Source organism: Sycon ciliatum, chromosome 4, assembly GCF_964019385.1.
Source record: "Sycon ciliatum chromosome 4, ocSycCili1.1, whole genome shotgun sequence".
Taxonomy (NCBI): Eukaryota; Metazoa; Porifera; class Calcarea; order Leucosolenida; family Sycettidae; genus Sycon; species Sycon ciliatum.
The window spans coordinates 30,120,368-30,191,806 of NC_088646.1; the positions used below are offsets into that span (position 1 = coordinate 30,120,368).

The following is a 71,439-nucleotide window of genomic DNA, read 5'->3' on the forward strand; positions in this document are numbered from 1 at the left end:
CCCAGGCTCGCCGCGAGTTGAGGAAAGGCGCGCAGGGAATCCTGGCATGGGTCAACGCTACTGACGACGAGGAGGAGGACAGCAAGTCGTCCGCCGCCAGACAACACCCAGATCATCAAGAGCAGCTGGCTAACCTTCTGCGGCGGTACTCGGGAGGAGGGTGCCGTTCCTCCATCACGGGCTGCCTACCGTCTCCCCAAACCCGAGATGGACGAATTGCAAGCCCAGCTCACGGAACTCCTCCGCAAGGGCTTCATCGAACCCAGCAAGTCACCATACGGTGCCCCAGTCTTTTTCGTTAAAAAGTCTGATGGCTCATTGCGCATGGTTTGTGATTGGCGGAATTTGAACAGGATCACCATCAAAAACAAAGCTTGCCTCCCAAACATTGATGACCTGTTTGATACCATTCAAGGTAGCTCATACTTCAGTAAGCTGGATTTACGCTCGGGATACAATCAGCTTAGGATCCGTCAGGAAGATGTACCTAAGACGGCTATCAATACTCCCTTCGGTCATTTCCAGTTCCGGGTCATGGGCTTTGGATTAACTAACGCCCCTGCCACGTTTCCTGATGAACAGTATTCTCCAACCGTACTTACGGCGGTTTGTGGTAGTGTTTCTGGATGATATTCTTATCTTCAGCAAATCCTGGCAGGATCATCTTGAACATATCCAGACAGTTCTTGAGACGCTCCGGAAAAATAGGCTATTCTGTAAGCAGTCGAAATGTGAGTTTGGTGTCAAGGATGTTCTGTTTCTAGGGCATCGCATCGACGGTATGTATTGCTCCAGATCCAAAGAAGATTAAAGCAGTGAGGGAATGGCAGCCACCGACGACAGTTACGGAGGTGAGACAGTTCCTTGGTTTTGCGAACTACTTTAGAAGATTTATTGAGCACTACTCTACTATATCGCGGCCATTAGAGGAGATCACTGGCAAACATGCCAGGTTCGAATGGAGTGGCCCCCGTCAGCATGCATTCGAATCCCTGAGACAGGCCTTGTTGAGTGCACCGCTGTTGAAACTAGCAAGCGTGCAGAAGCCTTTCAGAGTTGCAACAGACGCAAGTGATTTTGCAATAGCAGGCGTCCTTCTCCAACAGGGGGAAAGCGATAGTGCTTGGCATCCTGTGGCATATGCCAGTCGTAAGCTGTCACAAGCGGAGCGAAATTACACTGCTGCAGAACGCGAAACCCTGGCGGTGGTGTTTGCACTGCGATCCTGGAGAATTTATCTATTCCAGCATTTTTAAGTGTTCAGTGACAGCATGGCCGTAGTCTACTTGAGCACAAAAGCCAATCTCACTAAGCGCGAAGCTAGATGGGTTGAATTTCTTGCAGACTATGACTTCACAGTTAATCACAAACCCGGCAAGGAAAATATGGCTGATGCGTTATCCCGCCGCCCTGATCTGCGCGGGTCAGCAATTGGCAATGTAGTTGAGGAAAAGGATTGCCCACCCATCCTAGCAGCACCCCATTTGAATACGATTGAGTTTGCTTTGGAACTGAGTTAGTGTTGCTGAGATGATTTCGGAAGCATATCAGAATGACGAGCAGCTTTCTCCAATAATTCAGCGGCTGCGCGGCGATTCCTCTGATAATCTACACGAGCGGTACTATTGGGATGAAGAGTCCAGGTACCTATACCTCCGTGCAGCACCAAACAATCGCTTGTGTGTACCCAAGTGTGCAGTAAGGCTTCAGCTCCTGCAGGAGTACCACGACTGTGTTACGTCAGGCCATCAGGGACGGGATCGTACATATTTCCGGCTTCGTCAATTCTTCTATTGGCCCAAGATGGGCCTTGACGTGAAGAAATTTGTTAAATCTTGCGGCATATGTCAGCGCACTAAGGGTGGGTTGCCTAGATCCGGTTTGCTGCAATCGCTCCCAGTACCAGACACCCCCTGGAAAGATATTTCCATGGACTTTATCGTTGGCTTACCCCAGACCCCTCAGGGCTTTGATGCAATTTATACATTTGTTGACCGGCTTACAAAATGTGTCCATTTAGTCCCCACGACTTCCAAAATTGACGCTAAGGGTTCTGCTGATTTGTATCTCCAGAATGTGTTTAGATTACACGGTTTGAGTTCCACTATTGTTTGTGATCGGGACCCAAGATTTACTTCTGAATTTTTCCGGGAATTGTTTCATCAATTAGGTACCACCTTGTCGTTTAGTACTGCCAATCACCCACAGACCGATGGGCAGACTGAGAGAATGAATAGAGTAATTGAGGATGTGCTTAGAGCGTTTGTTAACCACAAACAAGATAATTGGGACAAGCTTCTGCCTCTTTGCGAATTTGCAATTAATAGTTCATATCAGTCTTCCACTTCTAGCACGCCGTTTTATCTAAATTATGGACTTAATCCCATGTCCCCACCAGATTTCCTGGCACGGAGGGGAGGAGGGAGTGCCCCAGACTGGATCCAGGATCGGGCGGATGCCGTCAAGTTGGCAAAGGACGCCATGATTGCCGCTCAGGCTAGACAAGCTCAGTATGCAGACAGGGGAAGGGTGCCCAGCAACCTGAAGGTTGGCGACATGGTGCTGGTGTACAAGGATTTCCTAACAACCGCAGAAGCCCGGGATCAACCCTCACAGAAGCTACGCCCTAAGTGGTTCGGGCCCTACCCAATCATCAAGAAGATCGGACCCAACGCCTATCAGCTGGATCTACCCAGCGCTATTCGGTGCCACCCTGTCTTCAATGTCACTGCTCTGCGCCGGTATGAGCAGAATACTATTCCCGGCAGGCGGCAGCCACCCCCGCCACCGTTCACTGACTTGCACGGTCAGACCAGATACATGGTGGAGAAGATTCTTGACGATCGCCAGCGAAGGCATCAGACTCAGTACCTTGTCAAGTGGCAAGGGTACCCAGACGACGAAGCCACCTGGGAGCCAGAAGGGAACTTGCTGGACGAGGCCGGTAGGCCGATAGTTGCTCTGAGGCGTTACAGGGCGTCCAGGGCATGTTAGTGACACTATGGTTACCGCGAAATGTTACTCGCTCAAATTCAATTGCACGTGTACCTTGAGAATTCCCACTTGATCCTTGTTGTGTTAAGCAATCCATTCCCCTCCTGTTTTAGATTTTCCCCATTTCCGCTATCTTCACTCGCCTGACTGTCCTTGGTTACCTTGCACGGTGCTTCAATTAGATGAGCGTTGTTGGGTTGACACGATTTCATTTGATTATTCCCTTTCCACATATTCCTCGAGTCCCTGGAGGCACCTGTGCCTCGCTTAGGAGGGAGGGATGAAGTGCCCTATATCAGTTGTGTTGCCTTGAGCAGGCATTGTCTTTTCCAAGAATACCTTCAAACGGTTACAGGGAGAGACACATACTCGCGCTGGCACCTAGAGTTCGCGGGATGTTTGTCGCGCCGGAAGCGGAGCGTCCCTGCATTCTGTATCCCTGATGATGTTTGGGTGGCCTGGAGAGTTTGGTGGGCATGTACAGACTGTGTCAACCAGGGAGTTGTTAAGGCTTTTACGACTCCCTGGTGTCAACCCTGCAGAAAACGATCTCGGGTATAACTTTAGACCTAGTACCATTTCACTGCATAATTTCAACCTCACGAGTACCGAGTACTATCGACACCTTTCTCACCAACGGTCGAGGGTCGTTATTCGCAAAGTTGGCAATCGCATGATTTTTTTAAAATCACATTACATAGACAATCTTGCATCTTCCGTGGTAGGTACATACATGTGCATCATTCTGATGGTTGACCATGGTTGACAGCATGTTACAAGGTGAAGGACCACTGTGTTACAAGTCAACGAACACCGTCACCTTGGAATCATACTACAAAACAACCTCCAATGGAACTCACATGTCACGCACATAACCAATCCAAAAAAACTTCTTCACCAACTTCGCAAAGCACGAGGCCAACATAACACTCCCAGTCTGCTCGTAATCTACACCGCCAACATTCGCCCGGTTACAGAGTACGGCAGTCTCGTGTTGTCCAACACCACCCGCACACAGAAGGACCAATTAGAACGCGTTCAGCCATGAGCAGCCCGTATCTGCTTGCGGATCCCCTTTTTGCACCAGTCCATCACAGCTCACTTCTTCATCATCTCCAACTAAGTTACTTCCCACATTAGTCTCCCGGCAAATCTTACGACAGGTTACCCTTGCCCACAACATCAAGTACATCTGCGCTCCCCTTCACCTGCAACAGCCTCACCTTGCACGACCAATTGCAGAGCAGCCATATGCACTACGACACATGAGAACATACACATTGAGAACATCACACACATACCGACACACCAACTCACCCATCAACCTGTCCTTTCACAATTTCAACCAACTACCCCCGACCTGCGTGAAACAAATAGCAAGCATGCGTTTAAATCAATGCCGTCTTGCCTCATTCTATCATCCATATGCTCCTGTAGTAACTCACACTGTGCCCCATCCCCCTGCAATGTGTTGGTTTCCTTACTTGTTAGACTGATTTTATATGATTCTGGACTGATTTGAATCATTATTATCTTCCTTATTGGCCATGGGCCATCGTGGAAATAAAGAATAATAGTAATAATAGTGTTCGGAAACAGTGACCTTACTACAACCATCTATGGTTGGCAGAGCCCCGGTCTTGCAACCATTTTTTATTTATTTACTTCAACGAAGTATTTATTCAACATCTTATGGCTTCGGATGGCAGCCAAAACGGGAAGATGTGGGTGATAGCCAACCATGGTAAAAGAAGGAGAAGATTATATACATGAAAAGGAAACAGCCGAAAAGCTATAATGATTAGTTTTTTTATTATAGTGCACGCAGTCATCAGCAGGCCCTCAGATTCACTTTAAATTCTTTCAATGATGCAGAAGTCTTCAAGGAGTCGGGAAGTAGTAGCCACGCACAGTAGCCCTGGAAGAATGGCGATCTTGTGAATTGCGTTGACTTGGCCTTGGGAAGAGACACTCTGTTTCTGGTTGAGTGGCTCGAAACAAACCAGTTATAAGGCTTTATATGTTCAGGAACACAACCCAAGAGCATTCGATGAACCAATATACAGAGGCAAGTTAGTCGGCGTTGCTCTAATGGAGTAGTCTGAGCTAATAAGTACAACTCTCTGGAGGGAAAGGAAGGTTTCTTCGAGAACAAAATTTTAAAACTTTCTTATGATGAACTTCAATGGAATCGGATAAGACCTTAGCTAGGCCACACCAGGCTGTGGCAGCATATTCAAACAATGGAGGGATATACGTTTTATTTATAGCTGAACGGCACGGAATAGAGAGATGTTTACAATGACTTTTAATATAGCCAAGAGCACTGACTTTATTACAAATGTAATCTACATGAGCCGCCCGGGACATGGATGAATCGAACATTACCCCTAGGTGTTTGTGCTCCTTTACCGTCTGAATTTCTGTGGGTGAATTGGGAAAGGTGAACTTAAACATTGAGACAGAATCTGTTAGAAACAGTACTCTGGTTTTTGAAACGTTTGGCTGAAGCTTCCAACTGGACATCCAGGTGACAATCATATTTATCGCGTCTTGCAACTCAGACTCAAGCTGTTTGACAGTTTTACTGTGGCGCAAAGCAGCTATATCGTCAGCAAACAATGACATTCCAGAAACATGACTTGGTAGATCATTAACATACAAAACAAAAAGCAATGGTCCAAGAATTGAGCCCTGAGGCACCCCCAACAGCACGGGTAGCTTTGGCGAGTCTGCTCCCGACACGGACACAAACTGGCTTCTCCCAGAAAGATTGCTCTCTATCCACTTCAACGGTGTGTCAGAGATGTTAAAGATGACTTGAAGCTTCCTCAAGAGACCTCTATGCCACACTGTGTCGAACGCCTTTGCAAGATCGAAGAAGCAAATGCCCGTGTACAACTTTTCTGCTCTTGCTCCGATAATGTCCTGTACAAGGCGAGTCAGCTGCAGTGAAGTCGAGTCTCCAAGACGAAAGCCAGACTGAGCAGGGTGAATGGCAGGGGCAACATGGCTATACAACTGATCATAAAATATTCGTTCACATAATTTTGAAATGCATGATAAGAGAGAGAGAGATCGGCCTGTAATTTCCAGGAGTAGCTTTACTACCTTTGCCCTTAAACATCGGCGTTATTTTGGCCAATTTCCATGCCGATGGAAACTTCCCTGTTCTGAAAGACAAATTAAATAGAGAGAAGACATAGAGGATATGATAATGATGGTGCTAGAGCCTTAACAACTTCATTAGAGATGCCGTCCATACCAGGCGATTTGTTAACCTCTCTGATTCCGCCGAAAAACGCGTTGCTCCCATGTCGCAATGGTGGCCTGGGACTCATCATCCCCACCGGTTTATCCAGCCAGTTCTCCGTCTCTGTCTTCATCACCAAACCACTAGTGGAAAGGCTACTGAAGCAGGAGGAATCCACTGAAGACGTGTTTGCTGCCATCAAAGCCGCCAAGTTGGATGTACGTGTGACCACACGCCATTATCAAGCTGTGGCCCTGTCCTCCTTCAGGGACCAGCTCAGTCTGGACGACCAACGGATCCTGGATCTGGCTGCAGAGAAGGGTGCCTCAAGTTGGCTCACGTGTCGGCCATCTCGCCGCTTTCAGTTCACGATGCCGAAGTTGTTGTTGTTGTTGTTGTTGTTGTTGTTGTTGTTGTTGTTGTTGTTGTTGTTGTTGTTGTTGTTGTTGTTGTTGTTTTATTTATTTATTTATTTATTTATTTATTCAACATCTCCTGGCCCGTCCGAAGACTGCCAATAAACATGAGAGGTCAGGTGATAGCCAACCACGGCAAGCTAAAAGGGAAAAAAAAAAGAAAGATGCTGTCAGAGAGGGAAAGGAGATAGGGAGAGAAAAAAAGAAAGGGAGGCACATTAATAATACATGGGATCACTTCGGATGAGACAGTGTGGAAAGCTGGACTGTGAATTTCCTGATATCCTGGCATGTCTTAATGCTAGTAGGCAGGTTTGACCAAAGGGAGTATGCTGAGAAGAAAGGGGATTTCAAAAACAGAGAGGAACTAGCTCGGGGCAGTGATAAGGCATTGCGTGTTGGTCTAGTGGTAACAAACCAGTTGTACTGGTTTGTTGTTGTTGTTGTTGTTGTTGTAGAAGTTTATTTAACGTCGCACCACAAACAGGCCATTTCGCCTCCTTTGATACATGTGGACGACAGAAGGAATGAGAGCGAAGTCGGGATTTCGCGATGCCTTGTGCCTACGATGCGGCTGGACCCCTCCCCGACTGCCACTTTTGAACCCATTGCGTCTGCGGCAAGCAGTTTGACACGACGCATGCACTGTCGTGTTCAGTTGGTGGCTTCCCTGGAATGCGGCACAATGAGATTCGCGACCTCACCGCCAACTAATTACTTGCTGCGGGAAGTAGCCCACGATGTCTGTGTGGAGCCTGCACTGGAGCCCCTGTCTGGTGAAATGTTCCCTCTTCGGTCGACCAACATCGAAGACCATGCTAGGCTGGAGGTGGCAGCGCGGGGGTTGTATGAGAGTAGGTTTGAGAGGACAATGTTTGATGTTCGGGTGTTCAACCCTTTTGTCCCCTCAAATCGAAACCTTACACTCTCGTCTGTCTACAGAAAGCATGAGCAGGAGAAGCGGAGGAAATATGAGTGGCGAGTTCTGGAGGTAGAGCACTCCTGGTGTCCCGTCACTTCGGAGCGTGACGTCTCGTCGCGCGACATTTCGAAGCGGTCATTTCGAAGACAGTCAGTTAGGAACGGGGACACTTCGAAGTGTGTCAAATTCGGCGCCAGACGATTCGACGAGACTGACCAGTTCGGAGAATGGCCACGACATCGCCTGTTCATTTCGTCGTCACACCCGCTTTTGCTGGGAGAAAAATCGCACTTCTTTTCGCCTGTTCATTTCACGACTCCCTGGTTTGAACTTTTCGGCTGCTCATTTCACGACTCCCTGGTTATAACTCTACACCTCCGTCCTTCAAAAGCAATGGCTTTTGCTGGGAGAAGAATCGCACCTCTTTTCGCCTGTTCATTTCACGACTCCCTGGTTTTAACTTTTCGCCTGTTCATTTCACGACTCCCTGGTTTTAACTTTACACCTTCGTCGTTCAAAAGCAATGGCACCAGACTAATTACCACAGATTCTTGTCGAGGTCGACGATGGCTGAGGAACAACCCGACTATGTTGGCATCACAACTTGACACAAGCCGAGGAAGACCAAAGCTTTAAGGGGGGACGGGAGGTTCAGAGGGTCAAAAAATGAATTTCTGAGTTTTGAACTTTTTGCTATGGAATCTTGTCTTAGGATATTTGAAGCGCCAGAATTTCAAATTTGAGCGTAATCGGTTTAGTAGAAGTGGAGTTATGAGCTAAAGTATGTCGAGATAAATTTCAAATGTACATACTCAAATGTTTACAATTGCCTAATTTTGTGACTTTGGTTTAGTCCAAAATCAAGCGTTTTTGATTCAACTTCGCCAGGTAAGCGACCCTGGCTTCTGTTTTTGTAGTCATGGAGAGCTGCCACGTGCTTCCTTGATCGCGTATGACGTTCTGCAGCGCCACGACGCCCACGCGAAGGAAAAAATCTTTGTTTTTTTGTTTGTGATCGTGAAAGTGAACAATTAAATTATTTTACATGGGGAACCGAAAGAGAAGCACCAGCAGCTCTGGAAGTGGCCATAGGAGGAAGAAAGGGAGATACTACGCCCCAAAGCAGTCAAGCTCTGTACCAGTTGTGGAAGAAGGCACCGTTGAAGCGGCGCAGAGCGCTTCCTCTCGGAAGATTTCGTCGAGGCCAAAATGGCTTAGTGATAATTATGGTCATGGAATTTGAATCTGAGCTTGTGTGCTCGAGTGACAGTGATTCAGACGAGTCGTCCAGTGATAGCTGCCAGGAGTATGATGATGATGCATTCTATCCTGATGTTGAGGAGTCTGTCTCTGGCTACAAGATCGTGGATTTACAGTGTCTCCAGGAACTGATGGATCAATTTACTGTCTGTAGGAAGTGCACGAAGGGAGACATGATCGTCAGTAACTGTCATGACACTGGACTTGGATCGACCCTGCGACTTCAATGCGCTTTGTGTGGACACAGTGGAAGTACGTCTCTGAGCAAGAAAATTTGCAGGAGCTATGATCTGAATTGACGATCTGTACTGGCGATGCGATGCATTGGACGTGGCCATGGTGGACTCCGAAAGTTTTGCGGCGTAATGAATTTTCCTGCTCCTGTAACGGAGAAAGCGTACCGCAGCCACCAGGAAGTTGTCCTTGCTGCAGCCGTAAAGCTAGCTGAAACTGACATGGTTCAATCCGCAGCTGAGTTGCGTGCCATGACAGATTCCACCCACGTCGCAGTGACGTTCGACGGCACTTGGATGCGCAGGGGATATTCGTCGCTGTATGGTGTGTTCGCGTGCATCTCCTTCCAGAGCGGCCGTGTACTGGACATCACAGTGAAGGGTCGATACTGTCACGAATGTAAGATCTGGACTGAGAAGAAGCGAAGTGGTGCAATCACGGAGGAAGCCTTTTCAACCTGGCTGGATAATCACAAGTGCAGCATAAACACAGCGGCATCTGCACCCGGTATGGAGAGTGAAGCTGCGTGCGATATTTGGCAGCGGTCTGTGGGCACACGCGGAGGCCTCATAAGAACCCTCTCCCAAAGGCTGTGTTCGAAGTCGTGAAGCCCATCTACATGCAGCTGTCCGAACGAAGTCTGCTGGAGCGCTGCCAGATGGGTGCAACGCAGAATGCGAACGAGTCGTTCAACAACGTCATTTGGAGAATGCGTCCGAAGGAAGGCTTCTGCTCCGTCGACACCGTTCAGCTGGCAAGTAGTTTGGCAGTGCTCAACTTCAACAACGGCGCTATCACCTTGCTCAGTGTGCTGAAAGAGTGTGGATGCATTGATGGCAATCACACGAAGGCAGCGCTTGAGCTAGAAGACCAATGGCGTGTGAAGAAGTCCCTCCGCAAGTCATCAGCACTGGAAAAGGAGAGCAGGAAAAGGAGAAGGAGGCAGAGGAAAGGCTGGGAGGAGACCACTATTGAGAAAGAGGGCACTACATATGACAAAGGTGGTTTCTGAATGGCAACTTCAGGTCAGATATGTGAAAATATTTCAGTAGCACTCCACTATCAGTCCTTTTTATGTAATTTTTAGGTGCATTTTTCACTGATTTTAGGGGTATTATGGGCACTCCGCGCAGTTTTTTAGAAATGCTGTACATATCTTGTATGTAAAAGTATATATTTTCTGGTTCTGTACGGTCCATTCTAGATCCGTTGCCTTCTTAGGACACAAGATCTTCTGTTAGAAACAAAATAATGGACCTTGAACTTCAGTCAAGTTATCTTGCGCACGTGCATTGTTATTTCAAGGCTGCAGTGGCACACCATGGGAACTGTAATCGCATTGTGCTTAGGCAACAGCCCTAGCCCCTTGGTACCTGATCATTTTGCAGTGTTATGTGTTTATCTTCAAGTGACCGTGTTTGAGAAAAACTGCGCAGAAATCATGCCCGGCTATCGCATTTTTTCCAAAATTGCTTTCCTGCATTTCTCCATGATACCAGTATACTTTCCACAGTTCTTGGTTGCAATGTCGTCAGTGGATGTCAAGGAACATATACTGAAAATTTGAAGGAATTCTGATGTTTGAGTGCTGAGATTCAAGCGAATTTATAACGGGCACTGCAATAGGGCTTGAAAGTGATGACGTCAAAAACGGCCAAGGAGTACTAAGTTGACATCAGATTTCTATTTTGGATCCACTAAGGTGTGACTTTGCTATTGCCTCAGTATGTGGGTGCATAGCAACCCACTCATGTCGTATGCAGGGGTGACTTTTACTTCGCCACCAGTTGTAACCCCGCCCCCAGTAGCCAAATCAGTCAGTTTCACTGGTTACATCACCTTGCTGAGAGTAAGACGGCTTGAAATGTGCTTGGATCCATACAAAAACTGGATCCAAGTGGATCCAATTTTTGAATTTTTGAAATTGTTGCTATGCTGTGACGTAGCACTTTCAAGCCCTATATGGCCAGCGAACCTCCCGTCCCCCCTTAAATCAGCCTTCACCGCGTATACCGCAAGGTATTTTGCACATGATGTGCGCGACTGCGCGTGCATGACTCTACCATGTATACATGTACCACGTGATCAGAAGTACTGGATCATGGATGGAGTACTAAAATGCCGGGTACAGTGCACCGGTATTTTACTACACCTAGCATGCACGCAACACCCGCAAAAAATCAGTTTTTCATGTTCATAATTATCTCTTTCTTTTCACGTTCACAAGAAGTGAGTTACGAGTACAGTAGTAGTCGCCCTTCAAACGGTCTTGTCGCTTGAGTTTTGGCCTTTGGCCTGTGGAGCTGGGTTGGCGAGCAGAGTTTGTATTCATCACCGCAGCTATGGCGGAAAGAAAGCCGCGTGTAGATACTGGTGGAAAGGTGATCACGGCAACGAAACGGTAAGTGTTACTGGCATTGGAAATTTTGAGAATTTTTGTAAAATTGCACGCCTCGATTTGTAATTGTTCATACACAACCGAATGTGTAGGGCTAGGCCAGATGGAGACGATGCTGAGCTGGACCTCAAGGCGAAAATCGCGGCTGGTAAATTTGACCCTCCTCCTTCAGCAGCTGACGGCCTAAAGAAGGAACAGTCTGGAACGAATCCGTTCAACAACAGGCCATTCTCGAAGCGGTACTTTGAGATCCTGAGCAAGCGAACTCAGCTTCCGGTCTGGGAATACCGTGAGCAGTTCATCAACACATTGATGTCCACGCAGTGCATGGTGCTTGTTGGTGAGACTGGCAGTGGAAAAACAACACAGGTATTTCTATATTATGTTCTTGCCAACTTACAATGGCAATAATTTATTATTTAATTTAATAATTAAAAAAAGAGGACCATAAGTTTACAATCTGAAACTCGGGTCACTCGGGTTGCACTTTCTGACTGTATATAGTATCTAGTTACAGTGGCGGAGAGTTACTCTTAACTCGTTTCCATATGTCCTTTTTCCTTTCTATAAGTTTACAAGTTATCCGTTTTGTCCAACACTAACGCTTATATTAGCAGAATACTGTTGAGTCAAAATTGTGCAACAATTAGCATGAAAACTGACGGATGAGATCCTGACATTCAACGACCTGATGCTTACCTTCCAAGTTGGAAGGCTGCTGGTTTGCGCATTCTAGATGCGATGCAGCTAAGCATCAGGTCGTTGAATGTCAGGATCTCATCAGTCAGTTTTTGTGCTAATTGTTGCACATTTTTGACTCAACAGTATTCTACTTATAACCGTTAGGACAAAACGGATAACTTGTAAACTTATGGTCCTCTTTTTTAATTTTAATCCTTGGCTCTCCATCCGAGTTAAATTTAATAATTATTGTTATTGTCCGTTAGCGTCTTTCCCTCAAACCAGTGAATATTATTAATGAGAAATGTTCTCTTGGTGTTAAGTACTGTTAACCCTTTGTAACCCCACTGAAAGTACGACAATTTACTCACCTTCGTATAACATGCACTTTCGCTTGTATCTCTGCCAAACATCCACCGATTTTTACAAACTTGCCACTACTGGAAAGGTATTTACAAGACGAAGCGAATCATACCAGACTCAAGCCAGCTACCTGCACGGCTTCTGGTCTGAGTGGCCTAGAATGCCGCTCAAAACAGCAGCCGTGCGCGAACAGCTCCAGCAAAGTTTAAACAGCCGCTATTCCATTCTCCTTCATCACATCCATCGACTTCAAGCAAACTACAGCGGAAAGCTTGTTTCAAGCGCAAAATTTTGGTGTGCAGCATGTTTGAGTATGACGTAGCACTCCGGGGAAACCCCCTGCCAAGTGCAGTGTGAAAATTTGAATTTTTCGATCGGAGTGAATGTTTCAGTTTTCCTCCGACCTCGAGTCTCACCACGGCGGTATCGTACCTCGTAGAGACTTCGGATAACTTCGACGTGATAGCCAAGGTTCCTCTCGAAACATAGATCCTTTGTTTATGAAAATCGGTGAAGGAACACCAGAGATACATTTTTTTAGTGCCACTGTATATCGATCGATATCGATCGATGGGGTCACAAAGGGTTAATGTTTCAATATGCGCGAGGTTCAGTTTGGGAATTCTTTCTTGGAACCCAAATGCCTGTAGAGGTGCAAGACTTAATCAGAGGCGTTGCAGCCGGTCCGGCTTAGGCCGGACCACTTTTTTTTAACACAATGCCAAAAGTACCCAGAATGCAGGATTTTGCACCCTAATTTTAAATTTTCCCGGGGGAGACCCCCTCCAGCCGACCACCTCCAATGGCAGTGCCATGCGCCTGACCATGGGATCCGAGCAGTCTTGCTTGCTATTGCATATGTATAATGTGATACACGCACACCTCGCCCTGTGAGATTTCTGATAGATTCTCTCGTCTTCATTTCGGTGTGTGTGTGATTCTGTGCGATGTCTGCAGATTCCCCAGTGGTGCGTAGAGCTGATGCATCATGGAGGAATGGGCAATGGTGTGGCGTGCACGCAGCCGCGTCGAGTGGCCGCCATGAGTGTAGCGCAACGTGTTGCAGACGAAATGGACGTCGTTCTCGGTCAGACCGTGGGATACACGATCCGTTTTGAGGACTGCAGCTCACAGGCAACCAGAATGAAGTGAGTACATGCACATGTGCAGTGCCATGTACTGTCGTTTTGCACTGCATAAGGCTGAGCTGTTTCCCTGGTGCAGTGTGAGTTTGGATGATATGAGCCCTGATGGTAAAGGATACTGGACGACAAGAGAGCGCGTGCTGCTCAGGGCTCTCGCTATGCTATCACATTGCCTGTGCCTCTTGCCCGCTCTCTGGTGGTATATAATTTGAATACTGCCGGCCAACACACACACACACACACAATAAATGGCGCTGGACCCTGACGTATTACTTTATACGCCATTTTGCATAGCTTCGGAAGTAAATTACGATTCCCTAGTCTTTGCAGCATGTGATTGCGTACAAACAGCGGTGCAAAAGTACCCGTTATTACATAGCATTTTCTTGCCCTGGAGGTTAAGTTTCATCAGGACTTGTTCTGTTCATGATACTAATAAGAGCTTCTCCTCGGTCTCCTTTTCCGTCCATGTTTCACCACCTATCGCACCTCTGTTTTGCTGAATCTTTGCTTAGTCAAATCTATGTGATGTCACTGCATTGCATTTTCTAATTACAATAGCGTGTTTCTGAATGTTGGTGCTGATGACCTTCTACTCTAGTGACACCCGGTGTGCATCTAGCCAGTGTTCGTATCTGTATGCCCGTACACTTCTGTCTTCAGGTACATGACAGACGGTATGTTGCTGCGTGAAGCCATGACCGATCCGCTCCTGGAAAAGTACGGCATCATTCTGCTCGACGAGGCTCACGAACGGACACTGGCCACTGATATTCTCATGGGCCTGCTGAAAGAGGTAGGCCTTGCCTTGTTCCTTGTACAGTAGATGTAGTGCGGTAGAACACTGATACGACCAAGAGTACATAACCCCCAAGAGTGTGCAACTCCAGCTATGGGGTCTGCGACGGCAGAACTTCACATCACGTGATGAACCCGGACACATTATTTGCACTCTGTGCATGATAGATACAGGGTTGTACGCAACCCAGCTTTGGGTACAACACTCTTGTGGTCACTTTGCACTGTTTGCCAGCATAACCTTTTGAACCATGTCAAGTGATGTGAAGTTCTGCCGTCGCAGCACAGCATAGAGGTTGTGCAGGCAGTTGCACACTCTTGGCGGTTATGTACTCTTGATACAACGCACCTCCACGGGCAGTAGGACAGTGTACTTGCTATCCAAGTTACTTCTTATCCCAACATACATGTACATGATTGTACATACCTCAGTGTGGACCAATACACCCGCGCTCCCTGTAATGTCCGCACTAAGCAAGAGTCGTATCAGAGTATGTGCTTAGTGAGCTCCACTGTTCACTGTATTTGTAGTGAATGTGCACTATGCCGATAAGCTAGCTGTGTGCAGTAGAACTACAATTTTTTGTTAGCGAAAACTTTCGTTAGAAGTCTCATTCTAGTCTTTTGTTGGAACTTATCTTCGCTAATTTCACAGCAGAGACTGAGGGTGCGCGCACACACACACACACACACACACACACACACACACACACACACACACGACTATGCAGGTGACGGTGTGTGGGTGTATATGTGGGCATGTGGGCATTGACGAGTAGGGTGTTTTTCTCTCAACGTTGTGCTGTATCTGTTTTGCTTGCCTGTGCGTGCAGGTGGTGAAAGCACGTACTGATTTGAAGATTGTGATTATGAGTGCCACACTGGATGCTGGCAAGTTCCAGAAGTACTTTGACAAGGCTCCGCTCATGGTAGGCTTGGGTCTTTTTCTAGCTCACAGCTTTTGCATTGTTCTTGTATGAGGGTCATAAATTTACAACCCCATGATGGGTCATCTGTACATGGGGACTCTTGCCTGCTGAGTGTTTCACAGTTTCCTGGTACCGTATTTCCTCGATTAATGGACCATGCTCGAATAATAGACCATGCTCAAATAGTAGACCCTCCTAGAGTCCTCACGGAAAAATAGTAGACCATGCCCAAATAAGAGACCCGAATAAGAGACCCGGTCTCTTATTTGAGTTCATCGCTTTGCGCATGCGCACTAAGAAAGAACGTGGTGGATCAAAAAAGGACGCGATTTTAGGTTGCGCAACTACAATTTTTGTAGTGGCTAGTGCTTTCTTTCATTATTTGAGCACGGTCCACTATATTTTCATCGGCACATCGCTGGAAATGGTGGATTTTTAACACGTCATAAGGCCATCATTTTTTATATCTATGTTTCGCGTCAGTTCAACTTCCAGAATCATATGCGAGAGGTGGAAAAAAATAAAAAGTTGCAAAATAATAAAAAAAGGCTCATCAGAGGTGTATAGAACTGTACATAGCACAAGCTCGTGCATGGTGTACATCCCAAAAGAAAAATCGTACATCGAAGCACAAAATCTGCATCACTGTGGACAGAGGAGGCAACCGTTGGTGCCCTTGCTTCGCTGGATTATTGTACTCAGCCTTCAGCAGCGGTGCAAAGAGCTCCGGAACGACGCATCCTCTCAGCTTGAGGCGATCGATGCGGTCTGTTGTAAGCTCATAGAATACTGCTCGCAGATGCCGAACAAACGATTTACCAACGCTGGCCTCGAGGCCATTTCTGAATCCCAGCTTCGCCGTATGCAACCATACCAGTCCTCACTGATGACTCGCACGATCGTACACTAACTGTGCATGGTTGATGTTTTTTATTTTTTTCCGAAAAAAATCAAAACGTATGCGTGCGGACGACGCGAAACATAGATATAAAAAATGATGGCCTAATATAGAACTTCTATATTATGATTTGTTAAAAATCCACCATTTCCAGCGATGTGCCGATGAAAATATAGTGGACCGTGCTCAAATAATGGACCATGCCCAAATAAGAGACCGGGGGTCCAACCCTCTTCAAAAAACAAAAGACCGGGTCTATTAATCGAGGAAATACGGTATTCAACATATCCTACAGCACTGCTACTCTGTACTTTCAACACGCCCGTGTATATGTTTTGTTGTGGTGCTTTGCAGACAATCCCCGGAAGAACTCATCCTGTCGAGATCTTCTACACCCCGGAGCCCGAGCGTGACTACCTCGAGGCAGCTATCCGAACTGTTGTCCAGATCCACTTGTGCGAAGAGATTGAAGGTGACATTCTTCTTTTCCTCACTGGTCAAGAGGTATGTTGTCGTCTGAGCGGCTGGCTAGTTGTTGATTAGCATGTACCCCCGCACTACGACTGTGTGTTTGCTGGGGATGAATGTGATTGTGTCGCCCCTTTCAGTCATCCCTCACTAAAATTCTACATCATGCGTGCCCTTCTCTTGCCGTCTCAGGAAATTGACGAAGCCTGCAAGCGTCTAAAGCGGGAGATCGATAACTTGGGTCCAGAAGTGGGTGAGATGAAATGCATCCCCCTGTACAGTACACTGCCGCCAAACCAGCAGCAGCGGATTTTCGAGGCAGCGCCACCCACCAAGGAGAACGGCGCCATTGGCCGTAAGGTAGTGGTAGCTACGAACATTGCTGAAACATCGTTAACCATCGATGGAGTAGTGTTCGTCATTGATCCTGGTTTCGCTAAGCAAAAGGTGAGAACTTTGATGTATATCACCTGCTAGGGACCATCCCTATTTTTTATTAATTTTTAGACTCAACACGTGTCAACACGACTGATCACACAGCATGGGGCTGCGTTCCCAAATATAAGTTCGATAAGGTAGCTATTACCGGTGTTTGTTTTTCAAAGGAAATTTCCTGATTTCTTCTCATACCTGCTCTCCCTTCTGCTGTGGTTTGTCAGAACCCCCACTGTAACATTGTGAGTTGTGTAAGGATGTCATGTACCATTGAGCAGTGGCCAGTTGTGTGAAGGCTGTGTGTTCAGGCTGAATTTCAGCAAAAATCGTTATTACTGCTGGTGATTTTTCCATGCCGAGTTTAGGTGCTGTATTTTGTTCAGTGTCTCGTCTATGTTGTAGCTTACCCACACATGGTCTGTGTGCGTGGACGCTTGTGTTGGCCCTGTCTCATAGGTGTATAACCCGCGTGTGCGTGTTGAGTCCTTGCTGGTGTCTGCCATTAGCAAGGCCAGTGCGCAGCAGAGAGCCGGACGAGCTGGTCGTACGCGGCCCGGAAAGTGCTTCCGCCTCTACACAGAGAAGGCGTACAAGTCTGAAATGCAGGACCAGACGTATCCTGAGATCTTGAGGTCTAACCTCGGAACAGTCGTCTTGCAATTGAAGAAATTGGGTATCGATGATTTGGTCCACTTTGACTTCATGGATCCCCCTGGTAAGTTTCAGTTGTTTTCACAAGTTTTGGAAACCAAATCTGTGCTAAATCTGCTATGGCAATGGTTGTCTGTTGGCTATAGACTTTTTGAACAGGCAGGTGTGGGCAGAGTAAGATCGGCTTGACAGCTTTTTATATGTCGCCCATTCCGATGCTCAGTTGTTCTTTCCTCTTTTGTGTGCATGTATGTTCCGCTGCAAGTTCTTGTTTGTAAGCTGTAGAGAGACAACTGATGGTGGAGTCCTGCTGTGTGTCTCTAATAGCACATCCGTCACTGCTGCTCAATGTACTGTGGGAGTGGTACTGAAGCAGTAGACTCATAGGTGTTGTTTTGCGTTTTCTGTCTTGCACTGCACGCAGCGCCCGAGACCCTGATGAGAGCACTGGAAATGTTGAACTACTTGGGCGCACTGGATGACGACGGTGACTTGACTGAACTCGGATCCATCATGGCAGAGTTCCCGCTCGACCCACAGCTGGCCAAGATGGTGATTGCTAGTGCCGACTATGGTTGTAGTAACGAAGTTCTCTCCATCACGGCAATGCTCTCAGGTGAGTATCTGTGTGTGGGTGTGGGAGGGGGGTTGGTGCGTATTTGGGTGGGTGGCCGCATGCCTGTGGGTGTTGGAGAGGGGGGGGGGGGCATCAGAGGTTCTCAGAGTTTGAATGAAGATTGCACAGGGATTGGCTGGCCTCTGCTCAGATTACACTGGCTGCTCATCGGTTAGGAGTGATTTACCTGTACATGTATGCAGAGGGGTTGTTTTACGACGTGAGAACTTTCTGCTCTGCTGTAACTTTAGTGTGATTCCATGATTGTTTTACGATAGTTTGGGGGGAGGGGGGGGGGGCATGGTAGTTCCGAGTGTGGGCCTTAAAAGGCGTGAGTAATAGGCCTGGTTAGTTTTGCTGTCCTGCATGTAGTACCTTGCTTTTGACCGTGTCTGGCCTGCCTCCTCCTCCTGCTCCTGGTACTCACGACTGGCCTGCTTGCTCTGCTGGTGGTGCTGCTACTGGCCGTCCTGCTCGCCGACATTGCTTGTCTGTGCAACCGGATTGGCGTGGCTTCTCCCGTCTATCTGCTGGTCCATGCTCCTGTGGTCACTGGCGCTGTTCGTGGATGCAGTGCCCATGTGCTTCATGCGACCCAATGACGCCAAGAAGCAGGCTGATGAAGCCAAGATGCGCTTTGCGCACATCGATGGAGATCACCTGACACTGCTCAACGTCTACCATGCCTACAAGCAAAGTAAGTGCTGCTCGTGTGTGGGTGTTCGTGTGCTTGTGAGTCTGTCTGTCCAGTGAAGCAGATAATTTTTTGATCTTATCTCTCTCTCTCTCTCTCTCTCTCTCTCTCTCTCTCTCTCTCTCTCTCTCTCTCTCTCGCTCGCTCAGCCTGCCCAGTTGCATGCTAACGTACACTACCATAATTATTGTGTTATCTCAATGGGCGTGTTCAGTGTCTGAATGCATTCGGACATTGAGAACACCGCTGCGCTCTCCGGCCGACCTCAACGCGTTGCCACAGCACACCATCAGCAAAACGACACTTCAGTTGGTACTCTGCTCCTTCAGACAGCAGCTGTTTCGATCATCAGGATCTCGTCAGTGGAGCAGAGTACCAACTGAAGTGTCGTTTTGCTGATGGTGTGCTGTAGCAATATGGTGTTGGTTGGTTTTTCCTGGTTGTACTATATTTCCTGCCGCTTTCACAGTGTACTACTGTCTATGTTACTTGCTTGTGGATAGTCTGGAGAACAAGTTGGTTTGAGAAACTGAAAATTCTGCTGCACCGAATGGGTTTATTTTGGATTATAATTCTTGTATGGGTCTGTTCCTATTTCCCATCCTGCCTCCTTGCTCAGATAAGGAAGACACTCAGTGGTGCTATGAGAACTTTGTAAACTATCGTTCACTGAAGCAGGCAGACAGCGTCAGGGAGCAGCTTGGTCGCATCATGGATCGGTATAACTTGCGCCGTTCCAGCACGGACTTCTCCAGCCGCGACTATTACCTGAACATTCGCAAAGCTCTCGTTTGCGGATTCTTCATGCAGGCAAGTACACTTTCGTGGGTGTGTGTGTGTGGGTGTGTGTGTGTGGTGTTTTGGTTTCATATCTGGCTTTTAAAGAGTTCATTTTCTTGCATTGTACTTTCAACTGTTGCTGTTAGTATTATGTTTTTCTCCGATTATCATGTGCGTTTTGGATGCATATATCCGGACTCGAGAATTCGAAATCCCGGGTGTCGTCCAATATCTGTGCACTGTTGGCTGTTCTTGTTGTCTTAGTTGCTATCCTCATAATGGATTCTGTTGGCGTGGCTGCTCTATCATGGTCACCATGCTCTTGCTCCTTTCTGTGTGCAGGTAGCTCACTTGGAACGTGCCGGTCACTATCTTACGGTAAAGGATAATCAGGTATGTACATTGGAGTGTGTAGCTAAAGCATGCGATTGCTGCGGAATGGAGATGACTGTGTTGCGGTGTGTTCCGTTGTGTGAGCGGGCATGCATGCGTATTCGTTGTACTGTTGTTTAGCAATGACCTTCCGTTTTAAGTCTGCGCCAAGGAGTTATGGAAAGGATGTGTGTTTAGTTTGCAAAGAGATCTGCTTATTTCAGTGAATACTAATGGGGAATACACGATTGTTTGACGACTACCCTTCAACTATCTGCTGTTTGTCTTCTGTTACATGCATAACTGCACTATTATGTTGATCAGGTTGTCCAGCTCCATCCGTCCACATGTCTCGACCACAAGCCCGAGTGGGTTATCTACCACGAGTTTGTACTCACAACCAAGAAGTACATTAGAACAGTCACTGACATGAAGGGTGAATGGTAAGTTGTTTTGGTCATGGCAATGTTGGTAGAAAGTTTTGGAAAAGTTTTTTTTTTTAATGTTGTGGCAATTTTCCTGTGCAAACTCTGAGATTCACCTGTTCAACCTCTGCTTATCCTGACTTCTATCGCAGCTTCATGTACACATGCATGGTGCTTTGCAGTGACCTCTGTCCGTGCTACCACACCTGCCCTGATTCCTTTGCTGGCTTGTTGCTGTTATAACTGTCCTCGTAGGCTGGTGCGCATTGCACCCCACTATTATGACCTGACCAACTTCCCGGAGTGCGAGGCACGGCACGTGCTGGAACGCCTCGTCAAGCGTATTCGACAGGAGCAGCAGGCACCCGGTGTTGCGTAACTGCCCCGCTGTGTCACCTCGCACTGCTAAACCAAACCGGTGTGCATCGTTGCACTGCCGCTGCAGCTGCTTGGATCCTGCTGGTGTGTTGGCTGGTGTTGCCGCAACTCCCCACGCCTTGGATCACCGCTGATTACCAGCATGACTTTGCTCTGTGTTAAGAAGCAGACGGTCGGCACTGGGTCTGCTGGAGTCTCTAGTACCTCCTGAGTCCATGTCTTGTCCACACAAACGTTCCACTTTGAACCTTCTGCCCACCTTGCCGTACAACACGTTGTGCGGGGGCACTAGTACATTGCTGTCGCGTCCATTGCTTCGGCAACTGACAGTCTTAAAAAAGCAAATGACGTAGACACACTGCTGGTCTTATGTCGCACTGAGTGCAAACTTACTTGATCCTTGCTTCTTCTCTTTGTACCTTTTTTTTTATTTAAGTCGAGACATGTTCTAGTGTGAAATGCTGGTGGACTGCGCTTGTCATGTTCATGCCACCTATCTCCACTCATTTTAGATCAGGTGTTTTCTGACTGTGCTATTTTGCTTCATGCTGTTGCTATTGGTGGCCCCAGCTCAGGGCCGCAGCTTGTGTAGCTTGGCTACGGAGAAGATGCACTCGCTGTACATATATTATTTTATCATTAAATCAGTGCATGCTGCTTCTGCTGCTTGCACTTGGACGAGTACAGTAATGGTCTGATCTAAACACCTGACGTCGGCTGACCTTCTCTCGGTGCGAGTTGTGACGTCGTGTGTGTGTGCATGTGTGTCTGTCACGTGTGTGTGTGTGTGTGCGTGCGTGCGTGCTTGGCCCAGGAAGTACTTTTCATGTACAATGCTCCCTGGTATTGACAGTGATGGTCATTGTGCATGCTGCTACATGTACATGTCGCTTATCGGTATCCGCTTGTCCTCAGTTCACTCGTGTTGAACAGGCAGTCCAGTACACCTTGCTGGCCTGGCTTGGCCACGTCCTCCGCTGAACAGCTTGGGTAAAGAGCACGCACATGCATCCTACTACTAGTATAATCAAGAGTCCATAACCCCCGGGGGTTATCATGGTTCTGGACTCTTGGTATAATATAAATTGGCCGTTGCGCGCAGTTGCACAGCCCGCGCTTTTGCACAGCCCTGCCGAAAACCCCCCAGAACGAACAGACACCACATGCGCAGTCTACATTGTAGTCTATTCAGCCTATCTATAATCACAAGAGTACATAAACCAGAGTTTATGTACTCTTGATAATCACATGAGTACGAGCATAAACCTTGATTATGTACTCTTGATATTCATGATAATAGCTGGCCTGCTTTGTTTGAATATTCCATTCAAAAGCGAATCCGCCTTGGCGCCACTACACAAATAATTATTCTGTCATTCACTCGAAATCGAATGCACATGACATGTCATATTGCACACTTTGCACACAATGCACAGTCATGCTCTGATCTTGAGTCTTGTCCATGACGTGACTTGCATGTAACTACAACAAATAACTTGTTTTTCGATTTTGACAGCATGTTACAAGGCGAGGTTACCAAGCAAGGCTTCTGTACGAGTATATAACAAATAACTTGTACTTACTTTGTTGACTTTTTCAGTTTTGTGTGAATGGCACGTCCATAGGCATTATTATAGTACAGGGCATGGGTAATATTTTGTTCAAGCATCAATAGTTAGTTCTACACCTGATTTCCGGCAGTGCTCTGGCCTGGAGCTATTTGTATCATTGACATTTAGATCAAAGAAGACGAAACACCCTTCGATTGTCTAACGCTTAGACGAGGATTGTCAGGTATGTCGTTGAAGTCATGTTTCTTGGCGGTGTCTTGGTTCTCCTGGGGCCACAAGTGTTATTGTGCTATGCGTAATACGTGTCATAAACCTATATCCAGTACCAGTACTCAGTGTCCCTATCATAATATCGGTGCTTTGAAGTATCAAAGTACTATTAGACTTAGACTAGAGGGCAATTATTTTAATTATTTTTCGGTGTAACGGAAACTATTTTTTTTGAAAAATAATTTTAAAATTGCCCTCTTTACTTTGATACTTCAAAGCACCGATACAGACACTGGTACTGGCTATAGGTACATGGCAGGTATTATGCATTGTGTACAATATTCATGTACAATAACACATGTGGCCCCAGGAGAACCAAAAGTTCAAAACAGTCCATGTTTTCAATTTAAATTGAAAACATGGAAAACAGTGGGGCACAAGTTATGCGTTTTAGAGTCCACAAACTAAACCAGTTGTCAGTCTGGCTCTAAATTGTACACGTCTGATTGTTCATAATCTGGTTTAGTTGGTGGACTCTAACACACAACTTGTGCCCCACTGTTTTCCATGTGTCAATATAACTGAAAAATTGTATTTTTAGTGCAGAAACTAGGCACCTATTTTTTAAAAGATTTAGGCTACATGTACATAATTATACTAGTAGCAGAGCACTTTAGTATGCCCTGTACTGGAAGGGAGAAGCTAGCCACCCAATTCTAAGTCACCAGAAAGGCATGGGCGTTGGCCACCTGCATTCTGTCCCCGCAGGAAATGCAGGCAATTTGATCGAGTCCAGCGCATGCGGGCGAAAACAGGCGTTTATGTGGCAGTCATGAGGTGTAGTCGTGCATTCGCGCGTATGCTGATTCGCAGTCGACAATGAGCACAGATTTTGTGGAAAGTGCGAAGTGACGAATCCTGACTTGTTGGCCGATTAGCAGTGACCATGGTCGGTTAGGCGTTGCCACATCATGGTTCTGCTGTGTTTGGATATGAGATTAAAGTGTATGCCAGTGTGAACAGGCATCATGTGCATGCATGGATGAGTGTGAATGTGTGGGGCAGCGTGAAGGTGTTCAGTGAAGGTGTGAGTGTGTGTGCGTGAGTGTGGGCGTGCGAGTGTGGGTTCAGTGTTGGAGTGAGAGTTTATGCGTTGTTGTTTATCGCACGCACGTGTTTGTGTATGTGAGAGTGTGAGTGCCTGTATATTCGTTGTTCCCACTGTACTCCTCGCGCAATGATTCTTCACTTACTTTCCTGTGCATATAACAAGACCTTTTTCCCGTTTCATACCAGAATAGTTTTGGCCTGATGATCGCACAGGCGTGAAACTGTGAGTTGCAATAAAAATTCTGTTTTACCTTACTTACTGGTTTACCTTACTTACTTACTGGTTTACTTGCATTGTTGAGATTATGGACTCTTGATTACAGGCATGTTGCTTCATTTTTTGTTGTCACTCTTTTCAAGGTGTTGCATGCAAGCCAATCTAGGCTTGTCGTTGGTGAAGCCTAGATAGTTATTACACTATGTCATTGTGTTGCTCATATTGCTCTCCCATGCTCTGTTCAGCTACCCAAAATGGCTTCCGAGGCTGCTCCATCGCATGCTGACTTGGTGAAGATCGCCGAAAACGTCCAGGGCAGAACCAAGTATCGTCCTACCATTGGTATCATCTGCGGTTCGGGGCTGGGTGGTCTGGCGGATCAGGTTTCGGAGGCTGAGACATTCGACTACAAGGACATCCCCGGCTTCCCATCCAGTACAGGTGAGTGTAGCAGGAGTGAAGTGGTGATCATACTTCCTTGGTGGCTAAGCTGATAAGTTCATAACGTTTTGTCGGCTTGGAGAAGTTCATTCCCTTTCCGTGGCACTTTGCGCAGCAGCAGCAACGAACTGATCAACCATACGCATCTTATTATAATATAATTACAGTCAAATCTGTCGTAAGCGACCGCCCCTTGGTGCAAGAAAAAGCGGTCGCTTACGGCAGATGGTCTCTTACGACAGATGTATGGTAAATCCGGCATACCAGGTATATGCTTCCATGTACTCAAATCGACGAGAATAATGTGATTTTTAATATCATTTAACAACCACACAAGCCGACCTGTTTGGGAGCTATTACGCGTTGTATTATCAGGGCATAGGCAACAATTGCCGCATGCAGTATGCAATACTATGGACCAATGCCGTAGTATCGCAGGCAACAATTGCCGCATGCAGTATGCAATACTATGGACCAATGCCGTAGTATCGCAAGCACCAATGTGCGTTAGACTGGCCAATGCCAGGGCTAATGGGGGCAACAATTGCCCGGCGTGTCAATACACGCATACGGTAGGGATGCACTCGTGAGCACATGTAGGCGCACTTGGCTCAATGCCGGCCTGACCCACGATCCCTACCGTTCTCCCTTCCGGGATGGCTTAGAATAGAATGATGGTTAGAGATGATGGGGTGGGTGGTGGTGCTCAAAAACTGGCCAAGGTTGTCAAGCGATCTGACTGTTGGCGCAGCAAGGATGAAGAAGAAACAGCATCGAGAGCCGGAGTAATGCGCATGCTCCGCGTGATCCCGTGCCGGGGCGCGGGAGTTCGGAGTGCGTGTTCTGCACGGGCACGTGATGCGCTATGGCAAGTGCGTGCAAATTATGTTAGGAATGTAATTGTTGGTGGGTTGCTAACTTCACTTACCGTGCCATGCACGGAAACTTATATTTTATTGGATATTCAACGACGACCATACCCGTATAGTACGCGTATGCGACATGGCAGTAGATTGACACTGCCTGGACTTGAGAGCTACAGCACAGCCTGAGTACAGGCCAGGCGCCAGTCGATCGCACTTGCAAGACAGCGCATTTTCACACTTTGCAGTTGACAGCGCACTGGCAAGTACATTTTCGCACCTTACTGAACCTGGGTCGCGGTCGCTTACAGCAGATTTGAATGCAGCCACCGTGCATGAAATCGCGGTCGCTGGTCGCGCACAGCAGATGGTCGCTCTGGACAGATCAGTTTGTATGTGAAACCGTCGGTGCACGGAAAATTGGTCGCTAACGGTAGATGGTCGCCTACAGCAGAGGTCGCTAACGGCAGATTTGACTGTATGTGCAAGGCGGTTGTATTCAATCTCTGTACTTGTGCTGCACGTCGCTGTCTACCCTAGTCAGTGCAACCAAGCCGAAGGGGTGTTGTTACATGGTGGTTGCTACAGCTGCATGCTGTGTTGCACCTCCCTGCTTGTGCTAATGCTGATCTTACGAATGCGTACTTTTGCGTACAGTGTTGGTAGCACCCCCTTGTTTTCACCTGGCTGTGCGTAGAAGTATTGCGTTGGAGAACTGCAGCGTCCGTCTCTACGCCTGCTCCGTTACCATGGTTGCATGGTCACTGTTTGTGCAAAGGCTGAAGTCTGAGTTTTTTTTCATCACGGTCGACATCTGCCTGTAAAACGTGGCGGTAGCATCTCGGGAATCTCTGACACGCATGGGGGTTGTACATTGAGCTGCTATAGATGATATGCCAAATAACGTGCAACTAGACTTGGAAGGGCATTGCAGAGTAGTTGCAGGCAAAGTTCAAAGTTGTACGGGTACCTGTGACTTGTATTCCTGCAGAGCTAGCTCAGGGCCTACCATGTACACATTGTAGTATAATGTGTATGCAACTTGTGTGCGATGCCCTCTCAAGTCTAGTTGCACGTTATTTGCCATATCATCTATTGCTTTTGTTGTGATGGTTTGCTGGTATGGTGGTATGGTGGTACATGTGCTTTAAGGTCTGCTGGTCAGCTATCTGTGCTTCGTTGAGCAGCAGGTTCATTGGAAATCTCAGCAGCTGGCAGGTCGAATGCTGTGCGCCCGGTTTCTTAGATAAATTCTAATTGCGACTTTATTCTCCGTGCTGTGTGTTGTTCAGTGCAAGGTCATGCCGGCAAGCTTGTGTTTGGCATGCTGAGTGGTCAGCAGTGTGTGTGTATGAAGGGTCGATTCCATCCCTACGAAGGCTACCCTCTGTGGAAGGTAAGGAGAAGAACTAAGTTGTTTTGCCCCGACGTACTCCCTATCAACCAACAGCAATAGGGAGGTTTAGTCCCACGTAACGGAAACGGGAACGTGGGTGATTCACGTAAAGTTCATGCAATGGACCCACGTTCGCAATGTTGTATTTATTCACACGGAACGAACAAAAGCATGAAGCGAAAGGCCCAAACTTGGCCAGAGATGGAAGTTTCGAAGCTCATCGAATATTTTGATTTCATGCTTCGGAAACTTCTTCAGCTGAGCACCCTCACAGCTTCCACAATACGCTCCATTCTGATTTTCACCCACGTTCTGGTGGAACGTGGGTGAGCCTCCATACATGGTATGTCGTGAATCAGAAAACGTCTGTACGTGGGTCACTGAGTATCACGTGGTACACACACGTAAAGTACACACGGATTACGTGGAACTAAACCTCCCTAATATTGACTGTGGGGGTGTTTGTTCAATTTTGCATGTACTACGGTACTGTATTGGTGTAAGTCATCTAGCCCATGAGGGGTACAGGGGCGTGTGCACACCCCCCCCCCCCTCCCAAAAAAATCTTTCTACCTTTGTCCGGCATGTGCACCTGCATGTTTGGGGCAAATGCCTGTACCCCTACCCTAACCCCCCCCCCCCCCCTTTCTAAATTAAGGGTGGGCCAGCTTCGCCTCGGGGTACCTTCTAAGCTCTTTGTGTCGATGTACTCGGTACACTGCTATGCCATTTATCCGTCCACTTGGGGACTGATTCCCCTATTGTACTCAGTACTACCATTCTCACTATGTGAATAGTTTGATGCCTGTTTAATCACTGGATTCTCTCGATCTGTGTTATCGTGACATGCCGCCAGGTTATTTTGCCCGTGCGTGTTCTTCACTTGCTGGGTGTGAAAACGTTGATCGTGACCAATGCTGCGGGTGGCCTGAACACGGCGTTCAACATTGGTGACATCATGATTATCAACGATCATATCGACATCGGGTCTCTGGCTGGGAACAATGCGCTTGTTGGACCCCACGAAGAACAGTAAGTTCTAGTAACTTTATTATTTGAAACTCGAATGTTGAGCCATAAATAAATGTAGAAAGGAAAAGGACATATGGATACGAGTTAAGAGTAACTCTCCATCACTGTAACTGGATACTACTTGTATATACAGTCAGAAAGTGCAATAACTAGGCGTAGGGTAGCGCTACGGAGATGTGTTGAAGCTAGGTGTCAGGACGTCGAATGTCTCAGTACTCTGTCAGTTTTGTGCCTAGTTATTGCACTTTCTGACTGTATATAGTATCCAGTTACAGTGATGGAGAGTTACTCTTAACTCGTATCCATATGTCCTTTTCCTTTCAACTTTATTTATTATTATTATTTATTCACAATCACGTGGCCTGCAAAAAGAAATAGATTGAGTGATCAGTAGTGACAAAAACCACCAACGCAAGGGAAAGAGCAAGCGAAACAAAGCTGCTGCTAGACCAAAACCTGGGTAGGCTGCCCTCCCTCTCTGAACCACACGGGGCCGGGGATGCCCAAATAGAACAGCGAGGTGGGATGCTGGTTTGGTCACTTTCACCTGATCAGCATTGCACCCACCATTTTGTTGTCTTTCGAATAGAATTTTGAATTACGCTCTGTGCCGTTTTTAATTAAATAAGTGAAAGCTGAGGAATGCGACCAGCTTTCCAACTGACTGAGAGAGCTGTTACGGGGCAAGCCATGTGTGTGTGTGGGGCAAGAAAAGCAAGGTATTAGATAGCAGAGGCAAGGTTCAAGTGTTTTCATATACAATTTCCTCTCTTTTTTCCACAGCCAATAATAGGCTTTTAGCAAATTTCTCAGGGCACCACCAGGCTTTTTTTTCTCCCGACGTTAGTGATGTCGTGATGTGAGTAGTGTTCTCTGGGTGTGGAGTAGGCTCGGAAATCAGTGAAGATCATAATAGTATCAGTACGTCTTTTCACTTTGCACAGGTATGGTGTACGGTTTGTCAGCATGCAAAATGCTTACGACAAGGATCTGCGTGGCCTTGCTCAATCCGTGGTCCAATCTCTCGGGATGGTGGATTTTGTTCGCGAAGGCGTGTACGTCAAAGTTGGCGGTCCGTCGTATGAAACTCCTGCTGAATCGCGCCTCCTTCGGCTGCTGGGAGCTGATGCTGTGGGTATGAGTACTACGCCGGAGGTCATCGCTGCACGGCAGTGCGGTGTGCGAGTCCTGGGCATTTCTCTCGTCACCAACATCGTCATCACCGACACCAACTTGACGGGCGTCGGACCCACCCACGAGGAAGTGCTGGAGACGGGCCGGCGTCGCGCCAAGGACATGGAGAACCTTGTCAAGTCGTTTGTCGCCAAGCTTCAGTAATGGCCATCGTGTATTATAATACTGAAGTCGAGCTGTTGCAGCAGCAGCACTTGTAGCTCTAGGGCCGATAGACCCCTGAACATACCTCCACTCAATAGTCAGCTTGTCTCCTGCATTTATACCTTCAGCAATAGAGCTGGTCAGCTTATCTCCTGCATGTAGCAAACATTTGGAAAAAAATCAAAAAGTGTATTGCACAGGCAGTATCGGTACCCTGTCTGAACGCCAGGAAATAACTTCCTGCACTGGAATGTTTTTTTAGTCTTAGATTTTCTCACTTGCCACCCTTAACCTTTTACTCAAACACTGGCGTCTCCGTCAATTTTTATTATAGTCTAGTTTGGTTAATTTCAGGGTGCCCGGTTCATTTTACCTTTATGCCAGTATTTGCAGTTTGTGTACTGTATTTCCTTTTTTAGGTTTTAAAAATGTTCAAAAATTTGTCAAAGGACTGTTTGTTATGTATAGAATATGCACCTTTTTGTTGCAAAAATCGAAAAAAGTTGATTTAGGGATATTTCTTATTCAAAACTTCAAAATTGCAGTGCACTGGCGCCATGGCTGGCTCTGAATTATGCACATTGCTCTTTTCTTTCTTGTTGCTTGTTTTGTTTTATTTGTACACTGTTGTTCTTCCCTTAGAAATGTCGTGACTAACGTTGTGCCTGTTTGTGTGGTGATACACACACCATCCATCCTGCATTTGCATACACTGCACAATGGGAAGCGCCGTTGCGCTGGTTTAGTTCGCTCGCGATTTGCTATGCACAACCATTTTCCACCAGCAAGCGGTTGCGATTGGAGTCCATTTCAATTTCATATTTTGTTGTCGTTTTTTTTTGTGGCCGCTGGCGTTGAGGGCCTCCGCGTATATGGGATTAGTGTCACGGAACACCGCTTCTGAGCAGGAGATGTTTGCCAGTCGGTTGTGGATTCCTGCTGGGATGTTCTTTAGGACTTGCGGTGGGTGATTGGAGTGGAGTGTCGTTGGGTTTTCAGTACGGTTGGTAGGTTCCCCGCGGAGAGGCTCATTGTGATGTTCAGGGTGCCGTCTATAGTCATTTTTAGCCCTAGAGTCTTGAAGGTGTCGGTGATAGCTTTCCTTACTCTACACCCTAGCACGCTAGAGTTCACACAGCAAACGAGCAAAAAGAAGAAAAGGAAGAGGAACGTGATTCGTACAACCCGCCTTGCAGCCGTAACGTAACGTGGAACATCGGTGGAAGATTCCTGGCCCTCACCAAGAAGCACTTCCCTCCACAGTCGAAGCTCAGAGATATATTTACAAAAAACACCATCAAAATCAGCTACAGTTGCATGCCACAACAAAGCGGTTCTCCACCCAGATCTATTTAGCATCCATAACGTCAGGCCCCACCAAGAAAGAATACACCGGTATGTCGGCGCCACCGTTCAAGTCTTGCCATGCCAACCACATGACAACAATCAGATACGAAAAGTACTCCAGCAGCACTGAATTCTCCAACCACTTTTGGAACCTGAAGAAATCTAACGCCCAGTACGAAGTCCAGTGGAGGATAAAAGATGGCACCCGAGTGTACACCAACATCACAAAGCGGTGTTCCCTCTGAACCAGAGAAAAGTACCACATCCTGAACACGCTAAAATCACCATCCAGCCTCAACAAGCGCTCGGAAATGGTGTCCAAGTGCCGGCACGAGAACAAGTATCTCCTCAAATACCACGGTGTCGCCTAAAATAGAGAGGTTCCGGGCTACGGATTTTTTGAGGCGTGCTCCATACGATTTTTCGGCACGGAGAATCCGTGTGGACTGGCTTTCATACGAACTATTGTTTTGTATGGAAATTTTGCATCATCGGGTGCAGAAAGATTTTTCGCGTACAAATTTTGTTACGAGAAACATCGATTTTCCGCGGAAAGTTTTGATTTTGGTACAAATTTTCAAAAAAGGCATAGCGCGGGAATGTGACGTGTTTGCGATCGTAACCTAGGCAATGACGGCAAACACACAAGTTCCGTACTCCGGAATATTTCACTGCTCGAAAACGACGCATGAAAATCCGTAGCGCCTCTACGGATTTTGGCACGAAAAATCGTACTCCGGAACCTCTCTAATGTCTCCACAGCCTACTGCCTACACCAATCACACACCTTGCTCACAACACCCTGCCCACGCCAGGCATATACATGTACTCTGCGCTAACATCACACTACTAGCTATGGCATTATCTCTCCAGCCTCCTGCCTACAACATCCATACACCTTGCTCACAACCCCCTGCCCACACCAGCCACACATTCTGTGCTAACATTGCACTGCTAGCCCTGTCACTGCCTCTACAGTCCCCTGCCTACAACAACCACACACTCTGCACACAGCTTCCTGCCTGAAACAACACCACTAGCCCTGAAACCAAGAGTTCATAACCCCCAAGAGTGTGCAACTCCTGATCAGTTCCTGTATGGAGGCCCGCTCGGCGGAATTCCTTCATCGCGTCATTTTTCGTGCTGTGTGATGAGTCATGCTGATGAATTCTTCTAAAATTTGCACCCGGGATGCTTCCTCAGGGAACAGCCTAAACTGCGATTCTGATCTGAGTCCCGGATGAAGAAGACAACGCGCGCGATCCCAAAGACGAAACTATTTTTTCGATGCCAATGGCGACTCTCCATCGCCTTCTTCTTTCGCCAGTGCGCTAGTGCAATCATTCTCTTCAAAAATATAATTATTTCTTCCCCGGGCCCTCGGCATATTTCGGGTGCTTTCCTCGGAGATAATTTTAAATGATTGAGGAAATTGGGAATGCGTCGAAGAAGCATTTCTCGGCTGAGTTGCACATGCACAGCTATCAGAATGATTATCCTCGATGACCATGCAATATTTTTTGCCCAGCCAAGCTACACTTGCATCATTGACAGCGTCCTCACTTCTACCTGTCGGTTTCTTGAAGAAAGAGTTTGTTTTCGAGAACGTACGACTTGCACGTCCGAATTGTCTTCAAACAAAGCGTCGAAATGTCGAGGCTACAGCCTTGAGTTAGGAGCGGTTCCGAGTATAGTTTCCAGAAATCGCAAGGAACCCAAATTTACCTCGGATGACAAGTTGCGCATGACGTAATGTAGGAATTTTGCCGAGCACTGGGTGAATGCCAGTTGCACACTCTTGGGGGTTATGAACTCTTGCTGAAACCTATACAGCCCCCACATTCACACACAGCTTTTCATACAGCGCTACAAAACCCATCCTCTCCTGGCATATATGCTGGCATGGCCAGTGCCATCCTCATGTTGCCTGATGATTGCGAAAGCATGAAACTCTGAGTAGCGACTAACAAGCCTTGATTGCCCTCGTTGTTCTGTGTATTACGTTCTGCCTCCGCGGTGTTGAGTACTGTTAGCACACTGGCTGCACCCTCTGGTTTGAGGGAAAGAGACAAACGGGAAAAGTCTGAAGAAAAAATTGACTGTCACCACCAGGACTCGAACCAGGGACCCTCGCTTGTAGCCAGTGATGCTCTAACCACTGAGCTATGGGTGGGATATATCAAATTCCATATAATATATTATATTATATGGGATTTGACTAAGGGGTCGTCCACAAATATCGATGTTTTTTTAGAGAAGATATTCGTTCGTTTGGGGGGGGGTTTGGGCCCTGTTCGTCTCGTCTTTGCAGGAAAAAATATCGAACGCTATCTATGGACGGGCGCTGTTCGAACATGTAGTTTATGACCTACACAAAGTGAAAGTCAACCTCGTGAGCATAGCCATGGCAAGGTTGTGCGACCGTGGCAACGTAAACCTAGGTGTATGGTGACATTAGAGTGGCAGCTGGTCACGTTTCATGAGGAAATTGAACTTCATTGAAAAATATCGATCCCTTGCATAAACATGTGTATGTTCGTTTAGAGGGGGGAGAAATGAACAAATATCGTCTTGAAAAAACATCAATATTTACGGACGGCCCCTGAGAGATAATACCTGGCTAGACATTTATGAGCACCTGCAGAGGTCGCCACAGCCGCGAAGTAATGCGATGATTTCATGGGGTGAGTCAGCAGATTTTCTAATGGGCGCACGTGACAATAGGGGGGGGGGGGGGGGTCGCTCTACGTAATTACAGTCAACTTTGCGCATAACGACACTCGGCCGGGCATCAGAAAAGTGTCTTTATTCGCGAAGTGTCCTTATACCCGAAGTCTCATTATATGTATACAGGTAGAATGGACTTTGCTCTGGGCATGGAAATTCTGTCGTTATGCGCGAATTGTCGTTATATCCTCAGTCGCTATTAGCGAAGTTACTGTACGTATGAAAATCCGTATGTCGTAGACGCCGGGAAGCAAGGGCGACTTTCATACATGTAAATCTCTCTACGAATTTCCATAGGAAAGCTCTTGCCTACGTTGGGTCTGCTCCTCTGTAGGACGTTCGGAAATATTAAATTTTTTCGAAATTTTCAAGATTTATCCATGGCAACGTTCAAGCCGTGCGAAATACAAGGTACACACCGCGTAGAAAACAAATGGAAACGCGGTTTCGGTTCATGGTGCATGTGGTGGATGCATGCAGCCGACGCGTCTCCAAAGCAACAAGGCATGCTTGGCAGCCGTGGAGAAATCACGCAGAGCGAAACCCAACAGCGTGGACTTTTACGTATGAAAATAGCGTGCAGGTTCTAAGTTATTTTCATACGTAATTACGTAGAGCGAAACCTCCCGAATATCAAAGATGATAATAGCCAGAACAGGGTGAACAGTTTGGCAGTTGTAGCGTAATTGGCACCCCATTCCCTGAGCAGTATAATTCCTTTCAATTGGTGACCACTTTCGGCTAGAGCATGCCGCGACTACTGGGTGCCCAGCATCAGCTTTAGAAGAACCGGTGCAAGTGCAAAATCACCAGCATCAGATTCCACCTTGAATGGCTTGTCGAAATCTGCGAGAGCAAAGACGGGCGCATTCAACAGAGCAGACTTCAAAGACTCGAGATGAGCACCTGCCTCTTCAAACCGCGCGTGCTTTCCCGTTGTTTCCTCCAGACGTGCAACGAATGAGTACTTATTAATGAATCTTCTGAAGTAATGGGCCAAGAAATTGTCTAACCTGGTTAACTGTTTTAGGAGGTGGCCAGCACATCACCACTTCGATCTTGTTGTGGTTTGGCGCAATATAGAACCCGTCAATACGATGGCCTAGGTACAGAACGTTTTGTAGGCCAAGCTCTCACATTTCCAGGAGGACTCGCAATAGAGTTCATTCTCACGTATTAAACATTTGTAACACCTCCAAACATGTGTAACACCTCCAAACATTTGTAACACCTCCAAACATTTGTAACACCTCCCTCACATGTTGAAGATGTTCCTCCCAAGAGTTCAACTAAAAACCAGGATTTCATCCAGAGAGATACAACACAGTTGCGCAGGAAGGCCTGGAGGACAGAGTTCATGAGAGACTGAAACGTGTCGGGAGCATTCATCAAGCCAAACCCCATCACTCTCAACTGATAATGCCCAAATGGGGTATCGATAGCAGTCTTGGGAACAGTGGCACCTTGAATTCGATTATATGATTATCCTGTACGAAGATCGAGTTTAGAGAAATACTGACTCCCCTGCACGGTGTCAAATAAATCTTTGGCATTCGGCAAGCATGCCTTTTTCATTACAAAGATTCTATTCAGCTGCTCCAGTCCGGCACACACCATCCTCAAAGTGCCATCAACTTTTTTTCACAAAACAAAACACAGAGGCGCCGAACGGCGACTTACTTGGCTCGATGAATCCGTGTTTTAGCATCTCCGCCAGCTGAGATCGCAGTTCATCTAGTTTTGGTCTGGACAAGCAATAGGCCGGGTGATTTGGTGCCTTCACTCCATCCTAGAGATGAATTTCATGATCTCAAACTCCGCTGAGGCGGAAGTCAGCACGGAAGTTAATCCGGAAAGACATCCGTGTGCCCTTGCAGGAGAGTCCTCAGAGGAGGATGCAGAGACGGGTTGGTTGCTGGTGCGTTCTCATCTGCATCCGCTGTCACCCACGCCAGGTAGCCTTGCACACCGTCACGAGGCGCATGCCGAGCTTGCCGTCCAGAGATTAGCAAACTTTCATGATCTTTAACTCCGCTGAGGCGGAAGTTAATCCGGAAAGACATCCGTGTGCCCTTGCAGGAGAGTCCTCAGAGGAGGATGCAGAGACGGGGTGGCTGCTGGTGCGTTCTCATCTGCATCCGCTGTCACCCACGCCAGGTAGCCTTGCACACCGTCACGAGGCGCATGCCGAGCTTGCCGTCCAGAGATTAGCAAACTTGCTCTGGATGGCGCATTGTCAGCCGGCACTGGCATTGACTTGGCAATGACGGGCTCACTGGTCAATTTCACTTCATTCGTCTTGAAGTTGATTTTGGGATTGTGCCGAGTCAACCAGGGTTTACCCTGGATAACATCATAGCGACAAGAGGAAAGACGGTGAACTCCTGTGTCTCACTGAAGTCCCGAACAACAACCTTCAGTGGAGCCGTAGACTGGAGGGAATCGACGACTTGGAGCTGTCTGCTAAGCTAACGCGTAGCGTATCCGGCGGCTTGGTGACCGTTGCTAGGTTGTGTTTCTTGACGAACGCATCAGCAATGAAGTCGTGGGTCGATCCGGAGTCAATGGGCAGGACGACCGCTCCATGGCTGTTTGTTTTGCCAACTGCTACAAGTACTACAACTACTTGCAGCAAGTCGTGTTCGCTGGTGGCTGCCACACAGACATTGCTGATCAGGCCCTCGGATACTAGTTAGTAGTTGCTGCAGCCCTGCATCTGATACCTCTACTAACAGTGTCGTCATCCGGCACACTGCATGGGTCTTCTCAGTCTTCTGACACTAACTTGTCTGAAGGCATCGAAACGGTTGCGGCAGGGGATCATGAGACGGTTCTGCACATGGTAGGTTGCAGTGGGTCGCCAGTAAGCGTACCCCCCCCCCCCCCCTTCCTTACTGGCGACCAGCGTTTGGATGCTGTTGCAGTGTTGGCCAGCACTGGTGCGCTGTTGAACATGTCTCCTCTTTGCCTTTGGTGTCTGTCTTCCCATTCCGTTGTTTGCTGGACTGTGTACTTCCGTATAAAAAATAAAATAAAATCCCGGCGCTGCTGTGGACAGTCCTTGGCCACCTACATGTAGGTAACCTACGTTGCGGCACCTGAAACATCCGCCAGCCTTCACTGGCTTCAGGGAGCTGCTGGCGCCCGTCCTCAATAACTAACTTGCATAAGCTTCGTCGACGGAGTGCGGAAGCACTGTGGAGGAGCATGCCTTGTAGGCGGCTGCCGACTCTGTGCATAGCGTTGGACGTGTTCAACTGTCGTGGCCGCTCTAGAGTGGTCCGGGTCGGATGCTCTCGAAGTACTTGATGCTTCATGACTGGATGCATGCCGTTGAAAAACTACAGAGTCTTCGACAATTCGTCGAGCTGTGGTAACTGGAGGCTCGGTGAACTCCGTCACGTACCGCACTGGTACGTAGATCTACGCATCGAAACTCCACTTCTGTATCGACATGTCGGGGTAAACATGCACCTGCTTGTCGTGCAGCGGGGCCGTAAACACTCTCCAAGGCTTCCTTCAAGAGCTCCCACGTCGAAAATGATGCGTCGGCAACCAAAGACGGTCGTTGCCAACTAAATACCCAGACGGGTAGCTTACCAGAATTGGAACAGACAGCGAGTTCCACCGAGAATACCCTTTCTCTGAAGGCGATCCATCGAACACAAGTGGTTCAGCTTCTTCTGTATCCGGCCTTAGTCCGGCGGTGAATTCGACGGCACTCGCTGAGGCCGAGGAAGCGGCAATGGGTCCCCGGGAGGTGTGCAGAAGGATGGAACCATCCTCTGCTACCAACGTAACTTTTCCAAGTAAGGTTAGTTAGCTCCAAGATAGTTCCAAGTAAAAGACAACCCAAACATACCATGCATCAGGTTATAAAGAGTGAAACACAACTAAGGAACCAATCAGAAGGTGCAATACAAGAAACGAACCTGCAGTGCCAGGTGTGACAATCGTGTTGTTTAGTTGGTTCAACAAAACAAGTTTTATCTAATGACCTGACTTGTAGATATCTACCATGAATATACATGAAACCCGGTTTCGTGTATTGTTTGTACTTTGTAGATCTACATGATTGTACTGATCCTGCTTGTATCGCCTGGTACCTGAGTCCTGAGCTGCATCAGTTGCAGGTAGATCTAACGTTACTGACAGTCTGTAGGCTATAGAGTATGAAGGGGGACACGTCCTCCACTCCAGGTCCTCGGGGGCTGTGCAATCAGCGGAGGCTGCTGTACTGGTGGAGTGTGCTGCTGACCCTGGGGTTTCAAGCTGGCTGACAGCTGAGCCCCTGGCACCACACACGCACGAACTAGGAATATCCCGCTACTGGCCAGCCATAATCATACTTGCCAACCCAGAGCCAAAGCAAATCCCTTTGTCACACACCCAGTTAATCATTTCCCTTATTTTCCTGGTTTTCACTAATTTCGGTCATTTTCTCTTTTTTGGGCAATTTTTGATTATTTTTGCGTATTTCCCCACAATTTTGGCAATTTTTTCTTTCTATTTTTTCATTTCTAACCCATTGCTCATTGGGGGACCAAAAACCTGAGTTTCTTTATTGTCAGATCGCCCCTACATGTGTGATTCTATGAAATGCAGGGCCGCGTGTGCCTTTGTCACACCACAAAACAACCTTTTTATGAACACTCATGGTTCAGTGCCAATACCGGTAGTTTTCGATCAAAGTCAAAAAGCCCCGGTATGCCGGTAGTGACCGTAGTTTCCCGGTATAATACCGGGAAAACCGGTATGGTTGGCAAGTATGCCATATCGACTCGTAATGTGACGGTATTGACAATGCGTCGACAAACTCCACCTTGTATAGGATGAATCCACTCTCTGCCAGGGGCTCAGGGGCGCAGCTTCGATCATGCAGCAACGTGCCCTACTGGGGGGGGGGGGGCCTACCCCACTCTCCGGCACAGTGCTTTGTGTGACCTGATTGCCGAGGCCATGGATGCGGCCATCCCCGATGAGCCTCCTCTGCTCTCCCACTCACTGGTGAAGCGCTCCCTGGTGCCACGACCAACCGGCGTCCGGAGGCTCGCTTGGATATCTAGGGGCTTCTGGTCTCAGCAGTAAGACGAATTCTTTGATGTTAGGGTGACTCATCCCTCAGGGTCCTTGCTGTCGAGAGCGGAGGTTCTTGCTCAGTTAACCAGGCTGAATGAGCAACAGAAGAAGAGAGCCTACCTGCAGAGGGTGATATAATAGATGTCATGTTGAGAGAGGTGCATTCAATCCAAGAAACTCCTCCACCAACTTCGTAAAACACGAGGCCAACTTAACACCCCCAGTCTGCTCGTAATCTACACCGCCTACATTCGCCCGGTTATAGAGTACGGCAGTCTCGTGTTATCCAACACCACCCGCACACAGAAGGACCAATTAGAACGCGTCCAGCGACGAGCAGCCCGTATCTGCTTGCGGATCCCCCTTTTTGCACCAGTCCATCACAGCTCACTTCTTCATGATCTCCAATTCCCCACATTAGTCTCCCGGCAACTCTTACGACAGGTTACTCTTGCCCACAACATCACGTACATCCGCGCTCCCCTTCACCTGCAACAGCCTCACCTTGCACGACCAATCACAGAGCAGCCATATGCACTACGACACATGAGAACATACACATTGAGAACATCACACACATACCGACACACCAACTCACCCATCAACCTGTCCCTTCACAATTTCAACCAACTACCCCCCGACCTGCGTGAAACAAATAGCAAGCATGCGTTTAAATCAATGGCGTCTAGCCTCATTCTATCATCCATATGCTCCTGTAGTAGCTCACACTGTACCCCATCGTAACCCCATCCCCCTGCAATGTGTTGGTTTCCTTACTTGCTAGACTGATTTTATATGATTCTGGACTGATTTGAATCATATTATCTTCCTTATTGGCCATTGGCCATCGTGGAAATAAAGAATAATAATAATTCACGCCCTTGGTTTTTGCCACCAATGCCAATGGCATGTGCAGCCAAGAGTATTCACGTGCACTGAATAATTTGGTTAATTATCAACAAGCATTCTGAATTTCTGATTTGCATTATTCAAGTAATATGGCAAGGCTGTCACAGTATCTCTTTCTTTCTTTCAATGTTTTTACTGAATACAGTACCACAGAACCATCAGATGCTGCACAGCGGTGGCGGTGGCATATTGCATGGAAGTGGGGGCAGGGCAAAAGTAACTCATTGTATTGAGACTTTGTGTCATATGTAAGCACATTTGCTTTGCCCGTACACAGGTACAGGAGGCTTTTATCTTATTCTTATCTTTCCTTTTCCTTTTCCACCCGGACTACCAAGTACCTGAGCTGTGTGGTAGATCTACATGTACAATCATCGTCATGTACATGTGCAGTGCTGGCAAGTGAAATCCGACCCCCTGGGCGGTGCGTTCACTTTCTAGCGGCCTCTATTTCGTAGGGTTACGATGTGAGCGCACGGCTCAGGGGGTCGGATTTCAGTTGCCAGCACTGTACATGTACATGTATATGGGTGGTAACCAGGGTAAGCACTAAGCACTGGTCTTGCACTAGCGACTCACACTGCATACACACGCTTTAGAAATGGAGATCCGCTGTCATGACTCAGGCTTAGCGGCTAGCGCCCATTAGAAAATCCCCTGACTACATGTAGGCCCAGGCAGATCCTGCCGGCAATTCTTTCGGCAAAATATCGAAGAAAGAGCGGAAATTGCCGGCAAAATCGGAGCAAATATCGAGATGTTGGGTAAAATCGATGCCTGATACTTGGATTTCCTTGTTTCTTACCCGATCAGCAGGATACACTGCCCAGGCTAACTCTGAGATCATGTCACCGAAATATCACTGGGATTCACTGTGGATCGACATGATTTTGGAAGAACTCAGGGACAAATGCGTGGAAACCCGTGTTGAAAAACCGACCCTGCGATTTTATGAAACGTACGGGATTGTACGGGAGTTGGATAAAATACACGTTTTTCCGGAGCAAAATGGAGCAAAATATCGAGATTCTTGTGCCAGGCTCGGCAAAATATCGAGATTCTTGTGCCAGGCTCGGCAAAATATCGAAGATTTCGCAGCAACGTTTTGCGGCAAAATATTGAGGCGAGCGGAGCAGAATCTGAGCCAGACGCGCCTCAGCCTGGACAAGGTCGACAGGCGCGAGGTCGAAGCGACGACGGCGAACAGAGCGCGATCCACGGACGCAACGGATGGCAGATCTGGCAATAGAAAATGCCAAGCAGCACCGCAGCCAAGCTACAACCCGGCTATACGCAGCGTTGCGTTTGGTGGCCAAGCCATGCGCCAGCCTCTTGACTACTACGGCTGCTTCAGAGCCCATCCCACCAGAGGAGGAGAAGACTAACGGTGTGAAGGAGCCATGCTCAACCTCATTAGCACGTTCACCGTAAGCACGCTTCTTCTCTCCTTCGAACCTTCGGCAGAGGGAGGGGAGAGACCTGGACCGATGGCCTGACACGTGGGGATAAACACCCTTGTATCAAAGAATGCGTTGCGGCTATCGGTCCAGATACCCGCAGGTCGGCACGGGCATCAGGATCAGTGTTGGCGGACCGATGGTGAAAGGTTTCACCAGTTAGGGGCTGCAATGGTGGCTCCACCTCCACATATGATGGAGCTCCTTCATGCACGACGCGAGGAAGTCGGTGAGATCATTGTGTCGCATGTTGATGAATCCCGACAGCTTGCAAATTTGGGCATGGTCAACTGAGAACCCTGAGCCACAGGGACAGGATGCTGGCAGGTTGTCCAGAGGCCAACAGTACCGGAGCCGGATATGATCGTGGAAATCACCATTCACATCAAAGCTGAAACCGTGCTCAGCCATAGGGACGGTGGTCAGGGTACTGGATCCGCCTTTCTCGCGTGCCAAGGACATTGCTCGCTGTTGTGGCTGCGGCAGGCGGTCTTGGATGGCAGTCGCTGTTGCGCCCAGTACTGAGCGGTGGCGAATTCGCACTGCCGACTTAGTTGCCTGGTCCAGCCGAATGCTCTCCATCAACTCCGATCCACCGGTGGCGATCTGAGCTGCGAGGTGGGTGGTGCACTCCAAAGACGCAGCGTGCCTGCGTGGAGAATCCTCAACAGGGTTGTCGAAAGACAAGCCTCCATGTCTCGCAGGCAGAGCCACCATCTCCATCTCCAGATCGCTCACTTCATGCTTGGTCAGAGCTGGCAGTAGACGGCTGCGAACAGCATCCTGTAGAGGCGGCTGCATGTGATCACCAACAGTGGGCATAGTGCGTTGGAGGAATGTCCACCGGTGACGCAAACCGAAGACGAAAGCAGCAAATGCAGCGTGAGGATGTGTAGCTGCTACGCTGGCAAGTCGCTCAATCTGGTTGGTCCATGCTTGAACTTTTGCCTCCAGATAGGCCGAGACAAACTCCTCCGAGCCGATAGCAGCGCCCAAATGCCTTTGTCCCGATTTGTGAGCCAAGTTGTCACCCTCATCAGCTATCTTGATGCCAGACCCTGCAAAGACTCGCTCTGCCTCAGCCCGACACTCCGACTTCACAACAAGGAATGTCTTCGACGGCTTCGGGAAGTAGCCATAGGCAGGTCCCCTGTACACAAGCTTTAATATCCCAGAAGCGGCGGAGCACTAATAGAGCACCACCTGCAGCAGCATCGTCGGCAAACCAGACCTGTATGGCCTTTGCTAGGGCATCATCGGATACCTCATCGCATGCGCTGATTAAAGGAACCACACTTAGTGCATACATTGCCATGGACAATGGACAGCCTTGAGTCGTACCTTCCTCTGACGAGAGCTCCATTCCACCTGTGACGAATAGTCTAGCTGGTGACCGGTAGATGTTACCGAGAATAGTGCCAAGTGGAGGGCAGATGAACTGAATGTTGTGGAGAGCTACAGCACGGTTAAGGCGGTTGAAGGCATTGTCGGCATCCACGAGCAGCACAGCATCAGTGCCCATGGAGGCAAAGACTTGGCGCAGGGCATGGATTGCCGCCTTGCACCCGGCAGGATTGGCCTGCACAAACCTGCGAGACACCCGCAGCTTGCGTGATGTCTTTCCCGAGGACAGTCATGACGGACTTGCCAATAATCTGCCGCAAGACCTCACCGAACCCCACAGGCCGGACCCCAGGATCCTTGTCCAATGGAATTAGCCCGGGCTGTTGAGGAGAGGGTTGAGTCCCACCAGGTCAACAGGTGCTGTAGCCAGATGCCTTGAGACTTCTGCATGCTACCGCATGGCAAAGTTCCGTCAATGCTGCCTTGAAAGACACTAGCATGCGCCTCCAGACGTAGGCATCGCCCATAGAGGGGCCCGCAGCTCCCCGTATGGCAAGCGCGGTTTCGCGGACCACTTCGCCTGTGAGGGTCTCAAAGAGAATGGGGTGGACTGTAGGCACCTCCCCTTGTATTAGTACGTCAGGATCCACTGGCTGGGCGTTGGGGTGCTTGGCTTTCAGAGCTTCACGGACCTGCGGAGTTAGTTCCAGTACTCCTCCCTTTCCATGCTCGGAGATGTGTGAGAGGGCAGCGTGGATTTCTCCCTTGCTGATGAGATCGGCAAAGCGACGGTTTAGCTTATAGGTGGTCATAGCACGTGGCATGTCATGCTGCAGAAGTCGCGCCCGTATGGTCAGTGCCTCATCCAGCAGCTCCTCAATCTTGCCAACCTTCCATAGTGCAAGACGACGGGAGAGATGTTGGCTGATGTCCTTGGTGCCTGCCTATGCATGTGGTTTCTGTAACAAGAGGATCGGCGTTACCATAATGGCCCGCAGTGCTACACACTCCAGAGGTGTTCCATCCTTGTAGGCCGCCCGGAGCAATCTAGTATGCTCCCTGACATACTCAGTCCCTGCTTGACCAGACGGTGGAGAGAAGGTATTTTTGCGCATTCCGGCCAGCTCCTCATATGCCCTCGAAATGGCTTCGCAGATTGTTTCGCCTTCATACTCTCGCCAACGGAAAGATGTCCTGCTGACGGGTCTGAAGCCTGAAGGTTTGAGTTGTTTCGGGATTGTCTGCTTGGATGCCTACCAGTACTCGTATGGGCTCCTCTGCCTCCTGGGTGTCACCCAGTGACGCTATGCACCCACATACTTAGGCAATAGCAAAGTCACACCTTAGTGGATCCAAAAATAGAAATCTGATGTCAACTTACTACTCCCTGGCCGTTTTGACGTCATCACTTTTAAAAGCCCGACGACTCCCTGCCCTGGTTCAACAACCAGCCTTGATCAAGGCTGGTTGTCGACATGCGCATGCACACATATGTCGACATACAGTATGTCGCGTCGACATGTCGTCATGACGTCAGCGACTAGTGAAGCAACGACATGTACATCTTTACTTATAAAAGAGAGGCACCTGTGACGTGTGTCTGTGTGTGTGTGTGTGTGTGTGTCACGCTCCTTATAAAGAAGAGGCACCTGTGACGTGTGTTTTTGTGTCACGCTGAAGCGCTAGCGCTGCGGAGCAGCGCTGCCCTGAGCACGCGAAGCGTGCGAACAGTGTAGCACAGTGTAGCTAGCGGCCGCAGAAACACTGAGCACGCGAAGCGTGCGAATCGTGTAGCTAGCGGAAGCAGCCACAGAAGCACTGAGCACGCGAAGCGTTCGAATCGTGTAGCCACCACCACGTGCTGAGCACGCGAAGCGTGCGAACAGTGTAGGTACGGTGGTAGCGCTTATACTATAGCAGACACGATCAGTACGAGTAGCAGTAGCAGCCGCGCGCAGAAGCACTGAGCACGCGAAGCGCGAAGCGTGCGAATCATGTAGCCACCTAGCCTAGGCAGGCCATAGGCATAGGCATAGGTAGCACTAGCAGCCGCACAAGCGCTGCGGACCACGTGAACCGTTCTCTGCAAAACGAAACATCTGCAACAAAAGGATACAAAAGATCTGCACTGACTGCACTCTGCATCTGATCTGCAGACAGTGAAGAGCGCATCGCACTTTTGTTCGTAAGTTTATGAATTTTTTGAGCCGCTTCATCCGCCACCAGGTGATGGACAACCCTGACCAGCCTCCCGAAGGCGTAACAGACGTCCCTCCTTCTCCTTCCAACGATGAAGAACCTCCCTCACCAGACCGCTGAAGTCCTGGTGATCACCAGGACTTCAGCGGTCTGGCCACCACGTGCTGAGCACGTGTGCTGTTCATGTACTTGCTTCACCCGCATGCCACATTCGGCCAGGCAACGCTGGCGGGGGTGCTGCTAGTACTGTATACGAGGTATATTATGCTCCGCAGGCCGCGAAAGAGAGCCCGTTACCTGGACCCCTACTCGCGCGGGTAGAGCGAAACTGAGCACCCTGGGATGCGAGCAGCTTTTTAGTACTCCCGGGTCCAAAATCTCACCACCAGGCCGGGATGATCAAAACGTCTGCCGGGTCTGCAGCCTACAAACGTGGATCTGCCGACACTGTGCTGTCGACGACATGTCCGGCAAGGCACCTCCTTGCGTGAAAGCAAGGAACGCTTTTTTTTTTAGAAAGGAAGCTTCTTCTCCAAAATTTAAAAATTTTGAAAATTATTCCTTCTGAAAATATCATCGCGTTCTTGACCTCGAAGCTGACTGCTGAATGCGATTAGGAAAGAAGATTCCTGAAGATACACCAGACTGATTCTGGCAAGCCGTCTGTCGTCTAGATATGCAGTTGTTCGTCATGCATGGTCAGCAATCTTCCTCGTTCGTCCTTTCGTTTTCCTGACCACGATGATGACAAGCAGCTCTCATGCTCAGGTTAGTGCTGTACTTGTATGTCTGGGCACACAACACATCTGAGATTCACCCACTGACGTTATCGAGCTGAAGAATGCAGCAAGGGTTCCTCGGATTCTCTTGATTTCGGAACAAATTTCCTTCACTTTCACCCTCTCAGTCTCTTCCCCATGCCCTCCATGCATGCACAATCGAGTTTGCATTTCAAATGTTGTTTTTACTTTGGCAGTGCGTTCGATAACGTTAGGACAGTCTAAGTTAGGTGTTCTTCTCTTCAGGCTTATTGGACGTGTACAAATTCTAAAAAAATAGCTTCCATATGCTAAACGCAGATCCCTGTGAATACGGTTCTGCTGGGCAATGATGTTTGCACCAATCTACACTCTATGCTGTCACAGCATCCACAACTGATCCTCTCTCTCTGAATTAACTATTTGATAAAGCCAATCTTTAAATCGCTGTTGCATAGGATCTCGGGTGGGAAGAAGCGATGAATCGATACATGGCATTGTGAAGAAAAGAAGAACAAAATTCACATTGCACGTGAGACTCGGTTAGAAAGACTGAGTTTCTGCATTCATAAGAATGTCACACCCCGGGGATCATGATAAAGAAAACATATGTCGTGAAAATGACTGAAAGAACCAAAGAAGTATTTGATCTTCCAGCCAGCTTAGCCTGGTACTACCATACTTGCAGTGCTACCAAGTACCAGCCCTCCATATTTTCTGTATTTGTACGGAAAATCACTCCTTGTGCGCACTACAGGAATTGAGCAAATGGTATAGAAAATCGGAGAGGATCAATCAGCTGTGTAGAAGCATTGCAAGTGTAAGCTGAGTGATGAATAGTCTTGTACCAAAGCGAGTGCATGCCGTACCACAACAACATGTACATGTAGCACAAAAATAATAATGTCGTGAGTGCAAGTCACACATGTTTTACACTACCAAATGCAGCCACCGACATGCATGTGCGTGTCAAAAAATATTACAGTGCAAGTATGCATGCAATGTACACGGCTGTACGCAAAACACTGCAAGATACGGAAAATCAGAAGTCTGAGTACGCAAAACAGACTCAATTGGTGGGCAGCTCTGTACTGGCCTGTACGGAGGGAGTGAATCTCAATGTGTGCAATGCACGCACTTTGGCCGACAGTGAAAACTATGCAAGTCGTGTTGGTTTGCAGGATGAATGTGAGTCCTTTTAGACAAGCGCCTTAGTGGAGTAGCCCACCGAAAGAAGAGTACTTGACACCGCGAAGTGGAGTCTGCGCATACAACAGTGAGGGGGTAAAATTAGCTATGACTGATTCTGCATGTGTTCTGCATGTGTGTCACATTACACTAGCAGATAGGCACACCTGTTGTTCCAAAAAGATGCTTATGTCAGTGTCTGAATATGTCGTGTACCAGGTAATATTGTTGCCAGGATCTCACGGTGAGAGTCAGACTTGAATATGGTATCAATAGATTATCAATATCATACATCACCATGTACCACCCAAAGTATAATAGCCGAAGGACCCGTTTGTGTGGTGGTGTATGATTTCGTGAGCAAGATGAAGTGGCTACAGATGTGTCTTATATAACACCCTAAGAAAAGATCATCAATTCTGGGGAAAGTGATTCTGGTAGCATGTTGTATCCAGTGTGGCATGACAAAGACTCCCTCGATTTAGCCTGTGGAGAATCCGTAAATACATAAATACAATACATCCAGGCATCGCAACCTTCGGATTATATGCTCTTTTGCTTGCCTCCTGGAGTGTGGTTGTACCTTGGTTCACTGTATTAGAATAATAGTAGACTTTGTTTTTCGAATTCGTTTCTATAACATTAGGTTTCTTTCTGTTGCTGCTATGTCTTTTCATGTGTTTTACAGGATTGCCATCTGTTGATGAATACCACTCTGAGGCACTCTCACGAGCGAAGGTGTTTGAAAATCCATGTCGGAATGATGGTCATGTTGGCCTAAAGGTGCATTACATTGCCGATACTCGCCACCTCCACCCTGGAACATGTTCAATTTCTGTTTCTCGTATGGAAGGACCGATCAGGTTGTTTTCCTGTCTCAGTGGACCACTCAAGACTGAACAGCACTGATGGAAGAAGATTTGCCGTGAATCTCGTTCACATAATCAGCCTGTTTAATTGCTGTACTGAGGTGACTGCTTCATAACAATGACCATGCAGCATTAATTTTGGATAGTATTGCAGTGCCCCTAAAATTTTAGAATATCGAATTTCTCTGATAGCATTGTGATTCATTTGTGAATAAACATCACTACTCTTTTTGAGTAGCATAGCAATGACAGAGTTGGTTTAATGTATGACAAAATGGAGCCGCTTTTTAACTTAAACCTGTACTATAATCAGTACCGCCGGAAGCAGTTTTTGATTGGTCCGGTAGTTTCATGGCGGGTACACACGTCCTCCACGGTAGGAAACGTTTGTTGGTGGCCAACAAGTTGGTCTGGTGATAACCTGACCAACCAGACCGGCGGGCCTGATAATTGTGGGGCTCATGAGCAGCTCAAGTACTTAGTATGGTTTTGGACATGTCCCCAGTTAACCAATGAGAATAACCGGAAAACAAGGGGGGCTTTAGATACCGGGCTGACTTAACAAGAGGCAGCAGGATAAGCGCGTTACGGGTTGAGCTTGTCGAAAACCAATTGTACTTCATTATGTGTGAAGGGGTTTTATGAAGAAATATTTTATGAACCAGTGTACAGAGATGGTGCTTATGACGAAAGGAGAGAGGAGAAGTGTGTGAAAGTCGATAAAGGGCATCCGAAGGAACACATCGATCCTTGTTGTAAAGAATATTAAGTATAAATCTATGGTTGAAACCTACTTCCCCAAGCGTTCTCTGTTAAGTATAAATCTATGGTTGAACCCGACTTCCCCAAGCGTTCTCTGAGGGGACCGAGGTCTACTCTATCAGTTCATGTATTCTGTGAAGTGACATGACCATTCGTGGGGACCTTGCTCATAACTGCAAAAGTCCTCGTCTGATTTTTCCGCATCAATTGAACGTTATACATGTGCATGTAGTGAAAGCCACATGCAAAAGGCTGTTCCATGGCACTCATCTGCCACCAAGCTCTGGGTTCATTGGCTGAAAATATTCTTCGGCACAGTAAAGTCGTGCGCCCAAGAACGTGGAAGCCTACAGAACATCCAACCTGGAATACTAAGAACACCACAGCCCAAAATTAAGAATTGCGGTGTAGGTTTGTGCTGTTGTCAAACACCGGGATTGTTATGTTGCACATGTATCTGAGCTTTACCACTACATACACGTCTGTCTTTACACAATTACCAATCTGCAGACAGCATGCTGTTTCGTCCTTTAGTTACTAATGGACTCATCAATGCAGCACAGAGAAAATGAGGCAGGTGAATGTCCTAGGCTAGAGAGCATCAAATACAGGTATAGAATCATGCCTTGCAGATCTCGTTACGGCCCCTTCGATGCATGTCTGAACATTAGATGGCTGTGTAGCTTCAGTTATCTCAGAATATGTACTATTTATCCAGCAGCAACAACGTTGGTCACACAACTATTCACTATAATGAGTATGCGTTGGAACACTTTACCCCGAGTCATACTATAGCAGTGTATGCCATGCATGGGTTTACCTCACACACTGAATTTCATAATTTGACATCCAAATCACAGAAGAGTGGTGTTCCAAACTTTACGTAATTGCACTCCATGTCCTGCGAGCTACAGTAGAATACTTCAATAGAAAATTTCTTATAGCACGTTCTTAGAAACAAATCGTATAGGTTCGAGGCTGTCAACCCAGAAATTTGTGATTTCACAGCCATAGATGTTACCAGTCAGGTCACTGTATACAGTAGGTATGCAGAAGAAAATACTAGTAACTCTTTGTGGAAGAGCTGTGCCAAATTGTGTACAGTACAGTAAATTAATAAAAAATGAGAAAAGCAGTGACAAGGCTGTGCATGATGTAGATCTACTCGTACCAGTAAGTACAGTGCACCAGTGAAATTGTTGGTGTAGTACCGGTATACTACTATAATTATGGCATGGCCCATGCCACTACAATCTATTTGCAGTGGGCCGCAGTAGGCCAGTGCAACAGAAAGCATTTCAGAAGCTGTGTGCAATGTTAACATCTATGACATACAAGTAAACTGCCATATAGCACAATCGATTACTCTCAGCCCACATAAGTACAATGTAGGCCAATCAGTAGTATAGATACATAGAGCACACTCTACATCATACATAGTCGGCACCAAATCTATGTTGTCGATGTACTTTGCAATGATGACATGATGGCAAGCGTGCTTGATTCATCATAATATTGCCTTGTACTTGGTTGTAAGTTAGTTGTAAGTTCAGTGGTCGAGGTAAGCAGAGCTGCTCCAGCTTTCAGAATCCTGCATGAAAAAGGCAGAAAGCAAATGTAGGTATAATAGTAGCAAGCTGATGTAAAGAGCCTGTCTTTCAATGCAATAATTCTATCCACTGCATGGACAGACCTGGTGCTTCATTCACCTCTGTTTCTTGCTTTCTCAGAAAACCTACTTCCTCCTTCAGCCATCTAGCTCATGATATACATTAATTTTTCTTTATGCCTTTTCAGCCGTGGTCGACTTTCGCCCCTCCTGTTTGATTGGCAATTGCAGTCAACCTGGGGAATACTGACCCTCGATTGTGAATGAGAAAAGTGTCGCTATTCGCATTGTTGTTACTCGTGAGGTTGGAAGTATGCAATCAAATGTTCACTAGATCTGAAGATTGTGTCGTTATTTGCGAGTTGTTTTGTAAACCCGAGGTAGATTATTCACAAGGTTGATTGTACATGCTATGGGATGTACAATAACTAACCAAACAATAATGGTGTAACAATGATTTGAGTCCATATCCAATTGGATGAACCTAGAGTGCATGATCCATTCCAGAAAGGCGACTTCAGTGAGTCTTGAATTGTCAGCAGCATCATACTTCCATCGAGCTTTTTTTCTTTTTCGAAACGACCCTCTCTTTTCAATTCGAACGAAGGTCAACATACGATTATGGCAGGCATGCACGCACTGATCTTCACTGTATACATGTGCATGTATACTGTACTGTAGTCTGTGCAGTCAACTAGTCGTGTTCCACTTGGCTTACGGTAAGTATCACTACAAGTGCATAGTAGCCCCCCCCCCCCCCCCCCCACCCCGGGGAGTGCGCGTGAACGGCAACTGTGAACTGGTAAAAGAATTATTCGACACCTTCGTTCGTTTCGATGGAGAAGGTTCATCTGGCAAATTGAGGCCTTCGTTTCACTCCTAGCCCCAGGAGCGAAATTTTCACTCCTTGGCTGCCTGTTTGAGCCGTCCTTGTGGAAGGGTTGATTTATGCATGCCCGCATATACATGTAGACCTTATTCAATAAACGTCACAATCACGTGAACCAGGGTCCCGGGAACCAGGGAGCGGCAAGAGACCTGCACTCAGTGCACAGTGGACTCGGCGTGGGAACATAGGAGTAGAAAAATACCGGTATTTTACTACTCCCTTGTACGAACTGGGCCTTTCTTGCCACTCGTTTCACGTACGCGTGCCCCAGCTTACAACAAATCCCTGGAGGCGAGTCCAAAAATCACGTTATCGAATAAGGTCTATAGAAACACAGATCACGTAGAACTACCCCATCCGGGGTCACAACTCACAACGTTTTGGGTACTTAGGTCTCATGTCGTCTCCCCAGGTGCTATGAATCCCTGATGCACATGTATCTACATATACAATGTAACCGTAACTCTACCAATATTGCGGACGATGACCCTCCCCTCCCCCCCCCGGCAAACAGAAAGTCGCTATGTCCTGGCCGAGTTTATCTTTTAATTAAATGGTTTTCTCGGTTGGGATTTCATACCTGACAACCATCCCGATTTGGCCGGGACCGTCCCGATATCGAGGGCGGTAATAGGCACCCAAAAGTGCACTAGTTCCATGCCTCACCGCGAGCTTCTTTTTTATACATTTTCATGCCTAGGTATGTCATTGGATCTCAGGTTTGCAAAGGTTGGCAGGTATGGGATTTGTAGAGTGACCAGTTTTGACTATTGCCACCTGCTGTGCAGAAGTGTCATTCCTACATCCTGGCTGCAAACGTACCCCCCCCCCCCCCCCCCCCCACACACACACACACACCACCACCAACAATGTTCGATCCTATTTACAGGACCTCACTCTATATGAAAGTGTAGCAGAGGCACTGCCAAAGTATAAAAAACAGCAATTGAAATGCAAGCTGCATTGTGCATGCATGGAGGGCATGGGGAAGAGACTGAGAGGGTGAAAGTGAAGGAAATTTGTTCCGAAATCAAGAGAATCCGAGGAACCCTTGCTGCATTCTTCAGTTCGATAACGTCAGTGGGTGAATCTCAGATGTGTTGTGTGCCCAGACATACAAGTACAGCACTAACCTGAGCATGAGAGCTGCTTGTCATCATCGTGGTCAGGAAAACGAAAGGACGAACGAGGAAGATTGCTGACCATGCATGACGAACAACTGCATATCTAGACGACAGACGGCTTGCCAGAATCAGTCTGGTGTATCTTCAGGAATCTTCTTTCCTAATCGCATTCAGCAGTCAGCTTCGAGGTCAAGAACGCGATGATATTTTCAGAAGGAATAATTTTCAAAAATTTTAAATTTTGGAGAAGAAGCTTCCTTTCTAAAAAAAAAGCGTTCCTTGCTTTCACGCAAGGAGGTGCCTTGCCGGACATGTCGTCGACAGCACAGTGTCGGCAGATCCACGTTTGTAGGCTGCAGACCCGGCAGACGTTTTGATCATCCCGGCCTGGTGGTGAGATTTTGGACCCGGGAGTACTAAAAAGCTGCTCGCATCCCAGGGTGCTCAGTTTCGCTCTACCCGCGCGAGTAGGGGTCCAGGTAACGGGCTCTCTTTCGCGGCCTGCCGAGCATAATATACCTCCTGGTATACTGAATGGTGAATCTTTTTTTTTTGCTGATACGAGTCGTAGACGTTCCGTAAATAATTAAAGCGGCGTAATTCCTGGATTGTTTGCTTCTTTTCTTGGCTTTTGAATTATTTTGGCTCTAGCTATAGGCGGTGCTGGGCTAAGGTCTAGTGAGGAATACGTCCTTTCCGAGGCCGCTGAAAGCACCATGAGTCTGTCTTTAGCCAGTGCGAGGTGTGCTCGCGCTCTGCACCCTACCGGAAACCAGCTACGCTGTGCGTCCACCTTAGAAATATTTCGTGGAACTGGCGATACAATCAACCGTGGGAGAGAAAGAGTAGAAGTGCAAGTTGTAAGGTTTCAGCCAGAGTCATTCAGCCCGGTTTACATCGATATCAGGAGACACTTCCCTCCTGAAGGCAGTGAATTCGGAAGTGAGTTCGTACGATCGAAGAAAGGAATATGCCTGAGTGTGACTCAGTTCAAGAGCTTTGTTGATGCCATTCCTCAAATCCAACAGATGATCAAAGACGCTCAATAAATCAGTATCTGGCAAGGTGTCGAATACAAGAGATGAAGTAGGGGATGTATCTGGCAGCCGTGCCCTGAATACGTCTTGAGTGCATACTAGGCAAGTCTACTATAGCGCCTCCACAGTCGCGAATACTCAGTAACCAGATAACTGCACGGGTGCAGTGTGTGTGAGATCCACTGATCTCCTCACACATAGCACACACATACACACACACGCGGACACACAGATGGAGGCAATGTAATGACGGTTTATCCATAGGTGTGCGCTCATCCGTGTGTGTGTGTGTGTGTGTGTGTACGTACGTACGTACGTGTGTGTGTGTGTGTATGTGTGTGTGCGTGTGTGTTCATCACGACCTACGCTCCTTGGATGCTCCATGGTTTACTACAGCCCAGGATCGACCATTGTGGAGATCGAGTGTCACGTTGATGTTGTGCTACCATCACCTGATCACCATCGGGGGCTAAGCCAACTGTGCACTGCAGTGTTTGCGACCGCCATCTTAGTGCGTCTGGGTACAAGCGGCATAAGTGCAGTGCGGCCCGTCAACTTCCTGTCAGCCAACAGCCTGGTGCAAAGTAGTGTCAACGTTGTGGTACTTCAAAGTAGATAGTTTAACCCTTTAGGGGTCATAGTACGAATGAATCCGTATGTCACACATGCAGTTCTTTGATCACCAATTATCGCCAATTCTTTGACTTTTTTATTGGATTTTTAGCAATTCTTTGACTTTTTTATTGGATTTTTAGCAATTCAATTCTCCAGACAATTATCTACTCCAAACCCGTGATTTCTAGGTAGGTTGCCAACTAAAAGGTTTGAACTACAGGCACGAAGGAAAAGTTGACGTAACGTTCAACTATCCGAGTATCAATAGGGTTTTTTTTTCATTTGACCCGACGAGACCACACGACGCTTGCAGATCACAGCACGAACAGTTCACCAGCCACACTCCACGAAAGCAAGTAGTAGTAGTACTCCTGACAAGTCTTGTTTCGTTCCATAGAGATATAACGGGGAACTCATCAGAGGAGAAGCAGTTGCTGAATGAAGGGGTTTAGCTGAATAATGCTATTAATAGAGAAGATACCGGCGCAAGGTGTAAACACTCAACTAACTCATAATGCAGTGCTGCCAAATATTTTTCGCCCAAAATCGGACACCCTTCACCACCAAGGCTGGCCACATGGTGCGAATTTTTCTCCTCGGCAATTTTTTACAGAGAATTCAAAATATCGCCTAAAACACCATGAAAATTCGCTTCGTTGTCATGGTAACCCCGGAGTTGTCATGAATTTTGTAATGATGAGTACGAGTGTGGTCGCACACTGACTCTGTACAGACTGTCAGCGTACATGCCATCCATGATACAGCCTGATCCAGGCATGTTACCAAGAGTCCATAAACAGTTTATGCACTCTTGATGTTACTTTGCACTTCCACAGCCAAGCGCTAGCCTTTTTACTAAATTTTAGAAGCAAATGTACAGTGATTTGTGCCTTCAGTTGCCATGGTTGCGCTGAAAAGTGAAAGTACAGGACTTCTGCATAGGGAAGTAATGATCTCCGACATTTTGGCTGCTTTTCGGACGTTTCCCTTTTCGGACCGGTTTTCGGAAGAGCCTTCAAAAATCGGACGGTTTGGCAGCACTGTATTATGTGACATATCAACACAAAAGGAATAATGCAGAAAGGAGGTGTTCTGAACCCTACCAGACACAACTATCACAAGTGCTAAATCAATCACAATGAGAAGGAGAGGTACACAGAAATCATGGAAATAGGTTGCGCTAGTTTACACATCACTAGCAAAGAGTACTGAGGTGGTGACAAAGATAGGTGAAAAGTAGACGCCAAGTGAAAGCCAACAAATCATCACGAACGTCTAACGTCACATCTGAAGATTGCTAACTGCACAAGACAAATACTTCACAAACCTCGATAATTGAAATTCAGCCAACGGTAGGTGAAAGGAAGGCTGCTGGACAACAACCAACAAAGAATTATCCGAGTATGCACTAGCTCATGAGTGCAGGAACACATTGTTTTAGATTTCGATTATTCTGTCCCTCTTTGAAGGAAATCACGATCAACTCTGTCACACCAGATCACATTACCAGAGATTATTGGCAAACTGTTTGGTCCGCTCTGACCTTGGTTTTGGGGTTCCGTCCATTTTGCAAGCATTTCCTACATTTTGGAGCAAGGGCTGGCAACCTCACATTGTCAGATTGAGCTCTGGTTTTCTCTATTGGATTCCTTTTCTGTCCTTGTTCGGAAACATATTATACTAGTAGGTGTCGTGTTAGTAATTGTTAACGGTTGTTCGGATATTTCCGCATACTTTTAATGCCGCCTCAAATTTGACGAACAATCCTCAAAACAATTCGACCCCTAAAGGGTTAATGGCATCAAGATGATTTTTGGGGAATTGTGTGTTGCTCCCTACATGCGAGCTTGCGGTTTCCTGCCGACTTGAATTCTCACTTGACTGACTCACGACTGCCATCCAGAGCACACGAGAAGTCCATCGAACCGTCCACTCCGCAAACCTGCAAGAAAGCACCACTCCCTGCTCACAGTGTTTCGGGGAATTCACCCCTCATCAGTTGAGCTTGAGTAGGCTGAGGAAGATTGTACCTGAAGAGCACCAATATATAGTGCTCTCCAAAGAAGATTTTTACTGTATTAACTTTTCCAGCCAGACCTGTGATGTCACAGAGATAGACTTTGTATGGGAGTTATTATTATGCTCTATTCGCGTTAGCATCAGTGAGCTTATAAAGCTCACATATAGCCTTCGCTTAAGCCGCAAGAAGGAGCAAGTGAGCGCGAGGAAGCGCAATGCACACAGAGCGTCAAAACAAAACAAAAAACAAAAAAACAGAAAAAAGAGACAAGCTGCAAGAAGGAGCAAGTGAATGCGAGGAAGCACAGTGCACATCAAGCATCACAATCACAAAAAACAGACAAGATGGAAACGCAAAGTTATGTCCATTGTTGCATTAGCGGCTACATACAACCTTCACCAGGTCCTGCCACTGAGGGCGATCCTGGGCGAGCTGCTGCAGCCTGTTGCAGTCATCTCCATTATCTATATATAAAGGTATAAATTATGTCCATTGTTTCATTAGCAGCTACATACAGCCTTCACCAGTTCCCGCCACTGTCGACGGTCTTGGGCAAGCTGCTGCAGCATGTTCAAGTCATCGCCAGTCTCTAGGGCGGTATTATTTTTCAGCTTTTTGAGATCATTATTGAGCGTTCGCGGGAGCGTTGTTCTTGGGCGTCCCCTAAAGCTGGGGCCGTTACCCCCTAAGAAGTAAGCTCCCATGGCACGTCTGGCTGGGGCTGCCTCTTCCAAACGCAGCACATGACCAAACAGCCTCCATCTAGCATCTCTGATGATTTGGCTCACGGGGCGAGATTCTGTGCGTTTATACAGGGAAGTGTTCTTTATTATGAGCGGGTATTTAATGCCTATCACTGTTCGCAGCTGCTGCCTGTGGAACGAGTCCAATTTCCGCTCCTGTGTCCCCGTGAGACTCCACGTGCCACAGTTATAAAGCAGGATTGGTAGAATGAAGCTATTATAGAGGCGCACTCGTAGAGACTCTCTGATGTGTTGCCCTCTCAGCCATATCACCCACATCCGATGAAGTGCGCTTGTAGCCAACCGCTTTCGTCTGCCTATGTCCTCATCCACTCCAAGCATCGAGCCCAGCTTTATTGTGTGTCGCCACTGTTCCTCTATTCGATCCTTTTGTCTGCTTATCATGGTGTGTTCCGTCTTCCCCTCATTCATCTTCAAGTTCCACTCTGCTAACGAAGAGGATATTGTAGGAAGGCAATCTTTTAGATACTTTTGGTCGGTACTGATGAAGTCCACATCATCTGCATATTCCGACTCTCCGGGCAGAAGCAGCTGGACGTCTCGGTCTGGTCGCGGCGGTAGACGGTTTCGTACCTCTCTTAACGCAGCTTCCAGGTATATCGTAAACAATACCGGCGACAGAGAATCTCCCTGTGGAGTCCCATTGTATGTTTCAAGTGGCTGGCTCAGGATGTTGTTTAGCCGTACTTTAATGGTGGTATCCGTAAGTAAGCACTGAATAAGATGTATGGGAGTAGATGGGGTATTACCATTATACACGGAGCTGTATGTCGGCAAAATCGTTCATTTGCATCGAGCATGCATGTGTGCAGCGTCCACGGACGGTGTCAGGAGCACACAGTCTGTATGAGTGCATGCAGCCAGTCAACTGTGACATTTATCCACACCATGTGCATAAAATATATGTACTGTAAAAGCCGAAATTTTCGGTGGTGTAATATTTTCGGTATTCTCCAAAATCGGCAGTTCGGTGGAGGGTAAAACCCGTTTTCCAGGTAAGTGTACTAGTACTACATGTACATGTATACAGTACAGGTTGTACCGAAATTTTCGGTGCATTTTATTTTCGGTAAAAATTGTCAGCACCGAAGTCACCGAAACTAGAACACCACCGAAAATGTCTGCTTTTACAGTACATGTACGTAGCAGTGTACATCGAGTATATCTGCATTGCAATTTGACTGCGAATGCAAGCCTGAGGATCATTGATAGAAAGAACCAAAAAATTGTTCAAGAAAGATTTTTCCCAGCCAACGAAGTTTTTTTTGGGGGGGGGGGTGTTGAACGAGATTGTACTTGCAGTTCTACTGGTCACATTATAAATTATAATACTAGCGACACGCTTGAAGATGTACACGTGCCCACATTAGATAAACCTTGTATTGTTGAAACACGTTTTTAGTTTGACAGCTGATCACATATCAGGTGACCGTTTCCTAGGAATGGGCCAATCACTGCCCTTCCTTGGCGGGTGATATACTGTAGGCCGATATCACCCCTGCTGCTCCATATCACACCCGGCTGCTTACCTAGTACAGTACCCCCAGGCCCTCCTTTGGCCAGCTGGCTTGGTAACTAGTTCTACACACCCACCAAAAATGAGCGAATTATTAACTGTAGAAAAATTTGGTGAAAAGTGACCAAGAAGATATGTGGCAATGCCTGAAACTGTTCCGAACTACCTTAGGCCGCAACCACACTACGTAAAAATCACAGTACAAATTTTCTTGCATATCTCAGTACAACTCAGTACGCAACCACACTACACTTTTCGGTCTGCATAGATGACGTTTTCACGCAAACAGCACGTGACGTCGTACCAAAGCGTGTGCCATGCGCTGGAAAAGACCGGGAAATTAAAAAACAATGCTGATGCTGATGCTATGTACGACGACCAGGTACAAAAACAAAGTAAGTTGTACACAGGAGATGGAGCGCGAAAACGACAAACGTGACTTTCTACAGGGGTGCGCCAGTTGCTGAAAACCTACAAAGCACATTTTGCATTTCGCACGCGTCGGCATGACGATTTCCACTGTAATGCCATTGGTACGTGATTTTGTACTTAGTGTGGTTGCAGCCTTAATTAAGCGCAAACAGAAACTTACCATTCTTCTTCTGTAGCTTTCAAAGTTCCTTTTCGTGTCGTTGTGAGAAAAAATGGCTAGCTTTGAGTTGGTCGTTTGTGAAGGTGACTGAAGATCAAGAGCTTTTAGAGGCTGCTGCAATTATTTCAAATTTTTTATCACCCAGTGAATTAGCCGAATTGTCTGATTTTCTTTATCATCGACCGCAACTGCAACTTTGCCGAATGGCGAAGTACTGGAGAAGACCACTACAGAAAAATGTGTAACATCCGAGCAAAATATTGTAGAAAAAACGTCTCAACGATTTGTGCAAGTGTCGGAGGATGAGATCGACAGAATCCGTGAAAGCCGTTTTCCAACCAACACGAAGCGGGCCACCAACAACTGGCTACGTGTCTCGGATGTTTGGTGTACAATGAATAAGAAAAAGTGTGATCTGAAAACCATCTCAGCTACCAACCTTGCCTCAATCCTAAAGCATGCATATGTGGAAATCAGGCAGATCAACAAGCTTCCATACTCCAAGAACAGTTTGCTGCAATTCCGCAGAGCTAGTCACTGCCAGCTAAAAGACCTCACGCCGCGTAACATCAACCTATACCAAGAGTACTCTTGCCTATACAGTCGTCCCTCTCTAATCCGGCACCTTTTGCAACGGCATTTTCTGCTGGATAAACAAGGGTGCTGGATTATCAAATCCTGTCCTCCAACCCGGCCCACCTACTAACATACATGTTTGTGTAGTACGTCAAACCGCAGGGATTTTCCGTGTCAATCCAAGTACTTTGTGGAGTGCATGTCTATACAGTGCATAGGATATTCCCAAGTGTATGTTACATGTGTAGAATGCTCCCTGATAAGTAGTTCATGCACTGACCAAACTGACATAGCTGTGCTCCGGTACGGTATGCGATGTACAACTGCTGGATTAGAAAACCGAATTATGGGCAGTTTGAGCGATTTGTTGCGGAAAATCGCTGCTGGAGGCGGAATTCAAGTGCCGGATTAAAGCGTAGAAAATGAACTGAAAAAAACCGTTTAGCCAGAAAGTGTGCTGGTTTGCAAGGGTGCTGGATAAACAAGTGCCGGATTAGAGAGGGACGACTGTACTAGTACTCTGATAATAGAATTCACCAAAGCCAACCAAGTCCTAGATAAGATGGCTACTTAAAGCAGATGAAGCACGACGACCTGGCAACCCCGACTCAACACAAGCCACCAATCTCCGACGAAGACAAAGACAAAATCTACAGACATCTAGGACTAGGAGACTGGAAAAACCACCCCGAGCATCTCACCTACCTTGTCTGGTTCGTCATTCTCACTTCTGTCTCAGGGGTTCAGAAATACAAGCGCACCTGACAGCTGCGCTGATGACCTGGAAGTGAAAACGGACCGACAGGGAAAGACGTACACCACATTGGCCACAGCGTTTTAGTTTTACCCAGAAAAACCAACAAGGTGGGATCAAGGGAAAAGATACAGTGTCGGATGGCATGATTGTGACGGGTTGGCAAGTGGAAGCCGTTCTGCTTCTGATTTCGAAGCTGTCACCGAAATCAACACGCTTGTTCCAGATCCCTAGGCGGCGTAGGCTAGGAAGCATTGTCGGCCGAACGACTCAGTGTGGTACACTGGACAGGCGTTTGGCAAAAACAAGATTGACGGACTGATGAAGAAGGTCAGTGAATCAGCCAACCTAAGTCAGACCTACACTAACCACAGTGTACGTGCAACAGCCATTACCACATAGTCATTGGCCAAGCACAACGTCAGTGTCCCAACCATAATGCGAACGTCTGGCCATCGCAACGTGCAGAGCCTAACAGCTTACTTGCAGCCTAGCGAGCAAGATAAGATTGCTACAGCTCACCTGCTCGGAGGTTGATAAAGCTCTGCAGCATGCAGGAATCAACTCCTGCGGCCTTGGAAAGACCATAAGTACCACCAGCCTCATCGTGTGTCACTTCGGAGAACAGCGCAAAGTTAATCTTCTCCGGAAACTTTGCAGGCGCTGTTCACATCCGCGTTCATGATGTCAAAGCCTAGCGCCTGTGAGCAGCGCTACAGCTATATACAGTGCAGTATGGTTGGTTGGTTTATTTTGCGCGCGATAAACGGAAACTAGGCCCAATCATGATATAAAGGCGAATGGATAAGCCGCATTTAGAAAAGCCTGAGAGGACAGGACTGAGAAAATGATTACGAAAGAAGAAGTATCTGACAGAGGAGTCAAGCGAGTATCAGGGGTGACAGGGTGGTCGAGGAGAGCCAGTATATTGCTTCATTTTCATCATCTCTATTTCCACTCTTTTACATTGATGTCCTTTCTCTTCTGCTTTAGACTTCAGTGAAACAATTCGAAGCTTTGAATATTTCTGTCCGGCGAATGATGTGTCAGAAGGGGAGGGGGGGGGGGGACTGGGTGTGGCATCGGAGAGGGTCTCCACAAAATTAATGTGATGTCCAACCAAACGGGCGAGAATGATTCCGAGTGATTCCAAGTGATTCCCATATGGGAATGTGACCAACCAAACGTAACCTCAGTTCACAGGGTCAAATCTACTACATGCACATGTACAGTAGTGGGAGTACATGTACATTATCCATATAAAAACCGCTCTGTGAGCGGTTCTGAAAAACCTTTACTGGTACTGCCCCGTCGTAAAAGTAAGAAATTAGAACTGGCCCATTGTCCCCCCAAATGCGAACTGATCCACCTAAATCGCGAATGACGGGACCCGAACGCACCAGTAGCACGAGGTCGGGAGGGCACAGGACAGCAATTATCATAGGGTAACACCACCTACCGCTAGTACAGTACATGGCCTTTGCGGCTTTGGTCCGGACCAACGTCCCCATCTGCATCCACAGGTAGGAACCTCGTGCTACTGGTGCGTTCGGGTCCCGTCATTCGCGATTTAGGTGGATCAGTTCGCATTTGGGGGGACAATGGGCCAGTTCTAATTTCTTACTTTTACGACGGGGCAGTACCAGTAAAGGTTTTTCAGAACCGCTCACAGAGCGGTTTTATATGGATAATTTCAGTTCTTTTTCCGTTCCCTCCCCACCCCAACCCCGAAGATAAACATGATGACCACGCGCGCGCGATGTACTGTATGTAGCCATGAGACTGCAATAAAACACTGATACATACCAGCCCTCCTCGCCTCGCTACCCCGCACACAGATACACAAACATGCGAATGCACACGGCACACACACGTGGCCACGCACACATACACACATGCACACGGCACACACGTGGCCACGCACACATACGCACATGCACACGACACAAACAGGAGATTCTTCATATATAATGCCATGCAAAGCAGTGGCCACCGTACTTGAGGAAGTCAGTTGTGAAACAAAAATAATTCAACTACAGCGTGTAGACAAGCTGACGGCCAAAGCACAACATAGCAAACATGACATTTGCCCAAGGATTGCAGTTTGCAGACCACGCCATGGAAGCAGCTAGCGAATACAGAATGTAATATCATACAAAGTGACAAGCAAGGAAGTGGCCATCATACACCAGAAACTTGTAGAAAGTCACACATCCAACAGATAGAGAAGTGAACAGCAATCTGATACAGCCCAGACAGGACAAAGCTGACCTGATACTCGTCCCAGGATCGCAAGTGGCAAATCCTTTTCAATGCATAACATGCAGGTGTACGTTAGACGCATGGACAACATCTGACCGTGTCGCCAGCATACAATGTCATCATATGTTTACCCCACAAGTTACACACATGCACAGTAGAAGCACAATGAAAGCAATGGAAAAGTACGATGTGGTTGCTGAAGCATCTTCACACTTCAAATTCAGACTTCAATGTGGTCGTCACGGGATGATATACCTGCAAGATACAAGTGATGAAGAAAGAAAGCAGAAGGTCGTGAGGTAGGCTATGAGTAGTCCTTTCCCAAAGATGCCATAGTTTTTCGCAACTAATGCTTTTCGCAACCGTGCCAAAACAAGTGCTAGTTGCTGAAATCGCATCCATATTTTCAGAAAAAGCTCAAAAGTTGCCAACATCGCAACTCAAAATTGGAGAGTTCTTGTGCAAAACCTACAAAACAGGGAGCAGAAATAGCAGAAATGCAGCGATGCTGCGACAGCAAACTCGTACACCCCTTCCTGCTGTGAACCACCATTTTACACAGTGCCAGTAGCCTGTTGCATGTATCCTACATGTACATGTACATCATTACAGTGCACGGAAAAGGGAATGCACATAATTATCGTAACTACCGTTGATCTACTGTTTCTCAGAAATGAGCCTGAAGGCAGGCGAGAAATGAGCGAGCACGAGTATGTATTAATTGTCCAACAATGCAACATGTAGTCGGTGACTTGACCTTTCGACCCCATGCCATGTGTCGCGAACCATGGACATACCCTTTACATAAACCACTCGAAGCAGACCATATTTTCCTTAGTGCCCAATTTTCTTGTGAATCAAGACTGAACTGAATATTTACAAGGGGAGAGCGATAATATAGGTGAGTCGGAGTGTATGCCTGTAGCAGTAGTGTGCCGTGAAAGTGTCTTGCGTACAGCGTCAGCAGAAATATACAAGCGATAAATATACAAACGCATCGAAATTAGCTCCCAAGGAGTAGCGAAGAATCAAAGAGAAGCAAGAAGAGCACCAAGTTGTGGAACTAAAACAGCTCCACGTGCATGTAGCTGAAAAGGTGACACATAAAGATACGCACGGTGCAACGAGTCCAACTGTGAGCATGAAAATGGATAGTGAAGGCCATCAAAGATGCCGATAGTCGTACACACAGTCCGTGTTGGATGTCGGTGCGTGTGCAAGCCAAGGTGCATGGGTTCAAACTGAATCAAAGGGTGCCCGGAACGGAAACATTAGAAATGCAACGAATTGCAAGGTGAGAAAAGGGTGCCCAGAATTGAACCTTAGAAATGCAACGAAATGCAAAGTGAAAAAGGGGTGTCACAAAGGGATGCGAGTGATTGAACGTACAAATCATGCACTGAACAAGGATACATGTATACGTAGCTGTGAATTCTTGGTTATATACATGCATTGTGCTCGTGACTACGAATAAATCCGATCGCATTCGCGACACTCCCGCCCGCTGAAAGTGACTACCATAGTTATGAAATAGCATACGCGTGAGTGAACAAATACAAACCGTGAATGAAGTGTCGACAGGGAAATTTGAGTGTAAGCAGTTATTTGTAATCAGACTGAATTCGTAATTATCATGGTTTGCATTTCATCGAGCCTTCGTTTGATTTAAAACTCAATAGGTCCAACGTAATCTATGCCTGTGAACTCATACAGTAGCAACTCCATTATTCTTTCCTTGGGCAAAAGCCGGAGGGGGTTTCGGAAGTTGAAACGGGCCACCATCGTGCTGTTTACATGACAAACAGTGTTGTGGTTGTGTAAATTGTATCCATTTCGATTCCGCTCGTTGGTATTCGTCACGTGAGATGGTATTGCCAACCGATTTTTTTTGGATTTTATCAATAAATTTCTGTACGTACGCTGTGACTCTGACTAGTTTCCCGAAAGACGTGAATTGTTCCGGGTCCATGCCTGCTGGTGATCCGTCAGGACCCTCCCCCTGCACGAGAATAGCAGTGACAGGAGTATCCTCCATTGGATCGTGGCTTGTCGTTGGCAACGTAGTGAGTACATGTACTGCATCATCCGTAATTCCATGATACTCCGTACTTCCTGATGGTAAATACCCGAACGTTGATTTTACCATGCACATGCCATTCTGCAGTGCAATACTGCCGTCCATTATGAATCTGTGATAGTGATCTACACCAATCAGTATGTCCACGTCACACTTCTCTGGTTCCTGTACAGGTGGTTCCGCAAGAGGCATGCCATGCAACTTCATATCATTTGGAAGCGGGAATCGTTGAATTGGGTGACACAGGATTGATGTGACATTTGCGCAGACCTCCGTGCAAGATTTGTCTGGTTGTTCAATTCGTAGATTGACTCTTGGCATGGTTTCGATTTTCCGTTTTTCGTTACCAAAGCTTGACACTGAGATTGTGTCCTCGCCAATCTTGTTACATTGCAGTTTGTGGCATAGGGATTCAGTGATAAAGGATCTAGTTGCTCCGGTGTCGAATAAAATCCGAGCATGGCATTCCTTGGTCCCACTTTCATTTGATACTTCTGTAGCTGCAGTTTGTAAAACCGTTTTCTTGTGATCTGAGATTGCCACTCCCATTGTTGTTTGAATTGGGGATGACACATTCCCTGTGCCAAATTTCTCTGGACAGATACTGCAATGGTGCGTTGTGCGTTTGCAGTAGTAGCATGGTTTAGTGCGCTCACATGCCCTTGCACTGTGTCCAGATTTCAGGCAAATGAAGCACCGTCCATTCAATTGATCTTTTCTGGTTTCTGCATCTGTGTACCTGGTACACTCATCAGCGAAATGCGATTGTCCGCAGTAGATGCATTTACGTTCCATTTTTATCGTGTTTGCTGCCATTGAGTGAGCTACGTGTGTCGTTGGGTTGTATGTTCGATCCCTTTGTCGTTCGTTTCCGCCGGTAGTTGCAGCTTCCGCTGCTTCCATTGCATCTACGTAGTGGTTCATTGCCTCACGTAGACTTCGCACTGTCCATTTTGTGGTAGTGCCTTTCTTTAATTCTAATTGAGACATAACCGATTTGGGTAATTTGGAGGTAATCAGTGGAATGAATAGTGCCTGTGACATGTCCTCATGTAGCGCACCTAGACTTCTGATGTTTGCCTCGACGTCATTCAAGAATTTCCGCAATGATTCAGGTCGGCTAGACGGTTTCTCCAAATCGACTAATGCCAAGTACCGAGCATTGATTACAACATGGTCTTTCCCAAATCGATCCATTAGCAAATCCCATGCAACCTTGTAATTTGAATTTGACAGGGCCAAACCAGAGATACATTCCAGCGCTTTTCCTTTCACGTGTGTTTTCAGGTAAGATAGCTTCTCCACATCAGACAAAGATTTATTTGTGTGAACAGTGGCAGTAAACATATCTTGAAATTCCTTAAATTTCATTACATCACCATCAAAAGTGAACAATTCCAGTTTAGGCAATTTGACCGTGTTACCAGTTTTATTGCTAGCATTACTCTGAGAATTCGTCAAATTTGTCATGATGCTCTGATTGCTTTGATTCATTGATACCATTTCCGACAGCAGTCTGTCGAGTTTGTCGTCATCCATTATAGTTGCTGTAGTTCCTGCCGCCATTGCCGTGGCTGCAGGTTGCGGATCCTTTTTTTGACATTCCATTTGTAAGAATTTTAGTGACACCAAATTAATGTTAGTTACACGTATAAATTCATCCATTTGTTCGATCCATTCCGTTTGATTTTCCTTGAATTCCTGGTCGTCAGACCCTTTTATTTCGTACCTGTTAATTAAATCAGTATACTTTTCCAGCGATATTTCGAGTGCCTCGAGATGCGAGTCCAATTGGAAATTGTGTTGACATAGCTCTCTGACTGCTGCTGGATCCGATTCAATGTCCGTTGAGATTGCCGAGAGGAAACTACCCGTTGTCGTTTCCATATCTTTGATTGTCTTGTGGTGACGAGCAGCCTTTTGGCGCTTGCCCCTCACCGCCGCTTGGTTTTCCATGGTTCGTCGGTCGTTCAAATTCCTGTACTAGGAGAGTCGCCGCTCGACTCTCCCGGGTTTCGGCACCAAAATGTCGCGAACCAGGGACATACCCTTTACATAAACCACTCGAAGCAGACCATATTTTCCTTAGTGCCCAATTTTCTTGTGAATCAAGACTGAACTGAATATTTACAAGGGGAGAGCGATAATATAGGTGAGTCGGAGTGTATGCCTGTAGCAGTAGTGTGCCGTGAAAGTGTCTTGCGTACAGCGTCAGCAGAAATATACAAGCGATAAATATACAAACGCATCGAAATTAGCTCCCAAGGAGTAGCGAAGAATCAAAGAGAAGCAAGAAGAGCACCAAGTTGTGGAACTAAAACAGCTCCACGTGCATGTAGCTGAAAAGGTGACACATAAAGATACGCACGGTGCAACGAGTCCAACTGTGAGCATGAAAATGGATAGTGAAGGCCATCAAAGATGCCGATAGTCGTACACACAGTCCGTGTTGGATGTCGGTGCGTGTGCAAGCCAAGGTGCATGGGTTCAAACTGAATCAAAGGGTGCCCGGAACGGAAACATTAGAAATGCAACGAATTGCAAGGTGAGAAAAGGGTGCCCAGAATTGAACCTTAGAAATGCAACGAAATGCAAAGTGAAAAAGGGGTGTCACAAAGGGATGCGAGTGATTGAACGTACAAATCATGCACTGAACAAGGATACATGTATACGTAGCTGTGAATTCTTGGTTATATACATGCATTGTGCTCGTGACTACGAATAAATCCGATCGCATTCGCGACACCATGGGGCCAATTGCGCCAAGGTTGCGGAGAAGTTGCGAAATAGTTCCGAAAAATGAAGAAAGTTGTGAAAGTTGCGATTTCTTCCTAAACACCGAAAAGTTCCGAAAAAAGTGGCGAGCATCTTTGGGAAAGGGCTAGCTATGAGACACCACAAACGGGTCACCTACATGTATGTTCAGGGCTAGTGCACTCACACGCAGAATTGTCATAATCGAGCATTTCCCAAACTGAGAAGTGCAATGAAATCCACTTGCATGCACAGGAGCAATTTTGCAATATTATGATGCGCAATTCGACACGATCTGCGATGCTGCATGCGATGTGCCCTGCCGTCATGATGGTGACAGTCACCGCGGTATGTTTTGTCAACGTCGCCCTTGCACTCTTCTGTCAAGTCCAAAGTGCTCACATACTTGGCAATGTCTTTGCAGTGATTAACTTTTATCCTAGTTATGTCACGGGTAACTTTAATGAAGTACCCGCAGGCCGTGTCGATCCGCACATCGTCCACTCTCTCATATACTTGGCCTGCTTTGTCTGTGTATCCATTTCATGTGCGATCCACAAAATCGACTAGACAGTGGGTGCAATACGCTCTCTATCTGAAGACGTTCTTCTGGCGACATCTCGCCATGTACTTGGCCTGCTTTGCCTGTGTATCCATTTTCATGTGCGATCAACAAAATCTCAATGCACTACAGAGACTAGACAGTGGGTGCAATACGCTCTCTATCTGAAGACGTGAACCATTAAATTTTTTGGAAAAGTTATACGTACACCTGAAACGTAATGAAGTACAGGAATAGAGAGAGTGACTACAATACGCTCTCGACCTGATAACGTGAGTACAAGACACTCTCCACCTGATAACGTGTTAGTAGAAGGTAACTGGCAACATATCAATGGGTTGCCTTACCGTGGTCTAGAGGAAACGTCTTCGCAGCAATATTTTCCCTCCAGCGCATTCAGTCGCCGACGCGACATCGTTTACTGGGCCGTTCCAGTTGCGGAAGACATTCGATTCATCGGGCCAATTCAGCAACAGGGCCGTGGACACACAGGGGGCAGAGGAGAGACATTGTTAGTGGACAAGAAAATAATATGCAGTGGCAAGTGGCGAGTGCCGCACGGATGTCAAGTTGTCATGCACAATTCAGCTACTACTTACGGTCCAGCTAGTCCTGCCATTGCTCGCTCGTCCTGGTTCCTCCTCGTTCGTCTTCCTGCACGTCTGCTCTTCTCCTTCCCCACCGTTGGCTTTGCGGTACGGGGGTGCCGGAAGGAATTCCCACCATATCATGTACATGAAGTCCCACCATGTCTCCATGTACATGTCCACGGCCACGTCAGCAGTTTGTATAGTACCGGAAGGAGTTCCCACGATGTCTCCAAAGGCCTAGAGCGGACGTCTTTGCAGCAATTCTTTTCACCCTGCACATTCACTCCGCCGACACGACATCGTCGACAGCGTTTACGGGGCCGTTCCAGGTGCAAAAGGTCCACGTCAGTAGTTCTCAACTATTTCGCGTACGGGATAGTCGCCGCGACAGCGTTTAAGGGGTCGTTCCAGGTGCAAAAGGTATCCATCAATGGCACTTTGCAGTATGGGGTACGGAAAAGGGGCCTCCTCGTTCGACTTCTGCAGTTCTCCTTCCCGTCAGGGGTACCGAAAGGGGCCTCCTCGCAGTTGTCCTTGCCGTCAGGTCCACGTCATGCAGTTCTCAACTATTTCGCGTACGGGATAGTCGTCTTTGTCGTACGCGGCATCCGCGTTTACCGAGTGGCATTGGCACAAAGCAGACCGTTGACGGGGTCACGTGTCAAAAAAGTATCAACAACGTGTCGACTACGTGTCGACCACGTGTATAGCGGTACACTCAGCGGTACACTAATTCTCGTGCCATTCTCGTGTCACAAAACTGGAACATCGAGTACCAGTATGGAAAGGCTTCAGACAGGAAGCCTTTCCAATGATTGTACTACAATTGAAGTATCATGTTTATGGACTCGATGTAGCATGTGATAAGCAGGATATGACTACTTTCATATGACGGTCGTACGTATTAGATACGTAGTACTGGAGTATTAGATACGTAGTACTGGAGTATTAGATAAGGCCGAGTAAAAAAAATTACTAGATGATCGTCCTTTTTTTTGGAAAAATCGGGGAGGGCGGGAGGATTTTATTTTTCTTTTTTTACTTTTTACCCTCTCATGCACACAGTGTACACAACAACATCAAGGTTTTTTTTCTCTTTTTTTCTTTTTTTTTCTTTTTTTCTTTTTCTTTCTTCAGCAGATCGATACTGACGTTGTGATATACTAGTAGTATGTGGTCCATATAGTAAAGAAAGTATTAAACAAAGCGTGCACATGTTTCCTGCATCCGCGATCGGTAAAAAACCAACGATTTCGGCAAAAACTCACGATTTAAAAAATAAAATATTTCTTGGGGCGCTGACAAAAACTGGGGCGGACGGGGACGATCATCTAGCTTTTTTTTTTACTTGGCCTAAGCAGAATATGACCATTGTGCTCGGGTGCTACCGTGCCCTCGTATCAAACCCGACTGCGAACGGCGGTATCACCCTCGTACTCATGTAATATTCTTTACCTGTTTCCGAACACGGTGTTCCATCACCTTGTAATATGCTGTCACACTAAAAACGCGCCCACACATGCACATGTGCGTGTACATGTCAGTACTCAATCTGCGCACAGAACTGTTTCGTCCTTTGTGGACTCACCAGCGCAGCACAGAGAAAATGAGGCATGTACATGTACGTAAAATTTCGTAAAATTAATATGCACAAACAAATGCTACTGGTATTCTAGTAGCATGAAAATAGGATTACGTTCATGACTGGCAAGTGAAATTAAATGAATGTGATAGTATCGTGCGGGGCAGCAAAGTGAGTCGCGTTAATGGTCAGTATAACAGTTTGAATCGACAAGATCTCGCAAGTAAAACATTATGTAAAGTTATTGACTTTAAATTGGATCAGGCTGGAGGTTTTCACATCGTAAATTCTATAATATACTTATACTTGTGCATATCATGGGGCTCATAGTGCACACTATTATTGACTGAAAGCTTCTTGGCTACACCATGCGGAAGTGATAAGGACCCATGCAGCACACACTAGCAGACAAGAGAGAGAGAGAGAGAGAGAGAGAGAGAGAGAGAGAGAGAGAGAGAGAGAGAGAGAGAGAGAGAGAGAGAGAGAGAGAGAGAGAGAGAGAGAGTGTGTGTGTGTGTGTGTGCTTTTAAGACGTCAGGGCCACAGGCAGAGGAGGCAAGAGACTCCGTGTGTTAATCAACGTAGCTTTTTAATGTCTCACGTGATGGCAGATTTGCGCTGCGATACGTTGAACACAACACACTGCATACTGGCTGTTGTTATTGTACACCGGTACTTCGGTAATAATTACACCAATATCACCTTGCACACACACACACATACACACACACATACTGGCACAGTAAGTGAGATGAGAATCTCCTGAAAAGAAAATTCAAGTCACCGAGACAATCAGGACAATCCATCAGGCGACTGCCTAATTTTTCCCAGGAGCATTCTTACGCCAGTGTGTCATGATTAGTTTGGGGTGCTCCTGGAAGACTGTCACTGGGAAGCGGTGGCCTTCGAAGGACAGTTTACGCTTCACAGCAAAGTCGTACACCAGCGGGTTGAAGCGGTAGATTTCGTTCAGCAGCTGAGCATCTTTCCACGTGATCAGTCCCAATCTGAGAACGGATTGAAACGGGATGAACACATACTTCATGCCATAATTATCATGATTGCTTGCCTTGATCGCTAGATATGCACATGTATGCCAAAATGCTCATATTGTCACAGAGAGCTGCAATGCGCACTATACACACATATTCTGCGCACTCTACACCGGTCAAAACAGTCTGCTTGCGCACACTGGCCAGTGCAGTGTTCATTGAACTTCAAATTATGCATTGCTAACTTCAAATTATCAGGAGGAATCTCACGCATTTGCTATGTACTGTAAAGGCCATTATTCTAACGAGGCGCATATATAACGATTTCCCAAAATTGACTGGTTTACGTGTACCAAAGGTAGCGATTCTCACTCATTCTCAACGCTCAATAGGACAGTATATGTATCGATTTCTGTATAACGATTTCTATTTTAACGACATATTTCTCCTCGTTAACTCGTTAGAGTTAGCACTTCGTTATATATATGGCTTTTACAGTATTACTTTTAAAGCAAACTTGCCCAGTTCGATGTTTGAATTATCAGGCACTGTTATGTGGGAATTGTATTGGCTGAAATTGGGTGCCAATTTATCACAGAATGTGCGACCACTACCTTAACCTAAAGCAGTGCTTGCAAACCGCAGCCACAATTCCTGATGGGTACCGTGGTTGGGTGGCATTTCCAGCATGTCCCTCTGTCACTTACATCCAGAGTTGCTTGGTAGAGGAGACGACATTGATGGCCGGAACCGGGTAGTCCGAGCCGTACACCAGCCTGTCGTGAATATGCTGAACGGTTTCATAGAGAAGTAGACACAAGGGCAGTATTGAACACACAATCATGCCCCACACTTGCTCAATTACACTGCGGTACACGTCACTCCTCTACTTCAATGCTTCTCCTGAAGCTAATCATGGTGGGATGTGTATTGGCAGAAGAAGGACTCTACCTACTGTCGTACTTAGTGCCTACACACCACATTCCTGCTAGAATGCCAACTGCTTCTGGCCTACACCAAAAGTAAACCAGGAGCGGCTCTCGTTGTTGTGGTTCGTTCTCCTGCTCCAGACCACTTGCACTGTGTCCAAGCAACGCTCAGCTGGCACTGTTATTATAAAGTTTGCCTCCACCAACCACAGCTGGATTCTTTCATTAATATGAAGGGGGTGGGAAAAAAGAACACACATCGTCTGGG

The 71,439-nt window shown here is 47.1% G+C and overlaps 3 protein-coding genes and 2 long non-coding RNA genes across 7 annotated transcripts in view; 3 read left to right on the plus strand and 2 right to left on the minus strand.

Annotated features, from left to right (window-relative positions):
* Positions 1 to 11,284: 11,284 nt before the first annotated feature.
* On the plus strand, positions 11,285 to 21,831 carry LOC135815539 (putative pre-mRNA-splicing factor ATP-dependent RNA helicase PRP1). Its single transcript, XM_065328854.1, has 14 exons — positions 11,285 to 11,480; positions 11,570 to 11,846; positions 13,479 to 13,669; positions 14,330 to 14,462; positions 15,298 to 15,393; positions 16,646 to 16,795; positions 16,952 to 17,206; positions 17,651 to 17,909; positions 18,270 to 18,461; positions 19,036 to 19,158; positions 19,775 to 19,969; positions 20,282 to 20,328; positions 20,632 to 20,750; positions 20,988 to 21,831. The coding sequence occupies exons 1-14, from the start codon at positions 11,422 to 11,424 to the stop codon at positions 21,109 to 21,111; spliced, it is 2,220 nt and encodes a 739-aa protein (XP_065184926.1). The 5' UTR covers positions 11,285 to 11,421; the 3' UTR covers positions 21,112 to 21,831.
* An 864-nt stretch (positions 21,832 to 22,695) lies between these two features.
* Positions 22,696 to 30,107, plus strand: LOC135815543 (purine nucleoside phosphorylase-like). Its single transcript, XM_065328861.1, has 5 exons — positions 22,696 to 22,904; positions 24,464 to 24,659; positions 26,815 to 26,918; positions 27,775 to 27,950; positions 28,895 to 30,107. Exons 2-5 carry the CDS (start codon positions 24,473 to 24,475, stop codon positions 29,286 to 29,288), a joined length of 861 nt encoding a protein of 286 aa, XP_065184933.1. The 5' UTR covers positions 22,696 to 22,904; positions 24,464 to 24,472; the 3' UTR covers positions 29,289 to 30,107.
* A 14,516-nt stretch (positions 30,108 to 44,623) lies between these two features.
* Positions 44,624 to 47,456, plus strand: LOC135815545 (uncharacterized). The gene is made up of 2 exons (XR_010553302.1): positions 44,624 to 45,118; positions 46,985 to 47,456. It is a non-coding gene; the product is annotated as an uncharacterized LOC135815545 (long non-coding RNA).
* A 1,336-nt stretch (positions 47,457 to 48,792) lies between these two features.
* LOC135815547 (uncharacterized) lies at positions 48,793 to 59,999 on the minus strand. 2 transcript variants are annotated; one of them, XR_010553304.1, is made up of 3 exons: positions 59,946 to 59,999; positions 59,375 to 59,450; positions 48,793 to 49,518 (listed from the first exon to the last, which is right to left on the minus strand). It is a non-coding gene; the product is annotated as an uncharacterized LOC135815547 (long non-coding RNA). The 2 variants fall into 2 exon arrangements; XR_010553303.1 differs by lacking the exons at positions 59,375 to 59,450; positions 59,946 to 59,999 and adding an exon at positions 51,559 to 52,172.
* A 9,232-nt stretch (positions 60,000 to 69,231) lies between these two features.
* The window catches only part of LOC135815541 (uncharacterized), a 17,336-nt gene continuing 15,128 nt past the window's right edge, over positions 69,232 to 71,439 (minus strand). For both annotated transcript variants that reach the window (XM_065328858.1, XM_065328857.1), the window contains exons 14-15: positions 70,950 to 71,032; positions 69,232 to 70,257 (exon numbers count right to left, since the gene is read on the minus strand). In XM_065328858.1, the coding sequence (XP_065184930.1) occupies positions 70,068 to 70,257; positions 70,950 to 71,032 (273 nt within the window). In that variant the 3' untranslated portion in view covers positions 69,232 to 70,067. The remainder of the gene's footprint in view (positions 70,258 to 70,949; positions 71,033 to 71,439) is intronic.

Excerpts from the sequence above, each read along its gene's own strand:
- LOC135815539 (XM_065328854.1), top strand. The coding sequence starts at position 11,422 with ATGGCGGAAAGAAAGCCGCGTGTAGATACTGGTGGAAAGGTGATCACG. Across the intron at positions 11,481-11,569 it reads GTGATCACGGCAACGAAACG|GGCTAGGCCAGATGGAGACG; the intron begins GTAAGTGTTACT and ends CCGAATGTGTAG. Across the intron at positions 19,159-19,774 it reads CTACCATGCCTACAAGCAAA|ATAAGGAAGACACTCAGTGG; the intron begins GTAAGTGCTGCT and ends CTCCTTGCTCAG.
- LOC135815543 (XM_065328861.1), top strand. The coding sequence starts at position 24,473 with ATGGCTTCCGAGGCTGCTCCATCGCATGCTGACTTGGTGAAGATCGCC. Across the intron at positions 26,919-27,774 it reads AAGGCTACCCTCTGTGGAAG|GTTATTTTGCCCGTGCGTGT; the intron begins GTAAGGAGAAGA and ends ACATGCCGCCAG. Across the intron at positions 27,951-28,894 it reads GTTGGACCCCACGAAGAACA|GTATGGTGTACGGTTTGTCA; the intron begins GTAAGTTCTAGT and ends CACTTTGCACAG.